The sequence below is a fragment of the Rana temporaria genome, chromosome 13 (genome assembly GCF_905171775.1).
Source record: "Rana temporaria chromosome 13, aRanTem1.1, whole genome shotgun sequence".
NCBI classification, from domain to species: domain Eukaryota; kingdom Metazoa; phylum Chordata; class Amphibia; order Anura; family Ranidae; genus Rana; species Rana temporaria.
Genome location: NC_053501.1, coordinates 98,544,304 through 98,616,392, shown reverse-complemented (window position 1 = coordinate 98,616,392; position 72,089 = coordinate 98,544,304). Strand labels below are relative to the sequence as shown.

General features: G+C 44.4%; 1 protein-coding gene across 1 annotated transcript; it reads left to right on the top strand.

The window, feature by feature from the left end:
- The first annotated feature begins 27,005 nt into the window (after positions 1 to 27,005).
- On the top strand, positions 27,006 to 68,162 carry LOC120920089. Its single transcript, XM_040332003.1, has 5 exons — positions 27,006 to 27,039; positions 31,364 to 31,681; positions 38,575 to 38,802; positions 62,819 to 62,936; positions 66,075 to 68,162. The coding sequence occupies exons 1-5, from the start codon at positions 27,006 to 27,008 to the stop codon at positions 66,106 to 66,108; spliced, it is 732 nt and encodes a 243-aa protein (XP_040187937.1). The 3' UTR covers positions 66,109 to 68,162.
- Positions 68,163 to 72,089: the final 3,927 nt, after the last annotated feature.

Below are 72,089 nucleotides of genomic sequence, written 5' to 3'. Positions count from 1 at the left end.
CGCAGGTTTCCGACCGCCGCATGTACCGGGGGGGTCCTGATCGGACCCCCGACCCGCGGAAAGGCGGGGACTTACTTGTACGCCCATATGCCTGTACGTGCCATTCTGTGGACGTACATATACTAGGGTGACCAGACATCCCCAGTTTCAGGGGACAGTCCCCTGATTGAGGACACTGTCCCCTGGCCAACTCTGTCCCTGGTTTTGTCCCCAGATTGGATTTAATAGGGGGCAGGGGCAATTTCAAAGACAGTCAGTGCAGAATTAAAATAAAACATTTTGAATTACACCCCCCGCTCCGCCGTGCCTACTAGCATAGGGGGGGGGGGGGGGTTGTATTTTTCCCATTATCTGTGCCCCTTTCTGATGATCATGTGCTGGTCGGAGCGGAGGGAATATTTCTTCAGTTTCGGGCGCATGCCCATTTAGCATCGCTCGCATGTTCTTCTACCTTGGCTCAAATCCTGGCCAGCCACTTGCCTTCTTATCTCCTTGCCTTCCCTGGCGGATTGATCTTCCTCCGCTCCCCATCCAGTAGTAGCCGGGGCCCGAAGAGTAAAGCCGCGTACACACGATCGGTTAAACCGATGAGAATGGTCTGAAGGACCGTTTTCATCGGTCAAAACCGAACGTGTGTGGGCGCCATCGGTTAGTTAACCATAGGTTAAAAAAAAGGCAACTTGCTTTAAATTTAACCAATGGATTCCTAACCGATAGGACAAAACCGATCGTTAGTAGGCACGACCATCGGTTAAAAATCCACGCATGCTCAGAATCAAGTCGACGCATGCTTGGAAGCATTGAACGTTTTTTTCAGCACGTCGTTGTGTTTTACGTCACCGCGTTCTGACACGATCGTTTTTTTAACCGATGGTGTGTAGGCGCGACGGACCATCAGTCAGCTTCATCGGTTAACCTATGACAACGATCCATCGGTCCGTTCTCATCGGATGGACTGATCGTGTGTACACGGCATAAGACTTGAGAGGCTTGAGGGGGGGTGGCGACGGGCCATTATTAGTAAAGAAAAAATATGTCCCCGGATTTCATTTCGACCGATTATTGTAAAAAAAACGGCCGATTTTCGGCTGCCACGCTAAACCCCGCTCCACCTCCAGCAGCACGAGAAATTGATCCTTCAGCCTGGTAGCCTGCGCGCCGACCCCCCCCCCCCTCTACCTCGGCGGGCTGTACTGTAGCATAAAGCAAATTTGTCACAAGCCCGAGCAACTGCAGTAGTTGTCTGCGTGAAGAGATCACACTTGTTATGCTTCCTGCATGCTGGGACGGTGGCGGGATTACTGAACATAGGCTCTAGGCTACGGCTCCAGCCGTAGCCTAGAGCCCATGTTCAGTAATCCCGCCACCGTCCCAGCATGCAGGAAGCTTTTGTGATCTCTTCGCGCAGACAACTTGTACTGCAGCTGCTCGGGCTTGTGACAAGTTTGCTTTCTGCTACAGTACAGCCCGCCGAGGTGGGGGGGGGGGGGGGGTCGGCGTGCAGGCTACCAGCAGCGTGGCTGAAGGATTCATTTCTCGTGCTGCTGGAGACTGGGGTAATGTACAGTATTCCTATCATCTCTGATAGGTGCCTCGGCTCTCTAGTGATTGTACATAGTACTCCAACTCACGTGGGAGCTCACAGGTGTCATCCAATGGACAGTGTGTACATGTCAGAGCACACCCCTCTCCTGTATACACACTCATTTTATATATATCCATCCCCACCCACGGCCAGCTCCATCCATCCACCCCCCTCTACAAAGCATCTCCCACCAACGGCCAGCTCCATCCATCTCCCCCTCCACAATGCATCCCCCACCCACGGCCAGCTCCATCCATCCATCCCCCTTCACAATACATCACCCACCCACAGCCAGCTCCATCCATCCACAGCCAGCACCATCCATCTCTCCCCCTCCACAATGCATCCCCCACCCACGGCCAGCTCCATCCCTCCATCCCCCTCCACAATGCATCCCCCACCAACGGCCAGCTCCATCCATCTCCCCCTCCACAATGCATCCCCCACCCACGGCCAGCTCCATCCATCCATCCCCCTTCACAATACATCACCCACCCACAGCCAGCTCCATCCATCCACAGCCAGCACCATCCATCTCTCCCCCTCCACAATGCATCCCCCACCCACGGCCAGCTCCATCCCTCCATCCCCCTCCACAATGCATCCCCCACCCACGGCCAGCTCCATCCCTCCATCCCCCTCCACAATGCATCCCCCACCCACGGCCAGCTCCATCCATCCATCCCCCTTCACAATACATCCCCCACCCACAGCCAGCTCCATCCATCCACAGCCAGCACCATCCATCTCCCCCCCTCCACAATGCATCCCCCACCCACGGCCAGCTCCATCCCTCCATCCCCCTCCACAATGCATCCCCCACCCACGGCCAGCTCCATCCCTCCATCCCCCTCCACAATGCATCCCCCACCCACGGCCAGCTCCATCCATCCATCCCCCTTCACAATACATCACCCACCCACAGCCAGCTCCATCCATCCACAGCCAGCACCATCCATCTCTCCCCCTCCACAATGCATCCCCCACCCACGGCCAGCTCCATCCCTCCATCCCCCTCCACAATGCATCCCCCACCCACGGCCAGCTCCATCCCTCCATCCCCCTCCACAATGCATCCCCCACCCACGGCCAGCTCCATCCCTCCATCCCCCTCCACAATGCATCCCCCACCCACGGCCAGCTCCATCCATCCACCCCCTTCCCTCCATCCACAGCCAGCACCATCCATCTCTTCCCCTCCACAACGCATCCCCCACCCACGGCCAGCACCATCCAGCCATCCCCCTCCACAACGCATCCCCCACCCACGCCCAGCACCATCCATCCTCCTCCACAATGCATCCCAATCCAAAAATCGGCCCAAAATATCGGCCACAAAAATCGGCATCATATATCGGCCGTCCCGATTTCGAAATATCGGCATCGGCCAGAGAAAAACCCATATCGGTCGACCTCTACTCACGGTGGGTACCTCAGTAATCATATATTGACCACGCATCACTTCCCTGCTATCCCACGCTGACACACTAAGCTGTCAGCTCTCTGCCACCCCCTGCAGGCTGGAGGGAGGAGAACACACACTCTTCTCTCCAGCTATCTCACCACACTCAAGCTGACAGGTCGGAAACCTAGACCCAGGCAGAGCCGATCCACCCTATGACACGAGTGGAAGGCGGGGCCTCAAGTCATTTTCGGGGACCCTGCGCAGCTTGCGTAGTGAGCGCATAGGGAGGATCGGCTCTGCATGTATGGCCAGCTTCAGAATCTTGTTTGTTCGTTAAATCTTTTTTCATCCCGCTTGTTTGAATTTTCTCGTCATTGTGGTAGAAAATTAATGTTGATTTGACTCCAATAACCATTAGAAAATCAAATGAGAATTCTGAAGAATGAAAAGGTCTACTGGTCTATAATCAGCTTAACTGTGGTGCTGAAATGGTTAAGTAAATGAATACAGCTTGAATGATGAGGAGGAAGAGAGCGTGGGGTGTGTGTGTGTGTGCTGGTGGACAAGTCACTGTAGTGAGCTGGGAAAGAGAAAAGGACAAAAGCTAGACTGTATCTGGATTACTGTCTGCAGAGTCAGAACTGAAGATGTCGATCACAGGGAATTTCAGAGCTTTAGGTGAGGAAATCAATCTTTTTACTGTTCCTGAACTATTACTTTCTGCTGGTGGGAGAAACATGGATTATATTGAATTTAGAATCACTATACTCATTGCACTTTATATGTATGCACAGATTACACTTTTATCGTTTTCATCACATATTTAATTGATATTTTATTGATATCTTTTATGGCTTTACTGCTTTCTTTGAATTATTGTGACGTACATTGTGGGGATAATTATCTTTAGAACATTTTGTATTTTTTGGGTATGGGACAATGTGCCTGACGGCATAGCCTGTTTTCAATGTGTGACTGAGTTTTTGGATGATTCTCTGGCTTTTTTTTTTTTTTTTGTGGCTGTTGACTTTTTATATTTAACTACCCCACTGACTTGAGGTTATTGCTGACCCTGACATATGCTGGGGGCAGGGCCACCATCAGGGGGGTACAGGCATTACACCTGTAAGGGGCTCGATGGTCCCCAGGGGCCTAGTTGGCCCCCCTCCCTTTTTTTTTTTTTTTTTTTTTTGCATTACACCTGTAAAGGGCCCAATGGTCGCTAGGGCCCCTTACATACACAACACACACACAATACAGAGTGCACCTTTTCTGCCATCTGACACCTCTGTTGCTTAAGCCCCCATTCACATCTAGACGTTTTTACGCCTGTAGTGCTACGCCGCTGCCGCCAGAGGGATGAGAACACATGTCCCTCTATGGAGATGGTTCACATCTCCACGCCGGACGCCTGCCGCCTGAAAAAAGGCCCCGGACCTTTTTTTTCAGGCGGCGTTCGGCTAGGAGATGGGAAGCATCTCCATAGAGGGGGTCAATCTGGGGCACATCTAGGCGGACAATACTGGCGTTTTGTCGCCGCAAATTTGTCTGCCTAGGTGTGAATGGAGCCTCAGTGTTTACACAAGCTATGTAAGGCTGCATTCACACCTGAGCATAGCGTTTTGCGGCGTTTTTTTACCGCAATTTGCTGCGACAAAACACAGCGTTTTTTACCGCGATTTTTTACAGGTCTAGGGTCACCAATGTAAAACGGCCAAATTCGAGCGACAAAAAAGGGTCCAGAACTTGGTTGGGCTTCAGGCGTTTGGCATCAGGCGTTTTGTAGTGGAGATGTGAACCATCTCCATAGAGAATAATGTATTTTATCCCCTCTAGCGTTTTGGGGCGTCGCCGATTCAGGCGACAAAACGCTCAGGTGTGAATGCAGCCTAAAAGATTATTGCAGTGGGGCTGACTGTTCACTTTGCATGAAAAGGGACAGCTTTTAGAAGTCAGGCAGGGAGGGCTCAGGGTGAAGAGGCTGCTCAGCACTTCCAGAGGGAACAGTAATGAGAGGAGAGGATGATGAGAGTCATACAGCAGACAGTTAACCGGTTAAGCCCCGGACCTTTAGGCAGCTAAATGCCCAGGCCATGGGTTTGCAATTCGGCACTGCGTCGCTTTAACAGACAATTGCGCGGTCGTGCGACATGGCTCCCAAACAAAATTGGCGTCCTTTTTTCCCCACAAATATAGCTTTCTTTTGGTGGTATTTGATCACCTCTGCGTTTTTTATTTTTTGCGCTATAAACAAAAATAGAGCGACAATTTTGAAAAAAATGCAATATTTTTTACATTTTGCTATAATAAATATCCCCCAAAAACACATATAAAAATGTTTTTTTCCTCAGTTTAGGCCGATACGTATTCTTCTACATATTTTTGGTAAAAAAAATCGCAATAAGCGTTTATCGATTGGTTTGCGCCAAATTTATAGCGTTTACAAAATAGGTAATATTTTTATTGCATTTTTATAAATTTTTTTTTTTTACTACTAATGGCGGCGATCAGCGATTTTTTTTTTTTTTCATGACTGCGTCATTATGGCGGACACTTCGGACAATTTTGACACATTTTTGGGACCATTGTCATTTTCACAGCAAAAAATGCATTTAAATTGCATTGTTTATTGTGAAAATGACAGTTGCAGTTTGGGAGTTAACCACAGGGGGCGCTGTAGGAGTTAGGGTTCACCTAGTGTGTGTTTACAACTGTAGGTGGGTGTGGCTGTAGGACTGACGTCATTGATCGAGTCTCCCTATATAAGGCATGACACGATCGATGCAGCCGCCACAGTGAAGCACGGGGAAGCTGTGTTTACATACGGCTCTCCCCGTTCTTCAGCTCCGGGGAGCGATCGCGAGGGGGCGGCTAGAAACGAATAGCCGCGCCCTCGTCCCGGATCGCTCCCCGCAGGTTTCCGACCGCCACATGTACCGGGGGGGTCCCGATCGGACCCCCGACCTGCGTAAAGGCGGGGACTTACATGTACGCCCATATGCCTGTACGTGCCATTCTGTGGACGTACATATACATGCGGCGGTCGGCAACCGGTTGAACAAGCAGAACGATCAGACTAGAAAGATCCGAAGGTGGTGAGAGTCAAAGTACAGGGAGCAAAGTACAAGGGGCTTCTACAACAATACTTAGGGAAGAATTACGATTACTCACGATAGGTACCTCAGTAATCATATATTGACCACGCATCACTTCCCTGCTATCCCACGCTGACACACTGAGCTGTCAGCTCTCTGCCACCCCCTGCAGGCTGGAGGGAGGAGAACACACACTCTTCTCTCCAGCTATCTCACCACACTCAAGCTGACAGGTCGGAAACCTAGACCCAGGCAGAGCCGATCCACCCTATGACACGAGTGGAAGGCGGGGCCTCAAGTCATTTTCGGGGACCCTGCGCAGCTTGCGTAGTGAGCGCATAGGGAGGATCGGCTCTGCATGTATGGCCAGCTTCAGAATCTTGTTTGTTTGTTAAATCTTTTTTCATCCCGCTTGTTTGAATTTTCTCGTCATTGTGGTAGAAAATTAATGTTGATTTGACTCCAATAACCATTAGAAAATCAAATGAGCATTCTGAAGAATGAAAAGGTCTACTGGCCTATGACCAGCTTTACTGTGGTGCTGAAATGGTTAAAAAAGAATACAGCTTGAATGACGAGGAGGAAGAGAGGGTGATATGTGCAGCTCAACAGTCACTGTAGGGTGCTGGGAAACAGAAAAGGACAAAAGCTAGACTCTATCTGGATTACCATCTGCAGAGTCAGAACTGAAAATGTGGATCACAGGGAATTTCAGTGCCTTAGCTGAGGAAATCAATCTATTTACGGTTACTCAAAAATTACTTTCTGCTGGTGGAAGAAACAATGGGCCAAATCCTCAAAAGGGATACGCAGGCTCAGGCTGTTCAGCCTGCGTATCCCTGTGCCTATCTTTGGAAACGATCCTCAGAATCAGTTTTCCAAAGATAGGCAGAAGATCCGACATCTGTAATAGACTTAAAGCGGGGGTTCACCCTATTAAAAATTTATTTTTTTATTTTTTTATTCTAGCATTACATTCGGCATCGTAGCGCGAGCTACAGTATGCCGGTCTTACATTTTTTATCCCCGTACTCACTGTGCTATTCCACATTGAAGATTCCGGGGAATGGGCGTTCCTATGGAGAGGGAAGGTGATTGACGGCCGGCCCTGGCACGTCACGCTTCTCCGGAAATAGCCGAAATAGGCTTGGCTCTTCACGGCGCCTGCGCATAGCCTGTGCGCAGGCGCCGTGAAGAGCCGAGACCTACTCCGGCTGTCTTCGGGGAGCGTGACGTGCCAGAGCCGGCCGTCAATCATCCTCCCTCTCCATAAGAACGCCCATTCCCCGCGGCAGACGGAATCTTCAATGATCAATAGCACAGTGAGTACGGGGATAAAAAATGTAAGACCGGCATACCGTAGCTCGCGCTACGATGCCGAATGTAATGCTATAAGGATGTTAAGGAGGGTGAACCACCGCTTTAAACTGTCGGATCTTAGGATGCAGTACCGCATCCGCCGCTGGGGGCATTTCGAGTCGAAATGCCGCTTTGCGTATGCAAATGAGTACTTAGGCAGATCCACAAAGCTTTTTAGCTTTGTGTTTTCTGCGTAAGTTACGTTTTGCATACGTAAAATTAGGGATGCTTTTACAAGGTGTAAACTAGTAACACCTTGTAAGAACATACCTTTTTTTCGATCGCCGCTATTTTTTTTAAATTTCAAATTTTATTTTTCGCCGCGTAACTTTTTTTTTTCCCGACGCAACTTTATTGTCCCGTCGCAATCCACAAAGCCCGACGTAACGTAATTTCGCGCGCTGCCCGTCGGGAAAAATGACGTCACACGCATGCGCAGAACGTCCGGCGCGGGAGCGCGCCTCATTTAAATTGTCATCGCCCCCTGGATGAGAAGACTGCCTTGCGACGGAGGCACTTAAGTTACACAGCCGAAAATTTCTAGGTAAGTGCTTTGTGGATCGGGCACTTAGGTAGAAATTTTCCGCCAGTGTAACTTAACTGCTAAAAGTTAAGTTAGGCAGGTTTTTTGAGGATTTGCCCCCCGGATTATATTGAATTTAGAATCACTATAGTCGTTGCACTTTATATGTATGCACAGATTACACTTTTATCGTTTTTATCACATATTTAATTGATATCTTTTATGGCTTTACTGCTTTCTTTGAATTATTGTGGTGTACATTGTGGGGATAATTAGCTTTAGCACATTTTGTATTTTTTCGGGTATGGGACAATGTGCCTGACGGCATAGCCTGTTTTCATGTGACTGAGTTTTTGGATGATTCTCTGGCTTTTTTTTTTTTTTGTGGCTGTTGACTTTTTATATTTAACTACCCCACTGACTTGAGGTTATTGCTGACCCTGACATATGCTGGGGGCAGGGCCGCCATCAGGGGGGGTACAGGCATTACACCTGTAAGGGGCTCGATGGTCCCCAGGGGCCTAGTTGGCCCCCCTCCCTTTTTTTTTTTGCATTACACCTGTAAGGGGCCCAATGGTCGCTAGGGCCCCTTACATACCCGGCCCCACTCCCGTTTTTTTTTTTTGCATTACACTTGTTAGGTGCCCGATGGCCCCCCCTTATTATCTTGCATCAGGCGACAAGAGATTACACGTGTGTGTGTTTATGCTACCGTATAAACACACACACAATACAGAGTGCACCTTTTCTGCCATCTGACACCTCTGTTGCTTAAGCCCCCATTCACATCTAGACGTTTTTACGCCTGTAGTGCTACGCCGCTGCCGCCAGAGGGATGAGAACACATGTCCCTCTATGGAGATGGTTCACATCTCCACGCCGGACGCCTGCCGCCTGAAAAAAGGTCCCGGACCTTTTTTTCAGGCGGCTTTCGGCTAGGAGATGGGAAGCATCTCCATAATGGGGGTCAATCTGGGGCACATCTAGGCGGACAATACCGGTGTTTTGTCGCCGCAAATCGCGGTACTAAACGCCGCTATTTGTACCGCGATTTGCGGCGACAAAACGCAGCGAATTTGTCTGCCTAGGTGTGAATGGAGCCTGAGGCCCCGTACACACGATAGAATCCATCCGCTGAAAAATCTCAGCGGATCGGTTTCAGCGGATAGATTCTATGGTGTGTACATTCCTGCGGATATTTATCCGCGGAAATTTCCCAATTCCAGCAGATACAAATTTGTAGACATGTCTACAAATCTATCCGCTTGAATTGGCTCCCGCGGATCGATCCGGTGGTCTGTACAGACTCACCGGATCGATCCGTCCGAAGGGATCCCCCGCATGCGTCGTAATGATTCGACGCATGCGTGGAATTCCTTATATGACAGCGTCGCACTCGTGGCGACGGCGCGACACGTCATTGCGAGGGGATTTCGGCGCGGATTTCGATCCTATGGTGAGTACACTCCATCGGATCCAAATCCGCTGAAATCCTCGAGAGGATTTATCCGCGGAAACAGTCCGCTAGACCGTATCCGCGGATAAATCCTCTCGTGTGTACTAGGCCTCAGTGTTTACACAAGCTATGTAAGGCTGCATTCACACCTGAGCACAGCGTTTTGCGGCGTTTTTTTACCGCGATTTGCTGCGACAAAACGCAGCGTTTTTTACCGCAATTTTTTACAGGTCTAGGGTCACCAATGTAAAACGCCCAAACGCCCAAATTCGAGCGACAAAAAAGGGTCCAGAACTTGGTTGGGCTTCAGGCGTTCGGCGTCAGGCGTTTTGTAGTGGAGATGTGAACCATCTCCATAGAGAATAATGTATTTTATCCCCTCTAGCGTTTTGGGGCATCGCGCTTCAGGCGACAAAACGCTCAGGTGTGAATGCAGCCTAAAAGATTATTGCAGTGGGGCTGACTGTTCACTTTGCATGAAAAGGGACAGCTTTTAGAAGTCAGGCAGGGAGGGCTCAGGGTGAAGAGGCTGCTCAGCACTTCCAGAGGGAACAGTAATGAGAGGAGAGGATGATGAGAGTCATACAGCAGACAGTTAACCGGTGACTTAACAAGCTGGTTCCGCCTATGGTATTTGTTCCACTCAACAGCTGATGATCAGCTGTTGCGTTCGGCTATTTCCGTAGCCTGCTACTGCGCATGCCCGGAGTCTGCGCAGTCGGTTGTGGAACAAGCTCGGCGATGGTCATCTTCTCCTCCTCCCTCCCTGAAGCCTCCCCCGCCCGGGTGCTCGCTGACTGGTGCCCTGGATGGGCCGCTCTATTGTCAGTCAGTGAGCTCCTCCTGCTCTGTCAGCCCCATAGAGCCGCACACAGCCCCCCCCCTCTACGATCCGTTTCAAACCCGACGTTTTACAGAGAAACACAATTTAAATGATGTAATAAATATACATGTCTGGAGGAAATGTTATGAAATTGACGGTGTGGTGCAGTGAAGCTTTCCGTCCTCCCCTGCTGACTTATGGTACGCTCCACAAGCCGGGTTATCTGTCTCAGCAGCTAGCTGCCGATTCCGTGTTCCACAGCTGACGAACAGCTGTTTTGTTCGGCTATTTCCGTAGCCTGCCCGTAGAATGTTACTGCGCATGCCCGGAGACTGCGCAGTCGGTTGTGGAACTTCCCCCATAGGGGAACATTTAGGACAAGTCACCGGATCAGCACTCAAAGCGGAGGAGGAGTTAACTTCCTCCTCCTCCGCGCCAAGTGCTCTCCACCATGCTGCATGTCCTCATCTATTGTCTGGCAAGTGCATCTGGGCTGTTAGTGGGGGCCCCACTCACGGCATCCCACACAGGAGTCTATGCTGCTTCACTTCAGTCTCCACTGGGCACCTGAGTCTGACTGACCCTTCACAGCACGAGCAGCAGACACCAGCGATGTTCCCGATCACACTGCACAGTGAGTGTTATTATAGTAGGGGGGGGGGGGGGGGGGGGACCTGCCAGCCAGCCAGCCAGCCAGCCAGCCTCTGCCCACACCATAAGGAGAACCGTTGGGGACACACTGGATTGTCAGAAGGAGTTTTAGGAGTTCTATAGAGCTGTCTGTTTGATGGAAGAGCCTGTGCCTTTTGTCAGTTTACTTTCTTTATCTCCCCCCCTCCCTAACCTGCCAGCTTGGAATGCTCCGCGGTGGCCAGAAGAATCATAAATCACTGTGAGGGGAGCATGAACGAGTGCTCAGGAGGGAGGGGGAAATGTACAGCTGTCAGGCCTCGTACACACGACAGAGGAACTCGACGTGCCAAACACGTCGAGTTCAGGGATGAAGCCGCCGAGGAGCTCGGCGGGCCGCCTTCTCCCATAGAACAACGAGAAAATAGAGAACATGTTCTCTATTTTCTCGACGAGTTCCTCGGCGGCTCCATCGGGCCAAAAGTGTACAGACGACAGTTTCTCGGCAGAATTCAGCGAGAAACTTGGTCAGAGCCGGATTCTGCCAAGAAACTCTGTCGTGTGTACGAGGCCTCAGTGTGTTTGTACATGTCTACTGCCCATGTGTGCTACACTGAGACACAAAACTGTCTGTGTGCAAAGAGACTGCTCACCCAATCGCAGCATTTCACTGTACAGAGAGAGGCAGCCCCTGACCTAGAGACCAGATCCCCTCCTTCACCCACTACTGTGTATGGCATTATCCCTGTGGATGAGACGTAAGATTTCATTTATACTTGTGTCTTATTGATGTCATTATGTGTGATGGCTGTTCTCCTGCAGAGGATGCACACACTGGATCCTCCATTGATAAACAATAGCAGGCTTGTGGGGCTCATTCACACAATCTACATGTGTGTCTGTGTACATTGTGATCATTATTATTATTGCACAGGATTTATATAGCGCCAACAGTTTGCACAGCGCTTTACAATGATGCACGGTTACAATGTTGAAAGGGGGCAGTGGCATGTTGTCAGATGAGTTAAGCTGCACAAAAAATGCAGACCTGCTATACTGCTATAGAGCGCTCCTGAGCGCAGCGTTCACACGCCCAGATCGCTGCGACCACAGGATTCCCGCGCCAAGGATTCTTGCAACTGGAATGTGTGGGGCGTGCGATTAGCAGCCCATTTATACTAACATCAGCCACTGTTCGCGTATAACCGCACGTAAGATTTTGGTGTTGGAGTGATATGGCTGCAAGCCTGCTAAATGGATTCACCTTTTGTTTTTGGTGCGCTGCAGGAACATGTGCGGTTTTGCGTGCTTTCCTGCATTGCACAAATGTGAATTTAGGCCCCTTTCACACTTGTGTGACTTGGGACTGCAAAGTGGCGTGACAAGTCGCACCCCACGATTTCCAATGAGTACCGTTCATATCTGTGCGACTTCAAAGTAGTCCTTGCGCTACTTTGGTCCGACTTTGATGCGACTTGAGGCCCATAGACCTCAAGATTACACAGGCATTGCTTTAAGTCGCATTAAATTCACGTGGCTTTCAGGTCGTACAAGTGTGAAAGGGGCCTTAGAGTGAAGGAGTGATGCTGGAGAAAGGGGAAGCAGTTGACTATAGTCATGTATTTTCATTCCGCATTAATCTTAACCCCTTGGCGCCAGCTGCACGCAAATGTGCAACCTCTCGGCTGATGGGCCTTGGCGCAGACTGGCTGCATATTTACGTGAATTTGTGTAAATATAGTTACCGGGCGGCTAACGGAAAGGGGCCCCTCCCCTTTTTAGCTCCACCCCCACATAGCCACACCCACGGCCGGTATTTTTCTGAGGGAAAGGTGGCAACCCTACCTATGACACGAGTGGAAGGCGGGGCCTCAAGTCATTTTCGTGGACCCTGCGCAGCTTGCGTAGTGAGCGTATAGGGAGGATCGGCTCTGCATGTATGGCCAGCTTCAGAATCTTGTTTGTTTGTTAAATCTTTTTTCATCCCGCTTGTTTGAATTTTCTCGTCATTGTGGTAGAAAATTAATGTTGATTTGACTCCAATAACCATTAGAAAATCAAATGAGCATTCTGAAGAATGAAAAGGTCTACTGGTCTATAATCAGCTTTACTGTGGTGCTGAAATGGTTAAGGCGAGGAATACAGCTTGAAAGGAAGAGAGTGTGGGGTGTGTGTACCGTGCTGGTGTGTGTGTGCGTGCTGGTGTGTGTGTACCGTGCTGGTGTGTGTGTACCGTGCTGGTGTGTGTGTACCGTGCTGGTGTGTGTGTACCGTGCTGGTGTGTGTGTGTGTGCGTGCTGGTGTGTGTACCGTGCTGGTGTGTGTGTACCGTGCTGGTGTGTGTGTACCGTGCTGGTGTGTGTGTGTGTGCTGGTGGACAAGTCAGTAAGTGAGCTGGGAAAGAGAAAAGGACAAAAGCTAGACTCTATCTGGATTACAGTCTGCAGAGTCAGAACTGAAGATGTCGATCACAGGGAATTTCAGAGCCTTAGGTGAGGAAATCAATCTTTTTACTGTTCCTGAACTATTACTTTCTGCTGGTGGGAGAAACATGGATTATATTGAATTTAGAATCACTATACTCGTTGCACTTTATATGTATGCACAGATTACACTTTTATCGTTTTCATCACATATTTAATTGATATTTTATTGATATTTGTTATGGTTTTACTGCTTTCTTTGAATTATTGTGGTGTACATTGTGGGGATAATTAGCTTTAGCACATTTTGTATTTTTTGGGTATGGGACAATGTGCCTGACGGCATAGCCTGTTTTCATGGTTCTCTGGCTTTTTTTTTTTTTGTGGCTGTTGACTTTTTATATTTAACTACTAACTGACTTGAGGTTATTGCTGACCCTGACATATGCTGGGGGCAGGGCCGCCATCAGGGGGGTACAGGCATTACACCTGTAAGGGGCTCGATGGTCCCCAGGGGCCTAGTTGGCCCCCCTCCCTTTTTTTTTTTTTTTGTTTTGCATTACACCTGTAAGGGGCCCAATGGTCGCTAGGGCCCCTTACATACCCGGCCCCGATCCCGTGTTTTTTTTTTTTTTTTGCATTACACTTGTTAGGTGCCCGATGGCCCCCCCTTATTAGAGATTACACTTCTTTTTTTTTTTGTCAGCACCCCCCTTCTCTGCTCCAGGGGGGCCCTGCCTAAAGCTGTGTAAGGGGCCCCAAAATTAGGTATGGCTGCTCTGGCTGGGGGCTATAATTGTTGGCCTCAATGAAACTTATTTTACTTTATTATCTCTTCAATGTACCTCCAGGATCTTTTTAGCCTATACAAAGAGGGAAACCTGGCAAACTACAAGTTATAGATCGAGAAGAATCAATCATATTTGGTCACACCCATTTTAGCCACGCCCACATTTTAGCCACGCCCAAACACGCAAATTTTGCTTTGCACGCCACATCAGCACCCTCACTTATTCTTCCTGCACAGCACCACCAAAAAATGACAGTGCATGGACACTAATGGATGAAGATATATACCGTAGCTAGATTCACATACATTGTCGCAACTTTAGGGCGGCGTAGCTTAAGGCATTTAAGCTACGCCGCCGTAAGTTAGCGAGGCAAGTACATGATTCGCAATGTACTTGCCTGCTAAGTTACGACGGCGTAGCCTAAAGCGGGTGGGCGTAAGGGCGCCTAATTCAAATTTGTCTAAGGGGGCGTGTTTTATGATAATGAGGCTTGACCCGACGTGATTGACGTTTTTTTTCAACTGCGCATGCGCCGTCCGCCTACATTTCCCAGTGTGCATTGCGGCTACGTCCGCCGCACGGGCCTATTGATTTCGACGTGGACGTAAACGACGTAAATCCCTATTCACGGACGACTTACGCAAACGACGTAAAAATTTCGAATTTCGACGCGGGAACGGCGGCCATACTTAACATTACTATTCCATTTATTTGATGGAATAACTTTAGGCCTGTAATGCGTTACGTAAACGGCGTAAATGTACTGCGGCGGCCGGGCGTACGTTTGTGAATAGGCGTATCTACTGATTTACATATTCTACGCCGACCGCAATGGAAGCGCCACCTAGCGGCCAGCCTAAATATTGCACCCTAAGATAGGACGGCGCAAGCCGTCGTATCTTAGATATGTTTAAGCGTATCTCTGTTTGAGCATACACTTAAACATAGGTCGGCGCAGATTCTGAGTTAGGTCGGCGTATCTACTGATATGCCGACCTAACTCTACCTGAATCTAGCTAATTATCTTTTCTTTGAAATGTCCATTTAAGTACCGATGGTCAGCAACCCTGATCTATACCTGTGAAAGTCTTTTGATCAACAATGATGAGATCAACAAATGTCTGCTGCTATCTGAAAACTCAACTCAACTGAAAACGGATCAAGAGGGGACAAATGGCATCCATGTTCCTTCTGATTTTACCTCTATATTCTGAAGGGGATCAGACTCACGCAATCTCCATGGGTGGCTAGATGTGTGCATGCAGTATGTCCCATACACAATGAATGGGCTAGCACCTCAGCGGCCCAGAAATTGGACCTACGCCATTTTTTGGACAGTGAACTGCATTGCACATTAGCCCATTGCCAGCTGTTGTGCTGCAAGGTGCTTTGCGGTAGAATTCAGAATAAATAGCACCGCTTTGCACCATCACACGTAGTGTCTCACATTGCGGCAACATATACGGGAACATGCGTGTTTCTACAGCGAGATAATGTGAAAAGGGCTTAAAGGGGTTGTAAAGGTAAAAAAATATATTTTTTTTCCTAAATAGCTTCCTTTACCTTCCTTTACCTTCACTTACCTCATCCTTACATTTTGCTTTTAAATGTCCTTATTTCTTCTGAGAAATCCTCACTTCCTGTTCTTTTGTCTGTAACTCCACACAGTAATGCAAGGCTTTCTCCCTAGTGTGGAGAAGGCCTCTTGAGGGGGCGAGCAGGAGTGTCAGGACGCCCACTAACACACAGCTCCTTTCTCTATCTGCAAAGTAGAGAGTGTCCTGACAGTCCTGCCTGCCCCCTCCCCCCTCAAGAGGCTTTCTCCACACCAGGAAGAAAGCCTTGCATTACTGTGTGGAGTTACAGACAGAAGAACAGGAAGTGAGGATTTCTCAGAAGAAATAAGGACATCAAAAAGCAAAATGGAAGGATGAGGTAAGTGAAAGAGGACTGCACTAAGGTAAAGGAAGCTATTCAGGGGGAAAAAAATCCTTTACAACCCCTTAAAGCGGGGGTTCACCCTATCGACGGGAAAAAAAATATTTTTTTTTCTTTTACCTTTAAATCAGGCATTGTAGCGCGAGCTACAGTATGCCTGTCCCGAATTTTTTCCCCCCATACTCACCTTGTAGTCGTCCATCGAAGATACCGGGGAATGGGCGTGCCTCTGGAGACGGAGGATGATTGACGGCCGGCTCTGGCGCGTCACGCTTCTCCGGAAATAGCCGAAATAGGCTTGGTCTTCACGACGCGTGCGCATAGCCTGTGCGCACGCGCCGTGAAGAGCCGAGACCTACTCCGGCTGTCTTCGGGGAGAGTGACGTGCCAGGGCCGGCCGTCAATCATCCTCCCTCTCCATAGGCACGCCCATTCCCCACGGGAGCCGAAATCTACGATGGACGACTACGAGGTGAGTACGGGGTTAAAAAAATCGGGACAGGCATACTGTAGCTCGCGCTACAATGCCTGTCTCGATGGTAAAATCAAGTACGAGAGGGTGAACTACCGCTTTAAGTTACACATTTGCTACATTATTGTCATTTCAAATTTTGTGGTTGCAAACGTAAAACATTTCAGAGCAGTGCGTATGAATTTGCTTTGTGGATGCTGCCATCTAGTGGATAGAGTAAGAAAGACAGACACATTTGATGTCATAAGAATTGGTACAATGCTGCAATCTTTTGTTAAAGAATAAATTGTACTCAAACCACCTGCACGCCAAACTAGATTATCTACTTCAATACCGGGCACTTTTCCTGCCCAGGACAATTTTCAGCTTTCAGCGCTGTCGCACTTTGAATGACAATTGTACGTTCATGCAACATTGCACCCAAACTAATTTTTTATAATTTTTTTTCCTTACAAATAGAGCTTTCTTCTAGTGGTATTTGATCACCACTGAGGTTTTTATTTTTTGCTAATCAAATTTAAAAAAGACCCCAAATTTGGGGGGGGGGGGGGAAGTTTTTCTTTGTTACGGTTCTAAAATGTTGTTTTCTCCTTCACTGATGGGCACTGATGAGGAGGCACTGATATATAGAATTGATGGGCACTGATGAGGAGGCGCTGATATATAGAATTGATGGGCACTGATGAGGAGGTGCTGATATATAGAATTGATGGGCACTGATGAGGAGGCGCTGATATATAGAATTGATGGGCACTGATGAGGAGGTGCTGATATATAGAATTGATGGGCACTGATGAGGAGGCGCTGATATATAGAATTGATGGGCACTGATGAGGAGGTGCTGATATATAGAATTGATGGGCACTGATGAGGAGGCGCTGATATATAGAATTGATGGGCACTGATGAGGAGGCACTGATATATAGAATTGATGGGCACTGATGAGGAGGCGCTGATATATAGAATTGATGGGCACTGATGAGGAGACGCTGATATATAGAATTGATGGGCACTGATGAGGAGGCGCTGATATATAGAATTGATGGGCACTGATGAGGAGGCGCTGATATATAGAATTGATGGGCACTGATGAGGAGGCGCTGATATATAGAATTGATGGGCACTGATGAGGAGGCGCTGATATATAGAATTGATGGGCACTGATGAGGAGGCGCTGATGTATAGAATTGATGGGCAGTGATAGGTGGAACTGATATGCAGCACTGATGGGCACTGATAGGTGGCACTGACAGGTGGCTGTGATGGCCACTGATAGGCAGTACTGATTGGCAGCACTGATGAGGTACTGACAGGTGTTACTGCTGGGCACTGATTGGCACGGACATCCGTTTCTGATGGGGCACTGACTGGCAGCTGATGGGCACTCATTGGCAGCTGTGGTGGCACATCTGATGGGGCTGTGCTGATAATCAATGTTCTGGTTATCAGCACAGACCCCCCCTCTGACAGGGAGAGCCACTGATCGGGTCTCCCTGAACCAAAGGAAAGCCGCTTACCGGCAATTCCTGGTTCACACGATGATCAGCTGTGATTGGTCACAGCTGAGCACATGGTAAGGAGCCTGCGTCAGAGGCTCCATACCACATTCGGAGATGCAGTGGTATGCCACACAGCACCTCCGATCGCCGTGCTGCGCACCCCCACGGGCGTTCACCGGCATGTTCTGCTGGATGTCATATGACGCCCAATCAGGATAACAGAAACACCTGGCCGTCATTCTGCTATATGCCGGGCAGGAAGTGGTTAAGGCTCATACACACGATACAAAAATTGGAAGTAAAATTTTGTATGACGAACAAACTGCCGTTTTTTTTTTTTTTTTTTTTGGATCGCTAGTACGGTGCTCTCAACAGCCGATTCCGATTTTTCGCACAACAAAAGCTGGATGTGTAGCATATACCTTTTTTTTTTTTATTTTTTTTTTTTTTTTTTTTTTTTTCGGATGTGAACACAGGCAGGGCTGGACTGGGAATAAAAAATGTCATACCAGCCCCATAGCATCATTATACCAGCCCAACATCATTATGTCATTTTCTTATTCATAAAAGGGAAAAACATACATTTTAAAGCACATTTGAAGTGTATTATATATAGATAAGAGATTTTATATAGATATATATATATATATATATATATTTTCATAACATGAGCAAATTCCAGTTAAAAGTGGTAAAAAAAATGCAGCAATCAAGGGGGACCTCAGGGACTCTGGGAATGTGGGGGGGGGGGGGGGGGTGACCAGAGACCACTTTCTGCAGAAAGAATACACTAAGGTAAGGGGGAGGGGTTGCTGATATAAGGGGGAAACCTTTTATATCAGTGCCCCCTTACATATTGTATTCACTCCCCCCTTACATCAGTGACACCCCCCCCCCCCCTCAGACTGGCCTGGCGGCACTGATGCTGACCGCTTTTTTTGTACTATAAAGGGCTAATTTTAGTTTTTTTAACCCCGTTATGTTACTGGCCGATTAATTGATTATGAAAATTGTAATCGATTAATTTCATAATCGATTAGTTGTTTCGGCCCTAGTTTTGACCACTTGAAGTTCAGACTGTTTACAGAAGTGGGTCTTTATCTGTGAGGCTGCATATATGCATGCGTATCTTTGGCATATGTGTTCTATCCATTGGTACACTTACAGCACAGAGAACAGGCTCTCTCCGAGCCTTGGGTCTTGCACTAATGATTGAGATCCTTGACCTCCAGTCACCTGATCGCTGTGATAGCCTCTGTCTATCACAGTGATTAGTCACTGTGCAACCCGCTCATGTGTTTACATTGTATTCATACAGCAGGGGTAGGCAACCTTTTGAGCACAGTTAGTCGAAAAAATGTTTTCAAAGAAATTGAGAGTGCCGATTTTAAACAAAAAAAGTCAACTTCACACTCGCGAAAAGGATTTTTTATAAAGTAAATGTTTTAAACTACTTTAGTAATGAGAAATTAACATCCTGCACGCTCATGCCTCAGATCAGCCCCAATTCCTGCACCTTCACACTTCAGATCACTGTATCTCCCTGCACATCTGTCCCACCACTGTACCCCCGCTCATCTGTCTCACTGCTGAACCATCTTCTCATCTGTCCTAACACTGAACTTATCTACTCATCTGCCCCACCACTGTAACCCACTTCCTCATCTGCCCCATCACTGTACCTTATGCGCATCTGCCCCACCACTGTATACCCCTGCACATCTGCCCCACCACTGTAACTCCTTTCTCATCAGCCCCACCATTGTACCCTCCTGCACATCTGCCCCACCACTGTAACCCCTGCTCATCTGCCCCACCACTGTACCCCCTGCTCATCTGCCCCACCACTGTAACCACCCTGCTCATCTGCACCACCACTGTAACCACCCTGCTCATCTGCCCCACCACTGTAACCACCCTGCTCATCTGCCCCACCACTGTAACCACCATGCTCATCTGCCCCACCACTGTAACCACCCTGCTCATCTGCCCCACCACTGTAACCACCCTGCTCATCTGCCCCACCACTGTAACCACCCTGCTCATCTGCACCACCACTGTAACCACCCTGCTAATCTGCACCCCACTGTAACCACCCTGCTAATCTGCACCGCTACTATAACCACCTTCTCATCCATCAAACCACTGTAACCACCCTGCTAATCTGCACCCCCACTGTAACCACCCTGCTAATCTGCACCGCTACTATAACCACCTTCTCATCCATCAAACCACTGTAACCACCCTGCTAATCTGCACCCCCACTGTAACCACCCTGCTAATCTGCACCCCCACTGTAACCACCCTGCTAATCTGCACCCCCACTGTAACCACCCTGCTAATCTGCTCCCCCACTGTAACCACCCTGCTAATCTGCACCCCCACTGTAACCACCCTGCTAATCTGCACCCCCACTGTAACCACCCTGCTAATCTGCTCCCCCACTGTAACCACCCTGCTAATCTGCTCCCCCACTGTAACCACCCTGCTAATCTGCACCCCCACTGTAACCACCCTGCTAATCTGCACCCCCACTGTAACCACCCTGCTAATCTGCACCCCCACTGTAACCACCCTGCTAATCTGCACCCCCACTGTAACCACCCTGCTAATCTGCACCCCCACTATAACCACCCTGCTAATCTGCACCGCTACTATAACCACCCCTTTTCTCTTCTGCCCCACCACTGTAACCACCCTGCTCATCTGCACCACCACTGTACCCCTTTTCTCTTCTGCCCCACCACTGTAACTCTGCACATCTGCTCCACCACCGTATCCCCATGCTCTTCTGTCTAACTACTGAATCACCTTCTCATCTGTCCTAACACTGAACCCATCTGATAATAGAAGGAATACCGCTCCAAACCCTCGAACACCTGTAGTTCGCTCCCGCCCTGTTACACCAACAGGTGCTGGCTCTGCACTAATCCATGGAAAGAAAGAAATCCTGGACTGCCGCACTTTGATAGGCAAATTTTATTTAAAAAATGGCAAAGGATAAAATCCAAAAAATTGCAAAGTAATCCAAAAGTCATGCAAAACACAGTCAAAAACAAAAAGTGGACATACAGGGGAAAATGGCTGACGCGTTTCACATCATACTTTGCTTACTCATAGCTGAGGTGTGTGAGAATCAAAGTGTGTATAAATTCAGGACATCAGAAGTCTCCGAACCAATTGAGACCTCTCTGCACCGCATTAGGATATTAGATACCTGATTGAATCCGACACAACTCAAAATCAGAAAAGCACCTGCACAATCAAAAACACGTGTATATCGAAAACGATAATGAAGATTTAACCTAGAGCACACCATGTAATGTAAACCCGAAGTTAAAATATACATAAAAAAAACTGTGTATAGAACATGAATGTGCAAAGGATTCAATCAGGTATCTAATATCCTAATGCTGTGCAGAGAGGTCTCGATTGGTTCAGAGACTTCTGATGTCCTGAATTTATACACACTTTGATTCCCACACACCTCAGCTATGAGTAAGCATCAAGCATTAGTTTCCTTCTTTCCACTGAACCCATCTGCCCCACCATTGTAGCCTGCCTTCTCACCTGCCTTACATATGTACCTCCTGCACATCTGTCTCACATCTGTACCCCCTGCTCTTCTGCCCCACCACTGTTCCCCCTGCTCACCTGTCCTACCAATACACCTCTCACACCTGCCCCACTGCTCTACCCCCCCCTTTTCTGTCCCACCACTGTAGCCCCCTGCACATCTGTCCCACCACTGTACCTTCTTCTCATCTAGGATATGCGTGATATGCAGAACAGTGAAAGGAAGCAGAGATGAGACATGTCTACCTGTCCTGGCACTCATCCTGCTGATCCACCTCTCACATCCAGCGTACGTGCTTGTATGTGATGTGTGTGATGTATGTAATGTGTGTGATGTCACATACAAGCATCTGGAATGGATGCGCAATGATGAGCTCAGGTCAGGGGCATTTTCTGAAAGCAGTGGGCCTGTGCAGGATCATAAGTTGGGCCCCCGCACCTGAGAAAAAGTGGATGGGTGTGATTTTAATTGCGCTGAATACTGGCTTTGGCTTAAAGTGACACAGTGCCGGAGAATGGAACAGAGAGTGCAGCGGGGTTCGGGAGTATGGGACAGAGAGTGCAGCGGGGTTCGGGAGTATGGGACAGAGAGTGCAGCGGGGTTCGGGAGTATGGGACAGAGAGTGCAGCGGGGTTCGGGAGTATGGGACAGAGAGTGCAGCGGGGTTCGGGAGTATGGGACAGAGAGTGCAGCGGGGTTCGGGAGTATGGGACAGAGAGTGCAGCGGGGTTCGGGAGTATGGGACAGAGAGTGCAGCGGGGTTCGGGAGTATGGGACAGAGAGTGCAGCGGGGTTCGGGAGTATGGGACAGAGAGTGCAGAGGGGTATGGGGCAGAGGGGTTCGGGAGTATGGGACAGAGAGTGCAGAGGGGTTCGGGAGTATGGGACAGAGAGTGCAGAGGGGTTCGGGAGTATGGGACAGAGAGTGCAGAGGGGTTCGGGAGTATGGGACAGAGAGTGCAGCGGGGTTCGGGAGTATGGGACAGAGAGTGCAGCGGGGTTCGGGAGTATGGGACAGAGAGTGCAGCGGGGTTCGGGAGTATGGGACAGAGAGTGCAGCGGGGTTCGGGAGTATGGGACAGAGAGTGCAGAGGGGTTCGGGAGTATGGGACAGAGAGTGCAGAGGGGTTCGGGAGTATGGGACAGAGAGTGCAGAGGGGTTCGGGAGTATGGGACAGAGAGTGCAGAGGGGTTCGGGAGTATGGGACAGAGAGTGCAGAGGGGTTTGGGAGTATGGGACAGAGAGTGCAGAGGGGTTCGGGAGTATGGGACAGAGAGTGCAGAGGGGTTCGGGAGTATGGGACAGAGAGTGCAGCGGGGTTCGGGAGTATGGGACACAGAGTGCAGCGGGGTTCGGGAGTATGGGACAGAGAGTGCAGAGGGGTTCGGGAGTATGGGACAGAGAGTGCAGAGGGGTTTGGGAGTATGGGACACAGAGTGCAGCGGGGTTTGGGAGTATGGGACAGAGAGTGCAGAGGGGTTCGGGAGTATGGGACAGAGAGTGCAGAGGGGTTCGGGAGTATGGGACAGAGAGTGCAGAGGGGTTTGGGAGTATGGGACAGAGAGTGCAGAGGGGTTCGGGAGTATGGGACAGAGAGTGCAGAGGGGTTTGGGAGTATGGGACAGAGAGTGCAGAGGGGTTCGGGAGTATGGGACAGAGAGTGCAGAGGGGTTCGGGAGTATGGGACAGAGAGTGCAGAGGGGTTTGGGAGTATGGGACAGAGAGTGCAGAGGGGTTCGGGAGTATGGGACAGAGAGTGCAGAGGGGTTCGGGAGTATGGGACAGAGAGTGCAGCGGGGTTCGGGAGTATGGGACAGAGAGTGCAGCGGGGTTCGGGAGTATGGGACACAGAGTGCAGCGGGGTTCGGGAGTATGGGACAGAGAGTGCAGAGGGGTTCGGGAGTATGGGACAGAGAGTGCAGAGGGGTTCGGGAGTATGGGACACAGAGTGCAGCGGGGTTTGGGAGTATGGGACAGAGAGTGCAGCGGGGTTCGGGAGTATGGGACAGAGAGTGCAGCGGGGTTCGGGAGTATGGGACAGAGAGTGCAGAGGGGTTCGGGAGTATGGGACAGAGAGTGCAGAGGGGTTCGGGAGTATGGGACACAGAGTGCAGCGGGGTTTGGGAGTATGGGACAGAGAGTGCAGAGGGGTTCGGGAGTAAGTGACGCAAAGGTTCAGGAATAATTTCAAAGTTCCCAGAAGCTCAACAGTAATTCCACAAACTGTCACCTGATTGTGTTTTTTTCAATCACAGTGAACCGCCGCCCCTAGCAGAACTGCACCCAATCTCTTCCCCATCACAAGAGCTGTCAATCACAGCAACAGCAAAGTTACAGAACCAAACATTGTTTCCCGTCTTTTAAAATGTGTGGGGGCTCAGTGCCTCCCCCTCAGTGCAGGTGCGGTGTGGGGAACTCTAAAATCGGAATGCATTAGTGTCTCACTGACATTTCCCTGCGCTGCTCTGCTGATGGGGAGGGAGTCGAGTCCGGCAAGAGAGGCTTTGTGTGCTGCTTGCGGCACCAGTGCCGGGGGTTGCCTACCCCTAGTATAAAACACAGCAAAGCCGATCTCCCTCTAATCACATCTGATGACTGCTGGAAGTTGTTTATGAAAATGTCTTCTCCTGCACAATAACAGATGGGAGAGAATATATTATTTTCTTCTAAACAGCCCCGATTCTGCCTGTCAGCGCTGGTGAAAGGTAAGAGCGGTTTCTCACACAGAAACGCTCCATTTGGTTCTGTGTTTCGTTTGCACCAGGCATCCAGGGGGTACATGGCTCACATTTGCTGATGGGTGCCCTGGGTCCCGGCACCAAAACAGCCCACACATTGGGGATGCCGGAGGTGTCTTTCCCCACCTGTAGCATGGAGCCGATGAAGTGCTGTGACACTCTCTGCTCCATGCTCCTGTCAGTGACACTTGGAGCTATCAGCAGCACTGTGCTTAAAAAAGCACCTACCTACCATTCTGAATTTGTAAGCGAGCTGGGGGGGCACTATAGCTGCAAATAGCTGCCATAACCCCAGGTATTTTTATCCACGGCTGGCAATCTGATTTTGCATAAAAGTGGTCTCAGTGGCATATTCGCCACAAGATCACTTTTATGTGTGGCGGGAGAGGTGCCCCCTCCTCATCCCAGGCGCCTCTGCTACTTACCATGGCCTGATGGGCAGAAAGTTGAATGAGGGCTGGATGGCTCCCACTCGGCTCTATGCTCTTGAAGGGCCGGAGGAAAGTCAAACGTCACTTCCATCCAACAGCCTTAAAGGGACTATTTATTTTTATTTTTTTAAGAAAATTTTTTATTTTTTTTTTGCTTAGAAGTGTAAGACCCCTTTCACACTAAAGCGTTTTTACAGCGTTTTAGCGTTAAAAATAGTGCTATTAAAACGCTCATAAAACGCTCTCAATGCATCTCAATTGACCCTTTCACACTGAGTCCTGCAAGCAGCATCTTTGGAGTAGCTTTTGGGCGCTGAAAAAAACGCTCCAAAAACACCCCTCTCCATTGAAATGAATTGAAAGCGTGTAAAAACGCCTTACCCTTTCACACTGAGGCACTGCAAAAACGCCCTTAAACGTAAGACCCCTTTCACACTGAGCAGTTTTTCAGGTGGTACAGCGCTAAAAATAGCGCTGCTATACCGCCTGAAAAACTCCTGCACTGCATACTCAATGAGGCGATGCGCTGGCGGGAGAGAAAAAAGTCTCCTGCCAGCAGCATCTTTGTAATAGGAATAAAAGTGATAAAAAAAAAATCAAAGGGAAAGCTTTCACGCAGAAGCGAACATACGTAGGTTGCCCACACATGTAAACGGCATTACATTTACACAGGTATTGCCACGATCGTTAGAGCGAGAGCAATAATTCTAGCACTAGACCTCCTCTGTAACTCTAAACATGTAACCTGTAAAAAAAATTAAAACGTTGCCTATGGAGATTTTTGAGTACTGAAGTTTTTGGCGCCATTTCATGAGTGTGCGCAATTTTCAAGTGTGACATGTTGGGTATCTGTTTACTCGGCGTAACATCATCTTTCACATTATACAAAAAAAAATGGGCTAACTTTACTGTTTTTATTTAATTAATTTAATTAATTAAAAAAAAAACATGTTTGAAAAATCGTTGCGCAAATACCGTGTGACATAAAAAGTTGTAATGACTGCCATCTTATTCTCTAAGGTCTCTGCTAAAATATATATATATATATATATATATATATATATATATATATATATATATATATATATATATATATATATATATATATATATATATATTTTAGCAGATCGGCTATCCAAACATAACAACCGATGCGGCTAAAAGCCGCTCTGTTGTTATGCCGGAGGAGCGGGAGGGGACATCCCCCCCCCTCCCGCCGCCTTTCGCCGCTCTGACCGGGCCTCCCGTCCCACCGGGAGACCCGATCCTCCATCCGCCGCGTTCTGTGTCCAGGCGGAGACTGACACTAAGCCGTAAGCGGCTTTGATTCAGTCTCCGCATTGAAACCACGGAAGCGGCATCATGACGTCACTTCCGGGTTTCTCGGCTGCCAATGGCGCCGGATTTAAAAAAGTACACAGTATTCAGAATCGCCGTTTTCGGCGATCTGAATACTTTGAAGTGCAAAGGAGGGCTCGGAGGTCTTTTAGACCCCGATCCCTCCATAAAGAGTACCTGTCACCACCTATTGCTGTCACAAGGGATGTTTACATTCCTTGTGACAGCAATAAAAGTGATCAAAATGTAAAAAAAAAAAAAAAACACAATTTAATATTATAAAAAAAATAAAAATAAGAAAACAAAAAAAAAAATGTTTTAAAGGGTGAACCTCCTTAATCGCGCGATTAATCGTGAGTTAACTATGACATTAATGCGATTAATCGCGATTAGAAATTTTAATCGCTTGACAGCACTAATATATATATATGAAAATTATAATGTTTCGGGGTTCAGAGTAAGTTTCTACCAAAAAAATTATGATTTTTACATGTAGGGGCGAAGTGCCAGAATTGGCCTGGTATGGAAGGGGTTAAAAGAAAAATCTGTGGAGGGCATAATGTTTCCTGTGGAGAGTGGAGCTCCAGTCTGAAGCCAGATACCCTCCCAGGAAAATGCAGATAGGACAGGAAACCTCCACCAGTTGTTTATTATGTCCATTGAATGTTTGTTACATTAAAGTTCATTCAACAAATAAAAAAATAAAAAAGTGAAGTGGAGGCCACATGTTTCCTGTGGACAGTGGAGCTCAAACTACAGCCATTTATTGTTTGTTACAATAAAGTTCAACCAAAAAAAAAAAAGGGGGAGTGGAGGCCACATGTTTCCTGTTTGGCCTAGACCCGGAAGATATACACACACGCCCACTGTGAGTAAAGACGGCTCGGTAGCTCTATGAGCTTCGTACGAAAGGGAAGGTAGATGGCTTCAGAAATGTTTAACTCCGTTGTCGCCGGTAAGACTCAGAGAGCGGCTCGGAATGGATGTTCAGTTGCAATATATATATATATATATATATATATATATATATATATATATATACCCATTGAATGCATTGGAGCTCTGGGTTCGTTCAGCTTTCCGGTGAATGATTCAGTACGGGGGGCGTGAGATCCACCTATAGCCCTCCAGTTGTTGTGGAACTACAAGTCCCATCATGCCTCGCTCTCTGGGAGTCCTGTCTGTGGCTGTCAGAGTCCTGCAATGTAGTTCAGCAGCAGCTGGAGGGATAAAGTGAACCCCTGCAGGCCAGTTGTGCCTTCTGTAATCTCTGTATACAGTATATGATGGTCCTAGGTATGTAACGGACAGCACAGTGTGCGGAGTATACAGTATATGATGGTCCTAGGTATGTAACGGACAGCACAGTGTGCGGAGTATACAGTATGATGGTCCTAGGTATGTAACGGACAGCACAGTGTGCGGAGTATACAGTATATGATGGTCCTAGGTATGTAACGGACAGCACAGTGTGCGGAGTATACAGTATGATGGTCCTAGGTATGTAACGGACAGCACAGTGCCTGAAGTGATATTCCAGGATACTGATTTAGGGTCTTTTCACACGGGCGGACGAACGGTCCGTTTTATTACAAGTCCGTTTACGGACTTGTAATGCTTCCATATGGGATTGCAGACGTTGGCGGATGATGCATCCGCTAACGTCCGTAACGATCCGCGTCCGCTTTTTCAGACGGAAGAAAACCCTATTTTTCTTCCGTCTGGCGGAACGGATCTGATGAATACGGACACATGGTCCGTATTTATCCGATTCCCCATAGGGGAGAGCGGAGGAAAGACTGGGCGGTCTCTGCACAGTGTGCGGGGACCCCCCTGTCCGCCGACAGCTCAGCCGGGATTTATGGAGGATCCCCGCTGAGCCGACGGACACACACGGGGCGGATCAATACGGATCCGCTCCGTGTGAAAGGGCCCTTACTTCCTATTTATGGCAATAGCGTGCTCAGAGCTGCCACATGCTGTGCTGTAACTTGCGTATTGTGGACTACCACACTACTGAACACTGCATAATCCACGCCACTCCAGAACCTGTGCTGTGCATTACACGCTGAGGACCACTACAGTACTATACAGTGCCTTTGCTCCGTGAGATGTTCAAAGCTTGGAATATTTTGTTCTAACCGAACCCTGCTCTCCACAACGTTATCCCTGACCTGTCTTGTGTGTTCCTTGGCCTTCATGATGCTGTTTGTTCACTAATAGCCCATACACACGATCCGACTATTGGACGATTTTTGGATTGTGTGTACACTACTTTCCAGAGCCAATCATGACAGTTCATCCGATTATTACAGGGCTAGACAAATGTGCTTGGAATCTAGGAGCCAGCTAAAAAAGTTAGGAGCCATAAAACGCGCCCCGTCCCGACGAGCTTGCACGCAGAATCGACTGCATTCGTGAGCAGCGCCCGCATATGTAAACGGAGTTCAAACCACACATGTGAGGTATCGCAGCAATTGTTGGAGCGAGAGCAATAGTTCTAGCCCTAGACCTCCTCTGTAACTCAAAACATGCAACCTGTAAAATAAATTTTTTTCAACCATTTAAGCCCCATACCATTTCGCTGGTCAAAGACCAGGCCACTTTTTTCAGTTTAGGCCGATATGTATTATACATATTTTTGGTAATGCGTTTATTGATTGGTTTGCGCAAAAGTTATAGCGTCTACAAAATAGGGGATAGTTTTATGGCATTTTTTTTTTACTAGTAATTTTGGCAATCAGCGATTTTTATCATGACTGCGACATTATGTCGGACACTTTTGACACCATTTCAGGACCATTGTCATTTTTACAGCGAGCAGTGCTATAAAAATGCACTGATTACTGTAAAAATGACACTGGCAGTGAAGGGGTTAACCTGTAGGGGGCGCTGAAGGGGGTTAAGTGTGACCTGGGGAGTGAGTGTAACTGTTAGGGGGTGTGGCTTGGCGTGACACGTCACTGATCGATGTTCCCGATGACAGGGGACAGACTATCACTGACGGTGTCACTAGGAAGAATGGGGAGATGTTTGTTTACGCTCACCTCTCCCTGTTCTTCAGCTCTGTGACCTGACCGCGGGACCCCGGCGGCGATCAGGTCCACGGGCGCGGTCACAGAGCTCCCGAACCCACGGCTCGCATCTTAAAGGGGACGTACCTGTAAACCCTTATGCCCAGCTGTGCCATTCTGTCGTTGTATATGGTCGGCAAGTGGTTAAACGTTGCCTGTGGAAATTTTTTAAGGGTAAAAGTTTGTCGCCATTCCACGAGCGGGCGCAATTTTGAAATGTGACATGTTGGGTATCATTTTACTCGGCATAACATTATCTTTCACAATATAAAAAAATTGGGCTAACCTTACTGTTTTATTTTTTAACTCAAAGTGTCTTTTTTTTCCAAAAAGTGCGCTTGTAAGACCGCGGCGCAAATATGGTGTGACAAAGTATTGCAACGACCGCCATTTTATTCTCTAGGGCAGGGATAAGCAATTAGCGGACCTCCAGATGTTGCCAAACTACAAGTCCCATGAGGCATAGCGAGACTCTGACAGCATCAAGCATGACACCCAGAGGCAGAGGCATGATGGGACTTGTAGTTTGGCAACAGCTGGAGGTCCGCTAATTGCTTATCCCCGCTCTAGGGTGTTAGAATTTTTTTTTTATGTTTGGGGGTTCGAAGTAATTTTTTTTACAAACATTTTTTTTTTTAACCTCTAAATCTCAGAAAGAGGATCGGTCCTTAAGGCTGCATTCACACCTAGGCGTAGGCAATAGCGGCGTTTTCCGGCGTTTTTTTCCGGCGTTTTGTTGCGCGTATTCATGCTAATATGCGCGTTTGCATACAGCGTTGTCCGACGTTTTTGTACTTTGACGTTTTTTTTTTTTTGCCAATAGGAAAAACTATCATCTTTTCATCACTTGTTGCTATGTTGGTAGATTTGTTTATCTTCTGCATGGGCGACAAGTTCTATTGACGAAACGCCCGTAGCAAACGCCTGTTGTCGCGCAAGTCGCTTGAATCGAGCGTTTCCATTACTTTCTATGGGAAATGGAAACGCTCAAATACGCGCATATCGCGCGATATGCGCGACAAAAAAGGGTCCGGAACTTTTATTGACTACATGCGATGCGCATCGGCGTTCAGATGTGAACCATGCCCATAGCCTTACATGTATTTTGGTCCCTCTGGCGTTTGTGCGCGTCGCGCTACAGGCGACAAAACGCCAAGGTGTGAATGGGCTCTAAGTGGTTAAAGGTTATTACCTGATTAATCGATTATGAAAATAATCGTTAGTTGCAGCCCTAATAACAAAGAAGCAGTTGAATTTATCACACACATCGGTAGTGACAATGACCATGTCGCAGGATTGTCATTAATGTGGCGCAAGGCCCCCCCAGAAATGTATCACAAATACCTTATTGAATCATAGTTGCATAGTAGGTGAGGCTGAAAATACACAAGTCCATCCTATGTGTGTGTGTGATTATATGTCAGTATTACATTGTATATCCCTGTATGTTGTGGTTGTTCAGATGCTTATCTAATAGTTTTTTTAAACCACCGATGCCCCCCGCTGAGACCACTGCCTGTGGAAGGGAATTCCACATCCTTGTCGCTCTTACAGTAAAATTGCTTCCATACCATGTGTTCTGTATGATTGGTGCTGCCTGATCACATGCTTTCCTTTTTAAAGGGGCTGTAAAGGTAAAAAAATCACTAAATAGCTTCCTTTACCTTAGTGCAGTCCTCCTTCACTTACCTCATCCTTCCATTTTTCTTTTAAATGTCCTTATTTCTTCTGAGAAATCCTCACTTCCTGTTCTTCTGTCTGTAACTCCACACAGTAATGCAAGGCTTTCTCTCTGGTGTGGAGTGTCGTGCTCGCCCCCTCTCTTGGACTACAGGAGAGTCAGGACGCCCACTAACACACAGCTCCTTTCTCTATCTGCAACGTAGAGAGCGTCCTGACTCTCCTGTAGTCCAAGGGAGGGGGCGAGCATGACACTCCACACCAGGGTTTTAGAAAGCCTCACATTACTGTGTGGAGTTATAGACAGAAGAACAGGAAGTGAGGATTTCTCAGAAGAAATAAGGACATTTAAAAGCAAAATGGAAGGATGAGGTAAGTGAAGGAGGACTGCACTGAGGTAAAGGAAGCTATTTAGGAAAAGAAAATTACCTTTACAACCCCTTTAAGTAAACGTTTGCTTTTAAGTACAGCAGAAATGTTTTGCACCAAATATCTATTTTATATCGTAATTATTTTTTCTTTCAGTCGTGCTGCTGGTCGTCCCTGTCGGCTGTGCCATCATTCCAGAGGTGAACGACGACCCATGCGTCGATCTGATATTCTGTACATTGAAGTGGGAGAATAATTACTGTGAATTTTATCATGGTTCAGACTTTGTAATAACATATGACAGAACTACATGGAACATTGCACAGAAGCTAAAGAACAGGTCCACCATCATTAAATATGGTGACTACGAGTGTGCGACCATCAAAAACCTGCAGGAGAGCGACACCGGGGACTACGCACTGCATATCTCCAAAGAAGATGGGGAACGGCGCTTGAGAAAGACCTTTTCATTGAGTAAGTGACCTTGCATCTTATCCATCCTGTGATCTTATAAGTAACCGCCGCCCCATTTCTGGGGTGCAGTAGAAATAAAGTGTTTCTTTTTTTCTTTTCTTTTTTTATCAAAGTTGAACTCCAGGCAGATGTAAAAGGTGCAGATGTGTAATCATTAAAACGTAACCCCAGGTTTACTTTCATGTTAACCGGTTCCCAGCCGGCTCACGCAGATATACCGTGGCAGAAGGGCTCTCCTGGGCGAAATCCCGTACATATATGGCTTTGCCCAGGAGAACCACCAGCGTGCACGAGTGCCAGCATGGGGATTTGTGTGTGTGTGTGTGTGTGTGTGTGTGTGTGTGTGTGTGTGTGTGTGTGTGTGTGTACACACAAATCCCTGCGCTTTCAGAGGAGAGGAGACAGATTGTCAGTTTCTATAAAGTAGAAACGGCGATCTGTCATCTCTCCTAGTCCCTCCCCTCCCCACACAGTTAACCCCTTGATCGCCCCCTAGTGTTAACCCCCTTCCCTGCCAGTGAAATTTTATACAGTATTTGATGCATTTTTATAGCACTAATTGCTCTATAGATGTCAGTGGTCCCAAAAATAAGTCAAGTGTCCGATCTATCCGCCGCAATACTGCTAAAAATCGCAGATCACCACCATTATTAGTTTAAAAAAATATTAATAAAAAATGCCTTAAATATTTCCCATAGTTTGTAGACACTAACTTTTGCGCAAACCAATCAATATACATTTTTTTATATATATATATATATATATATATATATATATATGTGTGTGTGTGTGTGTGTGTGTGTGTGTGTGTATGTGTGTTTTATATTTATATATATATATATATATATATATATATATATATATATATATATATATATAATATAATATAATATAATATAATATAATATAATATAATATAATATAATAAAAAAAAATGTAGAAGAATTGACGTAAACTAATGAAGAAATTTTTTTTTTTTAAAACATTTTTGTGGATATTTATTATAGCAAAAAATATTTTGTGTGTGGGCTTTTTTGTTTTTAGCACAAAAATAAAAACCGCAGTGGTGATCAAATACCATCAAAAGATATCTATTTGTGGGGAAAAAAAGGACGCAAATTTTCTTTGGGTACAACGTCGCACGATCGCGCAATTGTCAGTTAAAGCGGCGCAGTGCCAAATTGTAAAAAGTGCTTTGGTCCGGAAGGGGGTAAAGTCTTCTGGGGCTGAAGTGGTTAAATAGTATGAGCCAAGCTGGCCCAGACTGACAATTTCCTGTACTAATTGCTGCACCCGCTGTCAGTGCTGTAAAAACTGTATGTCGCCTCAGTTATCATTATACAGGACTTATATGGCACCATCAGTGTGTGCAACGCTTTACAGAATGTGGAGGCGGGTATTACTGTCACAATCCAATACAAGAGGAATCGGAGGGCCCTGCTTGTATTGAGTTGTAATGTCTGCCACCATTTTGTAAAGCACTGAGCAAACTGTTGGTGCCATATAAATGTTGAATAATGACTGATGCCAGTTTGTTTGGGCTAGCTTAACTCAAACGAGCTGTTGGAATGCCAGGAGGCGGGACTTATGGTCATGTGACCACCGTGATTGGCGGTCACATGATCGGAACGCTCCCGATCGCAAGCTGTGATTGAGAGCTTTCCGTTAGCCGCCGGTAACTGTGCCAGGAGTACGCCAGGTACGCGCTCTAAGCCCAGCTCTATTGCACGCAAATGTGCGGCCATTCTGCGCCAAGACCAACCCGTCGAGAAGCTGCATATTTTGCGTGTCTAGTTTGCTATCCTTTCCAGTAAGGGAGCATCTTATAGGAGGTTATACATGTCTGGAGTTGGTGGTGTTTCCAGGTTGAGGATGGAGTATGTTATACAAAGATATACAGTATTTCACAAAAGTGAGTACACCCCTCATATTATTGTAAATATTTTATTATACCTTTTCATGTGACAACACTGAAGAAATTACACTTTGCTACAATGTTGTGTAGTGAGTGTACAGCTTTAGTATAACAGTGTAAATTTTCTGTCCCCTCAAAATAACTCAACACACAGCCATTAATGTCTAAACGGCTGGCAACAAAAGTGAGTACACCCCTAAGTGAAAATGTCCAAATTAGGACCCAAGTTTCAATATTTTGTGCGGCCGCCATTATTTTCCAGCACTGCCTATTATCCCTCTTGGGCATGGAGTTCACCAGAGCTTCACAGGTTGCCACTGGAGCCCTCTTCCCCTCCTCCATGATGACATCACAGAGCTGGTGGATGTTAGAGACCTTGCGCTCCTCCACCTTCCGTTTGAGGATATCCCACAGATGCTCAATAGGGTTTAGGTCTGGAGACATGCTTGGCCAGTCATCACCTTTACCCTCAGCTTCTTTAGCAAGGCAGTGGTCGTCTTGGATGTGTGTTTGGGGTCATTATCATGTTGGAATACTGCCCTGCGGCCCAGTCTCTGAAGGGAGGGGATCATGCTCTGCTTCAGTATTTCACAGTACATGTTGGCATTCTTGGTTCTCTCAATGAACTGTAGCTCCCCAGTGCCGGCAGCACTCATGCAGCCCCAGACCATAACACTCCCACCACCATGCCTGACTGTAGGCAAGACACACTTGTCTTTGTTCTCCTCACCTGGTTGCCGCCACACACGCCTGACACCATCTGACACCAAATAAGTTTATCTTGGTCTCATCAGACCACAAGACACGGTTCCATTAATCCATGTCTTTTGACAAATTTGCTTGGAATCTAGGAGCCAGCTAAAAAAGTTAGGAGCCAGAAAACGCACCCCGTCCCGACGAGCTTGCACGCAGAAGCGAACACATACGTGAGCAGCGCCCGCATATGTAAACGGTTTTCAAACCACACATGTGAGGTATCGCCGCGATTGGTAGAGTGAGAGCAATAATTCTAGCACTAGACCTTCTCTCTAACTCAAAACATGCAACCTGTAGATTTTTTTTAAATGTCGCCTATGAAGATTTTAAAGGGTACAAGTTTGTCGGCATTCAACGAGCGGACGCAATTTTGAAGCGTGACATGTTGGGTATGAATTTACTCGGCGTAACATTATCTTTCATAATATTAAAAAAAATGGGGATAACTTTACTGTTGTCTTATTTTTTAATAAAAAAAAGTGTAATTTTTTCCCAAAAAAGTGCTCTTGTAAGACCGCTGCGCAAATATTCTCTAGGGTGTTAGGATAAAAAATATATATAATGTTTGGGGGTTCTAATTAGAGGGAAGAAGATGGCAGTGAAAATAGTGAAAAATTACATTAGAATTGCTGTTTAACTTGTAATGCTTAACTTGTAATACCAACGGCCACCACCAGATGGCGCTAGCTCACACAAGGAAGAGCTGGGGACTTCACAAAAAAAAAAAAATATATATATATATATATATTTTTGCCCACCTTCCAAGCCAAGTCGCCAGGAGGCTATTTCTAGTCGACCTGGCGACCGGGATTTTTCGAGCCCTGCCTTAGTCTGCTTGTCTTCAGCAAACTGTTTGCAGACTTTCTTGTGCATCATCTTCAGAAGAGGCTTCCTTCTGGGACGAGAGCCATGCAGACCAATTTGATGCAGTGTGCGGCGTATGGTCTGAGCACTGACAGACTGACCCCCCACCCCTTCACCCTCTGCAGCAATGCTGGCAGCACTCGCACGTCTATTTCCCACAGACAACCTCTGGATATGATGCTGAGCATGTGCACTCAACTTCTTTGGTCGACCATGGCAAGTCCTGTTCTGAGTGGAACCTCTCCTGTTAGACCGCTGTATGGTCTTGGCCACCGTGCTGCAGCTCAGTTTCAGGGTCTTGCCAATCTTCTTCTAGCCTAGGCCAACTTTATGTAGAGCAACAATTCTTTTTTTCAGATCCTCAGAGAGTTATTTTCCATGAGGTGCCATGTTGAACTTCCAGTGACCAGTATGAGAGAGTGAGAGCGATAACACCAAATTTAACACACCTGCTCACCATTCATACCTGAGACCTTGTAACACTAACAAGTTTCATGACACCAGGGAGGGAAAATGGCTAATTTGACCCAATTTGGATATTTTCACTTAGGGGTGTACTCACTTTTGTTGCCAGCGGTTTAGACATTAATGGCTGTGTGAGTTATTTTGAGGGGACAGCAAATTTACACTGTTATACAATCTGTACACCAGATTTTGAACTCCAGTTTTAGTAAAAGTTTCTCTACGATCTCGTGAGTTCCAAATTCTGTCCTATATTAAAAATGTTTTAACGTTGCTGCACTTAGATGGCGCTGCTCTCTTTTGTGTTTTTACAGTTTTAGTAAATCAACCCCTGTGTGTGAAGAAATGGGAAGTTGCATGAGATGAGATGCTGATTTGCAGTGTGCATGCTCTGGGTTTTAAAAGTTCCATTTATGTCGGAAGAGTTTTTAGTTGTCATCCTAGGGGCAGGCAATAGTGTTTTTCTGGGTGTTAGGAGGCGGTCATAGAGGTTCTGATGTGTGTGTGTGTGATGATTTTTTTTTTTTTATTGCAACCAATTCAGCAGAGATGGGTTCCTGCTCTAAGTGATGACCGTTGTCTGCTGTAGGGTAGGCCTACCTTGTCATACTGTAGAAGCTAAATGTGTCTGGTCATGGTGAAGAACAAGCTTAATTGGAAAGCCTCAAGGTAGTAAATTTGACATCCAGTGAGTGCTGTTGTTGGGCTCGACAAATCCCGGGCGCCAGGTCGCCATGGCGACAAGAAATAGGGTCCTGGCAACTTGGCTTGGAAGGGGGGCAAAAAAAAGCTGGCTGAGCTGGCGCCATCTGGTGGTGAGCCGTTGGTATTACAAGTTATTACCACCAGATGTGTAAGCTGGCGCCATCTGGTGGCGGCCGTTGGTATTACAAGTTAAGCATTACAAGTTAAACAGCAATTCTAATGTAATTTTTCACTATTTTAACTGCCATCTTCTTCCCTCTAATTAGAACCCCCAAATATTATATATATTTTTTATCCTAACACCCTAGAGAATAAAATGGCGATCGTTGCAATACTTTCTGTCACGCCGTATTTGCGCAGCGGTCTTACAAGCGGACTTTTTTGGAAAAAAATTACACTTTTTTTAATTAAAAAATAAAACCGTAAAGTTATCCCCATTTTTTTTTTTTTTTTAATATTATGAAAGATAATGTTACGCCGAGTAAATTCATACCCAACATGTCGCGCTTTAAAATTACGTCCGCTTGTGGAATGCCGACAAACTTTTACCCTTTAAAATCTTCATAGGCGACGTTTAAAAAAATCTACAGGTTGCACGTTTTAAGTTAGAGGAGGTCTAGGGCTAGAATTATTGCTCTCGCTCTACCAATCGCGGAGATACCTCACGTGTGTGGTTTAAACACCGTTTACATATGCGGACGCTTCTGCGCGCAAGCTCGTCGGGACGGGGCGCGTTTTCTGGCTCCTAACTTTTTTAGCTGGCTCCTAGATTCCAAGCAAATTTGTCAAACCCTGCTGTTTATCAGAACTGCTGTCTAGATAGACACTGCTGTAAATTTAGATCTGGTAGGTTTGTGGCACTCAGACTTTTTCCCTCACATTAAATAGGACCTAGTGCCCCATGCACATGGCCACATCTAAGTGTAGCAGGGGGCATCTCTGGAAGCATGTGGTTCTATTGGACTGGTGTGTATATAGAGACATCTTTCACTTTAACAGGGATGTTGCAACAAATTGTGAGGTTTGAAGGTTTTTGAACTAAGGGACAGTTAAAGATTATGGGCCTGCATTAGTTTATGTTTTGACCAGAGGAGGTTGGTGTGTTCTCTTATTTTAGATACTAAAGTTAGTGTTACTAAACCCACAACTGTAAACTCGGTTTGTATATTTGGTAAAGCATGCTTGTTATACTCGCTGTGGGTTAATCCCGTGCATTGTGTATAAAAGGCTGTTTGATCCTCCCCTTCTTCCACAGTCCCCAATCCATCTGGTAGAACGGGGCCTTGGAGTCACTCTGCACATGCTTTTGTTGTTGTGTATTGTTATTGTTTTTCTTGTTTTGTTTGGGAGGGTGCATGTGAACAGCACAGGACAAATCGGTATGGTTCAGACAGAAGGTCAGGAGTCATGCAGCTTCATAGGACAGTCAGAGGAGAATGAAAACCCCCTCCTTTAAGCTTTGACCAGTGCTCGGCCGGACACTGATGGAAGTCATATACTGCTGAGAAAAGGTATGGTATGTATTTTAAAGGGAACCTCCACGCCAAAATAATAATAAAAAAAAAAATGGGCGTGGGGTCCCCCCACAAATCCATACCAGACCCTTGTCCGAGCACACAGCCCAGCAGGTTGGGAAAGGAGGAGGGGGAGGTGCGGGCAAGTCCACTCCTCCTGAACCATACCAGACCACATGCCCTCAACATGGGGGTTACTTTGGGGCAGGAAGGCTCTGTGCCCCCCTGCCCAAAGCACCTTGTCCCCAAGGACCTCTTCCTGACAAACCTGGACGTTGATTGTAGAGTTCTGCAGATGGGTGGCTTATCGGAATCTGGAAGCCCCCCAAATACCACCCCCCTGCGAATGATTAGGGGTACATTGGCGGTTTGCTGTGGTTTTAACCCTTTCTCGGCCGCTAGGGGGGGTAAAAGCGCCCCACTACCGTCCGAATAGCGCCACAAAATTGACAGTAAAGCACCGCTAAAAATAGTGGTGCTTTACCGCGGATGCCTCCCCCATCCCAGTGTGAAAGGGGCCTTAGTGCATATTGCATTTTATGCCTATTGTGGAGTAATTAATTCACAATTTGATATTTTATTTTATATTGCACTGCAAAAATCTTTATTTCAGTCTATAAAAGTACACAAGATCTGTAGTATTTCCGAAGTCTTATACTTCCCTGTCTTTCTCCTAGGTGATGGTGTCCTCAAATGCCTCCTCAATGTTAGTGATTTCAATGTGAACACGTCCAGGATTGGGGTCGACCTGCCGATCTACAGGAGAAAAAATTACACTGAGATGCCTGAAGCACTGAGACTGACTGCAAGGAATGGCAAAATGCCAAAAGATTTCAGTTTGGGCTTGGTGCTCACAGCACAGGATCTGGCCAATGAGGGGTCTATGGATGTCACCACACCAACAGGTGAGAGGTCTCCTGAAACAAAACCTAATAATCAAGGTTTTACCTATAGGGCAATTAAAGCGTCTGCACAGGCATCGACAAATCCCGGGCGCCAGGTCGCCATGGCGACTAGAAATAGTGTCCTGGCGACTTGGCTTGGACCAGTGTGAGCTGGTTCCATCTGGTGGTGAGCCGTTGGTATTACAAGTTATTACCACCAGATGTGTGAGCTGGCGCCATCTGGTGGTGGCCGTTGGTATTACAAGTTAAGCATTACAAGTTAAACAGCAATTCTAATGTAATTTTTCACTATTTTCACTGCCATCTTCTTCCCTCTAATTAGAACCCCCAAACATTATATATATTTTTTATCCCAACACCCTAGAGAATAAAATGGCCATCGTTACAATACTTTCTGTCACGCCGTATTTGCGCAGCGGTCTTACAAGCGCACTTTTTTGGGAAAAAATTACACTTTTTTTAATTAAAAAGTAAGACAACAGTAAAGTTATCCCCATTTTTTTTTTTAATATTATGAAAGATAATGTTACGCCGAGTAAATTCATACCCAACATGTCACGCTTCAAAATTGCGTTTGAACACCGTTTACATATGCGGGCGCTGCTCATGTATGTGTTCGCTTCTGCGCGCAAGCTCGTCGGGACGGGATGCGTTTTCTGGCTCCTAACTTTTTTAGCTGGCTCCTAGATTCCAAGCAAATTTGTCAACCCCTGCGTCTGCAAAAATTATTTTATTTACATCATGCTGCAAAAAAATGTATGATTTATATACGTGTGTGTTTTGTAATGTTGGGGTTGTTTAGCTTCTGTGTAGAGCCTGAGTGCTCAACCTGTGGCCCTCCAGCTGTTGCAGAACTACAAGTCCCATAAGGCATTGCAGTCACAAGCATGACTCCCAAAAGCAGAGGCATGATGGGACTTGTAGTTCTGCCACAGCTGGAGGGCCGCAGGTTGAGCACCCATGGTGTAGAGCAGGGATATGCAATTAGTGGACCTCCCAGCTGTTGCAAAACTACAAGTCCCATCATGCTCTGTCTCTGAGTGTCATGCTTGTGGCTGTCAGTCTTGCTATGCCTCATGGGAATTGTAGTTCTGCAACAGCTGGAGGTCCGCTAATTGCATATCCCAGGTGTAGAGCAATGGTACTCAACCTTCCTAGTGCTGTGACCCCTTGATAAAATTTCCCAAGTTGTGGGGACCCCTAACAGTAAAATTATTTTCGTAGCGTGGGTTGTCAGCACCCAAGGCAATACAAGTAATTTGCGCCCCTAACCCACGGACATTTAGCGCTCCCTTCCACTCGTACAGTATTTAAACAAACCCCTTATAATACATTTTAGGATGTACCACTTTTTCTCTTTGTTCTCCTTTCTTTCCCTTTTTATCCCCCTCTATCCTTATTATTATTTATTGTTTTCCCCATCCCTCTCTCTAGCCGTTTTTCTTGTTCTTTCTCTTATTCTTTCTCCCTTTTTTTTTTTTTTTCTTTTCTTCCTCCCCTCTTTTTCTCTCTATTCCATGTATTCTCTATTTTTATTCCTTCTTTTACTCCTTGGTGGAGGGGGAATGGGATGAGTGCCAATACTGGTTGGAGTTCTGATCAGCCAACTTGGGTGCTCTTGATCAAGGTCATGTGCTGATCTGAGAACTGTAGTGGGGAATTTTAATGGCAACTATAATAACAGGTGGTGTTACTCGCTGTGTCTCCGACTTTGTGGTTTCCCGTAGCAGTGACACCTATGCCGAAATTGGGAGATAGGGTCTCCTTCAGCCCCTCCCACTTCATTCCTCACCAGTCAGCTGACCTCTAGTCTCTGCCCCCCAGCTATGCCATTTACTGAATGAGTGGATGCAAAGAGGCTAAAAGGGCAGGTGTTTGCATTAGGAACAGTCTGGCTGGGCAGCCACAGGCTCCAGGGACAGCCCTGCTGGGCAGCCGCAAAAAGGCTGGGAGAGCGGTGCAGGCTTCAGAACAGCCCAGGATTTGGTGACCCCTGGCAAATCATCATTCGACCCCCCCAAGGGGGTCCCGACCCCCAGGTTGAGAACCACTGGTGTAGAGCATACCAGTGAGCGGAGTCCACGCCAGTTGTGCTTTTTAGGGGCTTGTTGGCCCACTTTATTAACCTCTTGACGACCGAGGGACGTCTATGGACATCCTCGGCTTTGTGCGGTGATATCTGAATGATGGGTGCAGCTACAGGCATCATTCAGATATCACCGTCTTTAGTCGGCGATTCTGTGCACAATAAGAACGATCAAATCGGCAGTTCTGCCGCTTGATCGTTCTTATAGGCCATCCGGTGCTTCTCTGGGCTCTCCCGTGCCATCGGGGGGGCCCGGAGAGCGAATCGGCCGGCGCTCGCTGGGGAAGCATAGAGATGACTGGTGACCAGATGGTCACCAGTCATCTCTATGACCGTCGGAGGTCCGGGCGCGACGTCATGACGTCAGGCCCGGTACCTGTAAGTAAACAAAGCCGCATTCGCGGCTGTCGGCATTAGATCTGTGAATTTTTTTCACTGATCTAATGCTTGTAAACCTGGAGGAGAGATGTAATGAAGTAAAATAAAAATAAATTAAACATTTTTTTTTTTAAACGCCCCTGTCCCCGGTAGCTCGCGCTTAGAAGCAAAAACGCATGCAAGTCCCGCCCACATATGTAAACGCTGTTCAAACCCCACATGTGAGGTATCGTCACGTGCGTTAGAGCGTGTGCAACAATTCTAGCACTAGACCTCCTCTGTAACTCGAAAATAGTAACCTGTAAACAAATTTAAAGCGTTGCCTATGGAGATTTTTAAGTACCGCAGTTTGGCGCCATTCCATGAGTGTTTTAAAGTTTTAAAGCGTGACATGTTTGGTATCTATTTACTTGGCGTAACATCATCTTTCACATTATGCAAAAAAATTGGGCTAACTTTACTGTTTTGTTTTTTTTAATCCCTGAAACCCTTTTTTTTCCCAAAAAAAGGCGTTTGAAAAATTATTGCGCAAATTCTGTGTGAGAAAAAAAGTTGCAATGACCGTCATTTTATTCCCTAGGGTGTCTGCTAAAAAAAATATATAATGTTTGAGGGTTCTGATTAATTTTCTAGCAAAAAATTGTGATTTTTACATGAAGGAGAAAAGTGCCAAAATAGGCCCGGTTGTCAAGTGGTTAAAGGAATAAAAAAAAAAAAAAAAACATCTATCCAGAATTCCCACGGAGGGGGTTTCAGGTTGCTACAGCAGTAAAACATAATCAATGGAAAATGCTGAGCCACCTGGCTCTCTTTGGAAATACTGCCGCTTAGGCTTTACACTTCAGCCTTCTTGGCCATATAACAAAGTTCCCGTATATCCACTGTACCTCCCTTTTTTTTTTTTTTTTTTTAGCTTTCGTGCTGCTCAGGCCACAGCCTTGGGCCCTCTGATTACACCATGCAGACATGCATGCTTCTCCCTTGCTTGCCTGGACTCCTTGAGAGGGTGGAACCCAAAACGTTAGTCCTGACTCTATAATAAGCCCAGGACCCACCTGATCAATCAACCAGCCAGACTCCTGGCTGTTTCCAAAACCCGGTCCCAGGATTGGAGATTCCATCCCACCCATATCACTATGGAATCTCCGGGCTCCAGGTCCCCAACACGATTTTACAAACTGTGGAGGAAACTGATCAAACAGATTCCTCCACATTAAATAACCCTGGAGCCCTTCAGCCATAATTTGTTCTTTATATTAAAGCCCCAGATCCGGTCCAAACTCCCCATGCTGTTCCCTGTGTGAAAGCAGCAATCTCTTGGTTCTATAGCTTTTATCACTCCCTGTGACATCATTGCCAGACTTGCACGTAGTACACACTGCAAGTTTTTTTTCTCTGTTCAACCCAGCAAGTTGAATGAAAAGAAATTGTCGGAGCCACTGTACTAACGGTCCGATGTTGGTACAGCGATCTCCCCTGCTGAGCTCTTGTGTCTTGACAGGGGCATGCCCCCTCATGCCAGACATCACCAGACTTATGTCTAGTACGCACTGAGTTATTTTTTTTTCCGTTCAACCCAGCAGGTCGAACTAAAAAAATTGTCAGCTCCAGTCGGAGCCGTTGTACTAACGATCCAACGTTGGTACAACGATCTACGCCGTGCTGGACGATGCATGTCAAATTCTTCGACTGACGGCCATCTTGCTACGCCCCGCATTCGGCCCCCCTGCCTGATTACTCCTGCTTTACACACAGGCCCGAATGTCGGACGTTTTTTTATTGAACTGGTCGATGTCGCCTGGCATTCAGCTGGTGTTATATATGGGGCTTTATTAACTACTTGAGCCCCGGCATATAGTCAAATGACGGCGGCAAGGTGGCTCTATAAATCCCAGCCGCCGTCATTTGATGTATTCGCGTCCTCCGGCCACTGGGGGGCGCGCGCTCCCCGAGATGCCAATGCGTGTGCCTGGCGGCCGCGATGTCCGCTAGGTACCCGCGATCGGCAATGACAGAGCAGGGACGTGGAGCTCTGTGTGTAAACACAGAGCTCCACGTGCTGTCAGGAAGAGGAGACAGATGCTGTGTCCCTTGTACATAGAGACACAGCATCGGTCACCTCCCCGAGTCAGTCCCCTCCCCCACACAATTAGAACACACCCAGGATACACATTTAACCCCTTCCTCACCCCCTAAGTGTTAACCCCTTCCCTGCCAGTCACATTTATACAGTAATCAGTGCGTTTTTATAACGATGTTCACTGTATTAATGTGAATGGTCCCAAAAATGTGTCAAAAGTGTCCGATGTGTCCGCTGCAATATCGCAGTCCTGACAAAATTCGCATATCGCCGTATTACTAGTAAAAAAAAAAATAATTATAAAAAAGTCAGAATTCTATCCCCTATTTCGTAGCCACTATATTTTGCGCAAACCAATCACTATACGCTTATTGCGATTTTTTTTTTTTTTTTTTTACCAAAAATATGTAGAATACATATCAGCCTAAAATGAGAAAAAAACGTTTTTTAAAGAAAAAATGGGATATTTTATTATAGCAAAAAGTAAAAAATATTGTGTTTTTTTTTTTTCCCCCCCAAAATTGTCGCTCTTTTTTTTTTGTTTATAGCGCAAAAAATAAAAACCGCAGAGGTGATCAAATACCACCAAAAGAAAGCTCTATTTGTGGGGAAAAAAGGACGTCAATTTTGTTTGGGAGGCACGTCGCACGATCGCGCAATTTTAATTTAAAGCGACGCAGTGCTGAAACTTCACCTGGGCAGGAAGGGGGTATATGTGCCCATTAAGCAAGTGGTTAAATGATCTATGGGGCAGCTGTTGGGAAACCATTTCCTAATTTATGTGGAAGTGTCATATTGTCATAAAATCCCTATGGGCAAAACAGATTGGTCTACAGCTTGACTCCTTTCTTTCTTCTTCTAAGATATTGTGACCGATACCAATACAAAGTGAATATCGGCCGCACCGATAATCGGTTCATCTCCAATTTATTTTTATTTTTTTACAAATATGTGAAGTGTGGCGTGCATTTGTATTCAGCCCCCCTTACTCTGATACCCCTAACTAACATCGAGTGCCACCAATTGCCTTTAGAAATCACCTTATTGGTAAATAGAGTCCAGCTGTGTGTGATTTAATCTCGGTATAAATGCAGCTGTTCTGTGAAGCCCTCAGAGGTTTTTCAGAGAACCTTAGTGAACAAACAGCATCATGAAGGCCAAGGAACACACCAGACAGGTCAGGGATAAACTTGTGGAGAAGTTTAAAGCAGGGTTAGGTATAAAAAATATCCCAAGCTTTGAACATCTCACAGAGCACTGTTCAATCCATCATCTGAAAATGGAAAGAATATGGCACAACTGCAAACCCACCGATACATGGCCGTCCACCTAGTCTGGCCGGGCAAGGCGAGCATTCATCTAAAAGCTCTAATTACGGGGGGGGGGGGGGGGGAATTATATAACTTTTCATTTGTGTGCAGCATTGCATGACTACGCAATTACAAGTTAAAATAATGCAGTGCTCAAAGGCCTGGTCATGAAGGGGGGGTAAATCTTCCAGGGGGGGGTTATGGTTGTGATGTTGCATTACAGTTTTATAACTCGCCAGTTATTATGTGCAGTTCATTTGCTGCTACTTGCTTATGCTTTCATCTTCTTTTTTTGTTTTTTTGGTGTGCCTCCTTTCTACACAGCAGTTTAAATGGTATGATTTTATGTAGTGTGTGTAATGTGTGTGTAATGTGTGCATTTTTTATAGTAGCATAAACCCATTTCAATTTTAAAGTGGCGTTCCACCCATAAATATAACATTACATCAGTAGTTTTAAAAAAATGTCATTAGTCCTTTACAAATTTTTTTTTTTTTTTTTTTAGATGCCTTCAAAGTGTTGTTGCTAGGCAGAATAGTTAATCTTCCCTCTTCCTGCACCTAGGTGCTTAAGCTTCCTAACCTACACCGCACAGACTCCTGGGAATGTAGTGGGTGTAACTTTCCAGGAGTCTGTGCACTCCCCAGTCTCAAAGGCTGAAATCCAGGAAGTCATACAGTCTGGCTTCATGATGCCCACACTTAAGATGGCCCCAGTCAATTTCTATTTTATAAAGTGTCTAAATGCTGTAACAACCTAACAAAACGGACCTTAGTTTACAGACTAACTTTACTAGAATACATTAAGCTTGTGTATTACAGGGGTATTTATATTTAAAAAGTGAAATTGTGGCCGGAACTCCGCTTTAAGGCCGGGGTCACACTGGTCCGACAAATGCTCCGACATTGGGAGCTCATGACGTGTGAAAATCAATGTTTCCCTATGAGAGCTGTCTTAACTGGTCCGACACACGTCGCTCCGACTTTGAAAATGCTCCCTGCACTACTTTTGGTCCTACATTGATCCTATTTCAGCCCATTGAATATCATTGAAGTCGGACCATCCGACATGTGATTACAGCAGCAGTAAAAGGAATTTATCTCACTCTGGGATTGTTTTGATTGGTCAAAGAACAAGTCAGACTATCACAAAGTCGGGTCAAAGTAGTATCCTGTTCATGAAAGATGGATGTAGGACCAATGTCACAGAGCAAAGTAGGATGAAAGTCGTACTACTGTCGTGTAGTATAGTGTGAACCCAGCCTCAGGCTGAAATTCGGGCAAACCACTGCCAAAGAATTTGTAATTCTGGCCATTCAGTTCTGAGATCTCTGCAGCTCTGCCACATATCACAGCCGTGTCTGGCAGAGGAGAAAACACTTTTTTTTTTCTAGTACACTAACCTTTTACAAATCTTGTCCTTCTCCAGCCTGTGACAAGCGAGAAGAGAAGCAGGAAACGCGTTTAACCACTTAAGGACCGCCTAACGCCAATATACGTCGGCAGAATGGCACGGCTGGGCACAGGCACGTACCTGTACGTTGCCTTTAAGAGCCTAGCCTCGGGTCGCTCGCGACCCGGTCCGAAGCTCCGGAACCGCAGACCTAATTGCCGCCGGTGTCCCGCGATCGGTCACAGGAGCTGAAGGACGGGGAGAGGTGTGTGTGTGTAAACACACCTTCCCTGTTTTTCTCTGTGGCAGTGATACTGATCGTCTGTTCCCCGATATAGGGAACCACGATCAGTGACGTCACGCCTACAGTAAGAATCGCTCCCTTAGGGCACACTTAACCCCTTAGCGCCACCTAGTGGTTAACCCCTTCACTGCTATTGTCATTTTCACAGTAATCAGTGCGTTTTTATAGCGCTTTTCGCTGTGAAAATGACTGGTCCCAAAAATGTGCCATAATGTCGCAGCCACGAAAAAAATTGCTGATCACCGCCATTACTAGTAAAATAAAAAAAAAATGCCATAAAACTACCCCCTATTTTGTAGACGCTATAACTTTTGCTCAAACCAATCAAACGCTTATTGCAATTTTTTTTTTTTTTTTTTTTCCAAAATGTAGAAGAATACATATTGGCCTAAACTGAGGATTTTTTTTTTTTATAAATATTTTGGGGATTTTTATTTTAGCAAAAAGTAAAAAAATTAGCTTTCTAATCGATCTATTTTTGTTTTATAGCACTATAAATAAAAAAGAGCGACGATTTTGAAAAAAACAAAAAATTTTTGGTATAATATCCCAATTTTTTTAATATATATATATATATATATATATATATATATATATATATATATATATATATAATTTTCCTCAGTTTAGGCCGATTATGTATTCTTCTACATATTTTTGGTAAATAAATCGCAAAAAAGCGTATAGTAATTGGTTTGACTTACTAGTAATGGTGGTTATCTGCGATTTTTGTCAGCACTGCGATATTATGGCAAACACTTTAGACACATTTTTGGGACCATTCACATTTATACAGTGAACAGTGCTATAAATATGCACTGATTACTGTATAAATGTGACTGTCAGGGAAGGGGTTAACACTAGGGGGCGAGGAAGGGGTTAAATGTGTTCCTTAACCACTTCCCGACCTCCTCATGTACATTTACGTCGGCAGAATGGCACGGACAGGCACAATCACGTACCTGTACGTCCTCTGCTAGACGTGGGTGGGGGGTCCGATCGGGACCCCCCCCCTGGTACATGCGGAGGTCGGGTCCGCTCGGGGAGCGATTCGGGACGACGGCGCGGCTATTCGTTTATAGCCGCTCCGTTGCGATCGCTCCCCGGAGCTGAAGAACGGGGAGAGCCGTGTGTAAACACGGCTTCCCCGTGCTTCACTGTGTCGGCGCATCGATCGCGTCATCCCCTTTATAGGGGAGACTCGATCAATGACGTCATTCCTACAGCCACACCCCCCTACACTAGTAAACACATACACCGTGATCCCTAACTCCTACAGCGCCCCCTGTGTTTAACTCCCAAACTGCAACTGTCATTTTCACAATAAACAATGCAATTTAAATGCATTTTTTGCTGTGAAAATGACAATTGTCCCAAAAATGTGTCAAAATTGTCCGAAGTGTCCGCCATAATGTCGCAGTCACGAAAAAATTGCTGATCGCCGCCATTAGTAGTAAAAAAAAAAATAATAAATAAAAATGCAAAAAAAACTTTCCCCTATTTTGTAAACGCTATAAATTTTGCGCAAACCAACCGATAAACGATTATTGCGATTTTATTTTTTTTACCAAAAATAGGTAGAAGAATACGTATCGGCCTAAACTGAGGAAAAAAAAATGTTTATATATGTTTTTGGGGGATATTTATTACAGCAAAAAGTAAAAAATATTGCATTTTTTTTTCAAAATTGTCGCTCTATTTTTGTTTTATAGCGCAAAAAATAAAAACCGCAGAGGTGATCAAATACCACCTAAAGAAAGCTCTATTTGTGGGGGAAAAAAGACGCCAATTTTGTTTGGGAGCCACGTCGCACGACCGCGCAATTGTCTGTTAAAGCGACGCAGTCCCGAACTGTAAAAACCCCTTGGGTCTTTAGGCAGCATTTTGGTCCGGGGCTTAAGTGGCTAGGGAGCGATTCTTACTGTGGGGGGAGGGGACTGATTGGGGGAGGTGACTAATCTGTGTCCCTATGTACAAAGTACACAGCATCGGTCTCCTCTCCCTGACAGGACGTGGATCTCTGTGTTTACACACAATGATCCACGTCCTTGGCTGTGTAATGGCCGATCGGAGTACCTGGCGGACCCCAGTGGCCAGAGGAGCCGAGGATGTCAATAGACGGCCTCCCGGACCTGAAGAGCCACCTTGTGGCCGTCATTTGTCAATGGCTCAGGCTCCAAGTTAAAAAAAAAAATATATACAAAAATGAAGCCTCATGTCATGTTCAGTGGGTATTACCACTACGCAGTCGCGGCACAGTGGTTTGGGTTTTCCAGGGTTAAACGGGTAACATATCGCCTCCCAACTGCCCGTCAATTGCTCACTAAAAAAGTGATCTACCATAGATCACTTTTCAGAGAGGCATTAGGACTGCTACTTGAACCAGGCCAATAACTCGTTCATTATATTAATGAACATAGAGCTGCATTAATTTGTGTCTTTCATATCTGCCTGAAGTTCAGCTTTAAATAATGTTCCTGGCCTGTAGTGATCACTATCTGGTGTTTATAAAAACACCACCACACCAATAGGGGCTCTACAGAGTCCGGCAGGTCCCCAGTTTTAGCCGCATCACGCAACGCTTGGAGAAGTGGGGTGAAAAGGGTGTTCCCATATCGAGAGTGTACTTCAGCTGGGAGCCCGTCGGAACCCTGGAGACTTATGAGTAGGGGCTTCAGTTAACTCTTCGATGGTAAATGAGTTCATTGTAGCAATCTCCGAGGCCGAAAAAAAAGACGGTCACTAAAAAAGGTTGCTGGTTCAGAGGCTGTGAAGTCAGATTTGGAAGCATATAATTCTGCATAGAATTGGTGAAAGATATATATCTACAATAGCAGAATCAGGGGTGTGCACCTCCCCAGTAATGGATCGAATGGCATCAATAGCAGAAACCCCTTGCTGAGCCCTGGCCACCAGAGCCAAGGGATGACCCTATTATTATTTTACAGGATTTATAGAGCACCAACAGTTTACGCAGCGCTTTACAACATGAAGGTTGACGGTACAAAATACAATACACTAGGAATCAGAGGGCCCTGCTCGTTAGAGCTTAAAGTCTAAGATCCCTTTCACGCTGGGGCCGTGGCCCCATTAGCGCTAAAGTGCTGCTCGTTTTTAGCAGTGCTATTTAAAGGGGTTGTAAAGGTAGATTTTTTTTTCACCTTAATGCATTCTATGCATTAACCACTTCAATACCGGGCTTTTATACCACCTCCATACCGGGCCTATTCTGGCACTTCTCTCCTACATGTACAAATCATAATTTTTTTTGCTAGAAAATTACGCAGAACCCCCAAACATTATATATGTTTTAGCAGACACCCTAGGGAATAAAATGATGGTCATTGCAACGTTTTATCTTGCACGGTATTTGCGCAATAATTTTTCGAACGGCTTTTTTTAAGGAAAAAAAATGGTTTCATGACTTAAAATAACAAAACGGTAACGTTAGCCCAATGTTACACCGAGTATATAGATACCTAACATGTCACGCTTTAAAATTGCGCACACTCATGGAATGGCACCAAACTTCGGTACTTAAAGTGGAGGTTCACCCTATAAAAAAATTCTAACACTACATCCAGCACCGTGCTGCATATAAAATGACACTGACCGTTATTTATTTTTTGCCGTAAATATCGTTTACCCGTGGAATTCACCGCGGCTTCCGGGTAGGGAATCCCGCGGGAGTGGGCGTTCCTATTGTCATGCCAATTGATTGACATGCTAAACGACGGCGCACACAGCGCGTCACGACTTCCCGAAGGAAGCTCGGGTCAGCTCTATTCGGCGCCTGCGCACCAGCGCCGACCCGAGCTTCCTTCGGGAAGTCGTGACGCGCTGTGTGCGCCGTCGTTTAGCATGTCAATCAATTGGCATGACTACCCGGAAGCCGCGGTGAATTCCACGGGTAAACGATATCTACGGCAAAAAAAATAAATAAAGGTCAGTGTCATTTTATATGCAGGACTGGGCTGGATGAAGTGTTAGAAATTTTTTATAGGGTGAACCTCCACTTTAAAAATCTCCCTAGGCAACGCTTTGTAAATCTAAACTGGTAACCTGTAAAAAATTTCAAAGGAGATCTAGTGCTAGAATTGTTGCTGGCACTCTAATGCACGCGGCGATACCTCACATATGTGGTTTAAACGGCGTTTACATATGTCGGCGGGACTTGCGTGTACGTTCGCTTCTGCACGCGAGCTACCGGGGACAGGGGCGTTTTAATTTTTTTTTTTTTTACATTTTTTTTTTTTTTTATCATCACTTTTATTCCTATTGCAAGGAATGTAAACATCCCTTGTAATAGGAATGTGTGTAACAGGTCCTCTTTATGGAGAGAGGCGGGGTCAATAAGACCCACATCTCTCCTCCAGGCTGGAAAGCATGAGATCGGTGAAAAAAAATTCACCGATCTCATGATTACTGTTGCTTAGTAGCCACAATCGCGGCTTTGTTTATTTATGGGGACCCTGGCGCGACGCCATCACATCGCGCCCGGGTCCTCCGGTCATAGAGATGACTGGTGACCATCTGGTCACCAGTCATCTCTATGCTTCCTGCCAGCGCCGGACGATTCTTTCTCCGGGCCCCCGATGTCACGGGAGAGCCCGGAGAAGCACTGGATGGCGGCGGGAGGGGGGGGGATATCTGAATGATGCCTCTAGCTGCAGGCATCATTCAGATATCCCCCCACAAAGCCGAGGATGTCATATGACGTCCACCTGGGATGGGAGATCCCCTCTGTGGACATCATATATCTATGGGCCGGTATTGAAGTGGTTAAGGTGAAAAAACATCTGAGCATTAGCGCCCTCCTTTACTTACCTGAACCCTTGAAAGTCCCGCGCCATGAACGCGCAGGTTTCTCGGCCGGCTTCTCGGCTCATTCATTGGTTGATTGAAAGCAACACAGCCATTGGCTAGCGCTGCTGTCGATCATATCCAATGACGCGGTGGGCCAGGGGGGCGGGGCCGAGTGATACAGTGAGCGGCTATGGCCCCCGGCTGTATCACAGGAGCGCGCCCGCAAGGACTTTCCACCATGCAAGCTTGCATGAAGGTGGAAAGTTCTTGCGTGGGGGAGCCGAGACAGCCGCCGAGGGACCCCAGAAGACCAGGTTCGGAGCCACTCTGTGCAAAATGAGCCACAGGAGGAGTTAAAAACTCCTGTATTGCATCGCTTTGGAATCGATTTTCAGGCAATTCGGAAGCGCTGCCCATTCATCCCAATGGGCAGGGCGTTTTGGGAGCACTAAATACAGCACTCCTAACCCGTCCCAAAGATGCTGCTTGCGGGACTTTTTCGGAAAGTCCCGCAAGTGCACTGCCCCAGTGTGAAAAGCCACACTGGAATGAATGAGAGGCAGTTTTCAAGCGCTTAGCAGAAGCTTTTTCCAGCACTAAAGCACCTGAAAAACGCCCCAGTGTGAAAGGGGTCTTGGTGATATAGGGATTAGGCTTGCATCCAGCTACCATGTGTGTAGAAATTGGGCCACCTTCACACCGAGGTGCTTTTCAGGTGCTTTCGGGCTTAAACAATGCACCTGAAAAGCTCATGAAAACCTATTTCTATTAAAATTAATGATTTCACACTGGGGCGGTGCGCTGGTGGGCGGTGAAAACTTCTGCAAGCAGCATCTCTGGAGCGCTAAAAAAAAGCAATTCAAAAACACCCCTCTCCGTTGAAATAAATGGGGGGACAATTGAAGTCAAAAGGGCCTGAAAAGCTCTGTGTTTTACTGGCAGTTTAGAAGAACCTCAGTGTGAAAGGGGCCTTGGAGTATGCCACTATTTCCGCCTCCCTGTGATGCACCTCCACACGGACTGTTTCTGGATCTACACTTAATGCCTGTAATCTCACGTACAATAAATCCTTGTAGAAAAACATTCAATGAGTCTCAGACCACAGCTTCTGTGGTGGAGTTTGCATTATCGTCAAGGAATTTTACCAATGCCCTAGGGCAGGGTTCGACGAATCCCGGGCGCCAGGTCGCCATTGCGACTAGAATTGGCGGCCTGGGGCAGCACAGCTGGGGTATCCTGTGTGTCTGTGCGCCCCCACTTCGCGATTGTGTCGGGCCGCACCGGCCAGTAATTGAGGCCGTGACTTTGTGGCCTTCTGCAGGCCTATGCTTCCTTCTCTGATCTGGCGCCATCTTGTGGTGGCCGCTGGTATGACAAGACAACCAGCAATGCTAATGGAGCTTCTCCTGTCTGTTTTCACTGCCATCTCCTTCCCTCTAATTAGAACCCCCAAACATTATATATATATATATATATATATATATATATATATATATATATATATATATATATATATATATATATAATGTTTGGGGGTTCTAATTATATATATATATATATATATATATATATATATATATATATATATATATGTGTGTAAATGATAATGCGCTAAAACAACTGATTAAATAAGGTGTCAACACATCAAAATTACTGGAGGAGAAAGACAAATTTATACAAAGAATAAAGTTCCAAATTCCATTTGTAAATCGTCCCTTGTTGCTGTAATCCTAAAGGCAACTCAAAAACACTTTGCCAGACCACACACACACAGTGTGTGAGATATCACCAGCTTGATGATGTAATGATCAAACTTGTCAGGTCAAAATGTGCTTTCCACCAGGTATTCGCGTGCTCAAATATGCAAAGAAAGGGAGACAGAAAAAGACCGATAGTGTGATACCGTAAATGAAACACTGGCGTCTCACAACACTCAGAACATCACTCACGAATCCTCGGTAATATTAAGGCTTCAGCGTGTGTGCATGTATGCTGCTCAGCTTGTCAGGCTCCTCATCCGGCACCTCCGTGCGTCCCGTCACTCAAGCTCCTCCCCCACGCGTATCGTCACTAGACACGTGACTTAATCATGGGTCAATGTGTGACTGAGGCTTACTAAGGCTATAAATAGCCAATCACACACTCGCATCGGCGCGAACGGACCAATGGGGAGGCACCAATGACTACATCCTTGCAGAAACACCACAAACATTTCAGCCATTGCGGTTTATGAAAAAATATATATGTATATTGACAAGTTTTAATATGATACAAATAGAGACAAATAACTTTAAAAACGCTGTCTTAACAAAACAATTGTAGTATATCTCAAATTCTGCTACAGACGGATCCGTGCAGCCCAGACTAATCAAATGAGCATATACAGACAACATCCCGTGGTTTTCATATAGTATTACTACCACATAAGCAAAAAATAATTAATATGTATATAAATATAAATATAAAATATAAAATACATATATACAAAATAATCCAACATATAGATATTACACATAAATATAAAACAAGCTGTCGGCCACATATCCCAATCTACACTGAAGGATAAATAGCATCACGAGCATGAAATAAATTCTGATATCTACAACAAATAATGATACTATATGCAGGAGCACTGCACCACTAGCCAACAAGTGGGCACATGCTCATAATAGAATAGCACCTAATTATAAAGGTAAGACCTCATTACGTGTAGGAGATGTGTATTAATATATGAATAAAAATATTGATAAAAGATTAAAATCAGGGATTAAAAATCAGATATAAAACAGTTAAGATCAAAGTCAATATTTAAACCATTCTGAGAGAGAGATCCCATCTCATGAATCCATCTGGATTCTGCTTTGCTAATCTCTCTCACCCTGTGGCTTCCTCTCCAATGGGGACTATATTTTTGTATGCCCCAAAATTTCAAACCCTTTGGGTTCCCTTGATGACATAACTCAAAATGACGGGAGACATTATGTTTAGGGTATGCATTTAGAATATTCTGTACATGCTCTCTTAATCTTTTCCATAAGGGTCGTTTAGTGCGGCCTATATATTGTAAAGAGCACGGGCACTCAAGGACATACACAACACCCTCAGTTCTGCAGGTAATAAGGTCGTCAATGTTGTACTCCTTCTTGGTGACATTTGAAGTGAACTTAGTGCATTTCTGACCATTAAAATTCGTATTCTTACATGCAAAACACCTCTTACATGGGAAGAATCCCTTACCCTGAAAGAAGGTAAGTACATTTTTCTTTATTGGAGGATCAGGAACATTTTTAGCTACTAGGTCCCTCAGGGTGGGAGCTCTGCGATATACCACCCTGGGGTTAGTAGGTAGAATACCCTGTAGCTGCTGGTCAGCTCTTAAGATAGGCCAGTACTTTTTGAAAATAGCTTCCAGCTGTTTGTGTTGGACAGTGTAGTTCAGGATAATCGGGGGATTATTATCCATTTGGTCAAGTTTCACTTTATCCTGAATAAGAGCAATTCTTGGTGTGTCATATACTTTACGGATTTGTTCCTGGATAAAATCCTCATTATACCCTTTATTCACAAACTTTGTTCCTATAAAATTAGCTTGCTCCAGATATACTTTTTGGTCAGTACAATTTCTATGAATGCGTAGCAGCTGTCCTTTAGGGATGTTTATAAGCCAGGGCTCGAAATGGCAGCTATCCACCGGGATATAACTGTTCCGTTCCACTGGCTTGAAATATGTTTTGGTTGATATTGAGTTTTCCTCCAGCGTGATTTCCAAATCCAGAAACTGTATAGTCTGATTGCTGATAGTATACGTTAAGGAAATATTTTGTTGATTTAGATTCAATTTCTCAAAGAATGTAATTAGGGATTGTTCATCACCATCCCAGATGACAATACAGTCATCTATGAATCTTTTGTATAAAATCAGCTGGCTTGGCATGTCGTTGTAAATTGCCTCCTCCTCCCATTCTGACATGAATACGTTTGCCACGCTGGGTGCATATTTAGCTCCCATTCCGATGCCATTAAGTTGCCTGTAGAACTGAGATTGATGCCAAAAATAATTATGCTGTAAACCATAAGCCAAACATCGCAAAACAAACTTTTTTTGCTTCGGGATGAGTTGGCTGAAATTATTCATCGCCCACTTGGTGGCATTAATCGCTTCCTCATGATTGATATTAGTGTAGAGCGATGCTACATCAGCTGTCGCTATCAGGAACTTATGCTGTGGGGAGATTACTACAGTTTCCAGTAGCTGGATAAGGTGTTTTGTATCTCTAAGGTAAGCCTTGGTATTGGGTACCAAGGGCTGGATAAACTTGTCAACATATTCTCCTAAACGTGAATTGATTGACTGAATACCGTTGATAATTGGTCTCCCAGGGGGTTTTAATGGATCCTTATGTACCTTAGGCACCGTGTATATAATAGGAACTCGACACATATCTGGATTCAGGTATTTACTTTCTCTTTTTGATAGAATACCTTTGTCTTTGCCCTTTTGTATGAGCACAGCCAATTCTTCCTTATACTCCCCAGTAGGATTACCTGTGAGCTTGATGTACGTGTTCTGATCTTGAAGTTGATTATTCAGTTCCTCATAGTAATAATCTTTTGACAACAATACTATTGCTCCTCCCTTATCTGCCGGTCGTATTATTACCTTCTTGTTCTTCTCCAATTCTTTGATGCCTTTTTGAATAATTTTGGGATCTGGTAACCTCCTTATTTTTAATTTTTCCAGATCTTTTAGCACCATTTTGTTGAATACTTCTACGTGCTGGTTGTTATGTACTTGAGGGTTAAACAAAGATTTATTTCTTAAGGAACTGTGTTGAATTCTACCCGGCAGATTTCCAACAGTTTCACCTTTTGTAGGTTGATTAAGCATATACTTTTTGATGTTTAATTTTCTTGTATATTTCTGAATATCGACGTACACATCGAATTTATTCAGATTTTTCTTGGGTGCAAATTTCAAGCCCTTATCTAATAGGGTTAGCTCCGGAGTGGTGAGCTCAACCCCACTTAGATTAATGATTCCTTGCCCTATTTGACCTTTCTTCTTTTTGGACCCTTGTCCCCCCCTGCATCCTCTCTTTCGTCTGGGCTGCGAGCATACATTGATTCTGCTCCCCGAGGTGGTGATCTGTCGTTCCGGCGATGATCTAAAAAAGACCTAGAGTATGTTTCTTCAATATAGTTGGCTAAGGGTTCATATTTGTTTTGTGTGTGAACCGGACTTTTCCTATACTCCTGTTGATGGTAATCACGATTTAACGGTCCACCTTGTGAGTTGGAATATGGGCCCTGATTTTGATACTGGTATACATCTCTCACATCTCGAGGATCCTGATTATGGTGGTTGGTATTATGTTTGGGACCTTGCATATGTCCTCCTTGGTTCCCTGTTTGGTTAGGGGGGTAATACACTTGCTGGGTGTTCTTATTTTTCCAGGCTGGATGCCTGGGAGATTTCTTATTATTTTTCCGCCAAGGCTTAGGGGTCTTTGGCTCATTTGCCTCACTTCTAGTAGATCTAGTTTGATCATAAGGGTAAGGGTTCGGGGGTCTGTAATAGTCATCCCCATTAGATCGCTCACCTTGTGGTGATCTGGATCTATTTATCACCGGTGGCGTGATAATCCCTACCTCTTTGTCTGGGGATGAGGATACTGAACCTCTTGCTCCCTCTTTTAGTTTCAATTGCCATTTGAATGTTTGGTGTAAACGGTAATCATTGGTATCTCTCCAATATTTCCTCTTTTTACGTTGCTTAATTTCAACATCTTTATTTTCCAGGACTCTGTTTAATTGATTCGTGAGTGATTCAAAAGGAGGGGTATCCTTAAAACTTTCTAAGGATACTTTGCATTCAGCTAGTTCCTTATTGATGACAGTCAGCTTGCGTTGTTTGCGTTTAACCAACAACTGCATTAATTCCAACCCCTTCTCATTAAAAAATTTGTACCACTCTTCAATGGAGTCCCCATCCATTAGTCCATCATTGATGGGGACCTCCCATCTTAATCTTCTGGGAACTATCCCTTCTTTGATATATTGTTCATGTGTGGTGAGATCCCACCACACACTGATCTTTTTCTCCATTAAGTGCCCGAACTTACGAAAAATAGTGTCCAAATCCCCTGTGTCAGAGTGATTTTTACTTGTGAATACATCATTAAGATCTACTGTGCGATTTTCCATATAATTAAAAATATCCATAGTGGCTGCTATTGTAGTAAAAAGTAAAGTGCAAAATATATATGTGAAAAGGTCTACAGCGCTACTAAAGAAAAATTATAATTATAACACTTAATCAATAAATAAATGAAAAAGCAGCAATTATATCGGTGAACTAAACCAAGCAAAAAAAGGAGAATATGTTGACAAGTTTATCCAGCCCTTGGTACCCAATACCAAGGCTTACCTTAGAGATACAAAACACCTTATCCAGCTATTGGAAACTGTAGTAATCTCCCCACAGCATAAGTTCCTGATAGCGACAGCTGATGTAGCATCGCTCTACACTAATATCAATCATGAGGAAGCGATTAATGCCACCAAGTGGGCGATGAATAATTTCAGCCAACTCATCCCGAAGCAAAAAAAGTTTGTTTTGCGATGTTTGGCTTATGGTTTACAGCATAATTATTTTTGGCATCAATCTCAGTTCTACAGGCAACTTAATGGCATCGGAATGGGAGCTAAATATGCACCCAGCGTGGCAAACGTATTCATGTCAGAATGGGAGGAGGAGGCAATTTACAACGACATGCCAAGCCAGCTGATTTTATACAAAAGATTCATAGATGACTGTATTGTCATCTGGGATGGTGATGAACAATCCCTAATTACATTCTTTGAGAAATTGAATCTAAATCAACAAAATATTTCCTTAACGTATACTATCAGCAATCAGACTATACAGTTTCTGGATTTGGAAATCACGCTGGAGGAAAACTCAATATCAACCAAAACATATTTCAAGCCAGTGGAACGGAACAGTTATATCCCGGTGGATAGCTGCCATTTCGAGCCCTGGCTTATAAACATCCCTAAAGGACAGCTGCTACGCATTCATAGAAATTGTACTGACCAAAAAGTATATCTGGAGCAAGCTAATTTTATAGGAACAAAGTTTGTGAATAAAGGGTATAATGAGGATTTTATCCAGGAACAAATCCGTAAAGTATATGACACACCAAGAATTGCTCTTATTCAGGATAAAGTGAAACTTGACCAAATGGATAATAATCCCCCGATTATCCTGAACTACACTGTCCAACACAAACAGCTGGAAGCTATTTTCAAAAAGTACTGGCCTATCTTAAGAGCTGACCAGCAGCTACAGGGTATTCTACCTACTAACCCCAGGGTGGTATATCGCAGAGCTCCCACCCTGAGGGACCTAGTAGCTATAAATGTTCCTGATCCTTCAATAAAGAAAAATGTACTTACCTTCTTTCAGGGTAAGGGATTCTTCCCATGTAAGAGGTGTTTTGCATGTAAGAATACGAATTTTAATGGTCAGAAATGCACTAAGTTCACTTCAAATGTCACCAAGAAGGAGTACAACATTGACGACCTTATTACCTGCAGAACTGAGGGTGTTGTGTATGTCCTTGAGTGCCCGTGCTCTTTACAATATATAGGCCGCACTAAACGACCCTTATGGAAAAGATTAAGAGAGCATGTACAGAATATTCTAAATGCATACCCTAAACATAATGTCTCCCGTCATTTTGAGTTATGTCATCAAGGGAACCCAAAGGGTTTGAAATTTTGGGGCATACAAAAATATAGTCCCCATTGGAGAGGAAGCCACAGGGTGAGAGAGATTAGCAAAGCAGAATCCAGATGGATTCATGAGATGGGATCTCTCTCTCAGAATGGTTTAAATATTGACTTTGATCTTAACTGTTTTATATCTGATTTTTAATCCCTGATTTTAATCTTTTATCAATATTTTTATTCATATATTAATACACATCTCCTACACGTAATGAGGTCTTACCTTTATAATTAGGTGCTATTCTATTATGAGCATGTGCCCACTTGTTGGCTAGTGGTGCAGTGCTCCTGCATATAGTATCATTATTTGTTGTAGATATCAGAATTTATTTCATGCTCGTGATGCTATTTATCCTTCAGTGTAGATTGGGATATGTGGCCGACAGCTTGTTTTATATTTATGTGTAATATCTATATGTTGGATTATTTTGTATATATGTATTTTATATTTTATATTTATATTTATATACATATTAATTATTTTTTGCTTATGTGGTAGTAATACTATATGAAAACCACGGGATGTTGTCTGTATATGCTCATTTGATTAGTCTGGGCTGCACGGATCCGTCTGTAGCAGAATTTGAGATATACTACAATTGTTTTGTTAAGACAGCGTTTTTAAAGTTATTTGTCTCTATTTGTATCATATTAAAACTTGTCAATATACATATATATTTTTTCATAAACCGCAATGGCTGAAATGTTTGTGGTGTTTCTGCAAGGATGTAGTCATTGGTGCCTCCCCATTGGTCCGTTCGCGCCGATGCGAGTGTGTGATTGGCTATTTATAGCCTTAGTAAGCCTCAGTCACACATTGACCCATGATTAAGTCACGTGTCTAGTGACGATACGCGTGGGGGAGGAGCTTGAGTGACGGGACGCACGGAGGTGCCGGATGAGGAGCCTGACAAGCTGAGCAGCATACATGCACACACGCTGAAGCCTTAATATTACCGAGGATTCGTGAGTGATGTTCTGAGTGTTGTGAGACGCCAGTGTTTCATTTACGGTATCACACTATCAGTCTTTTTCTGTCTCCCTTTCTTTGCATATTTGAGCACGCGAATACCTGGTGGAAAGCACATTTTGACCTGACAAGTTTGATCATTACATCATCAAGCTGGTGATATCTCACACACTGTGTGTGTGTGGTCTGGCAAAGTGTTTTTGAGTTGCCTTTAGGATTACAGCAACAAGGGACGATTTACAAATGGAATTTGGAACTTTATTCTTTGTATAAATTTGTCTTTCTCCTCCAGTAATTTTGATGTGTTGACACCTTATTTAATCAGTTGTTTTAGCGCATTATCATTTACACATATTTTTGCTTGGTTTAGTTCACCGATATAATTGCTGCTTTTTCATTTATTTATTGATTAAGTGTTATAATTATAATTTTTCTTTAGTAGCGCTGTAGACCTTTTCACATTTTATATATATATATATATTATAATATAATTTTATTCTAACACCCTAGAGAATAAAATTGCGGTCTTTGCAATACTTTCTGTCACACCGTATTTGCGCAGCGTTCTTGCAAGCACACTTTTTTGGGAAAAATACACTTTTAACTAAAAAAATAAGACAACAATAAAGTTAGCCCAATTTTGTTTTTTTTTAGGTTGGGAAAGATAATGTTCCGCAGAGTAAATTGATACCCAACATGTCACGCTTAAAAATTGCGTCCGCTCGTGGAATGGCAACAAACTTTTACCCTTTAAAATCTCCATAGGCAACGTTTAAAAAAATCATACAGGTTGCATGTTTTGAGTTAGAGGAGGTCTAGGGCTAGAATTATTGCTCTCGCTCTACCAATCGTGGCGATGCCTCACATGTGTGTAGGGCCGAAACAACTAATCGATTATGAAATTAATCGATTACAATTTTCATAATCGATTAATCGGCCAGTAACATAATGGGGTTAAAAAAACTAAAATTAGCCCTTTATAGTACAAAAAAGCAAATCGCTACTGTAAATATTACTTTCACTGTCCCACAGTAAAAAAAATGAACCCCTTATAATAGCGATTTTTTTTTTCTAGTTTTTGTACTTATTTTAGTTTTTTTTTTTTTTTAACCCCATTATGTTACTAAACATCTCAGGCTGGGGTCACACCTCTGTTTTTTGGTGCTTTTTGCAGAAACACACTACAGTTCATTTACATGTTTTCCTATGGGAGACGTTCACATCCATGATTTTTTTTCAACTGCTGTGTATTTGGAAAGGGCGAGGACTTTTTAACGCAAAACGATGCTATTTTGTTTTTTTGGTTCAATATACTTTAATGGAGAAGCTGCAGAAAAGCATGTAATGTGTTTTTGCGGCAATTTGTGTTTTGTAATCTGCCCAACGACAAATTGGCCAAAGAAAATGTCAAATGTAAAAATTCAATATTTTTTTTTTTTAAGGCTATTGGCCGATTATTGTTTCGATTAATCGGATAACTAATCGATTATGAAAAGAATTGTTAGTTGCAGCCCTACATGTGTGGTTTGAATACCGTTTACATATGCGGGCGCTACTCACGTATGCGTTCGCTTCTGCGCGCGAGCTTGGCGGGACGGGGTGCGTTCCTGGCTCCTAACTTTTTTAGCTGGCTCCTAGATTCCACGCAAATTTGTCAAGCCCTGCCCTAGGGATGGTATTGGTGGTAGCGAAGAGTGTCCACCAGAATGGATTTAGAATCGAGTTGAATCGATCACATAGGGAAGCATTACAAAATAACCGAATCCTAAAGCCATACAGGATGGACCACCATGGGATGCTGAATGGCATGAATAACATTTACATCTGCATGTCTCTCCCTCCAGACATCCCTAATGCCGCATACAGACGATCGTTTTTTGTGATGAAAAAAAAATGATGTTTGAAGTGATGAAAAAAAACGACATTTTTGAAACTTCATTTTCAAAAACGATGTAGCATACACACCATCATTTTGAAAAATGATGAACAAAGCGACGGCACTCTAAAGGGGAAGTTCTATTCGCCTTGAGGCCGCTTTTAGCTGGTTACTTGTTAGTAAAAGATGATTCGTGCTTTTTTGTCTGTTACAGCGTGATGAATGTGCTTACTCCATTATGAATGGTAGTTTTACCTCCCGTCTCAAAACTTGCTTCTGGGCATGTGCAGGTTTAAAAACGTTGTTTTGCCCACACACTATCATTTTCATTGACACAAAAAATGACATTTTGAAAAACGACACAAAAAATTCGAGCATGTTCGAATTTTTTTTGGTCGTTTTTCTGAAGACATAAAACAACATTTTCCCCACACACTATCATTTTAAATGACGTTTTCAAAAACGTCATTTTTTTTCATCACAAAAAACGACCGTCTGTATGCGGCATAAGACCCAATTCAATAAGCAAATTGGCAAAGTCCGTTTTGTGTGTGGTTGATGGTGTGTTTCTTATTCAGTACACTATTCCTTTGTTTCTGCACCACCTATTTTATATTTTATCACCTAATTTAGCCTTCCTTTTTATTTCCTTCCTGTATGTGTACGATTGAATATTCACAATGCTTATGAGCAGACTATTGTTTCCCATATCATACCAAAACCTAATGTGTGGTCACTTTACACTAAACGGACATTACACCTGAAAAGCCGGCCCCCTCCCATGCCTCCGTATTGACTATTGAATGTGTCCATTAGGGGATGTTGGCATGGTGCAGACACTCTGACAACTGGGAGACATTGGGCAAGATTTTCAGGATTTATGACTGTAGTATGTTGAGGCACTCTGAGGGGATCTGTAGCTGCCTGCTTTTCATATGCAATGACCGATTTTTGTATTCACTTTATCTAGTTCTTCACTCTTCCTAACAGCTGACACTAACATCATATTGTTATGTTTTTCAGCAACGACCCCTCCCCCAGGAAATGCAAAAATTTATACAAAAATGCATACAATAATCATCATTGTGGCGGTGGTGGTGGTCATTTATATTGGCGCCATTGTCAAATGTTACTGTACCAGGTATGTATAAAATTTTTTTTTTTTTATAAGTTTACCTGTAAAATCCTTTTCTTTCTTGTATATCGCGGGACACAGAGCCTCAGTAATTACTAAGTCGTGGAATGTAACCCACTTAGTAATTACTATGAGGCTCTGTGTCCCGTGATGTACGATAAAGAGAGTGATTATTTGCTGTGCTTCTGCCATCTGTTCTACTGTATGTAAATCGGGAATATACAGCTTATACAGTACCATCTTGTGCAAGATCAGTATAAACTCCACACTGCCGCCCAAGCTGTGGGTATGGCAGCAGGGCTTATTCCCCCCCCACCATGACTGGCCTTTAAATGTGCCAACTAAGTTACAGCCAAGGGACTGATGCTCATTGGTCAAAAACTGAAACATACCAACAAACTAAGATATGAAGAAGAAAAAAGGGGTGTCTCTCTCCCCTTATAGGGCCATGGGAAAAAAATAGAACAAAAAAAACACCTCCTCTAATACAGTACCTGATTTTTCCTGTCACGTCTAGGATAGGAAGGTTCAGATGTTCATGCTCGTTGGTTCGCTTGGACTAGTTGCAAAAATGAGGGGTTGGCTAGTGCTAGGGGAGCAATATCCAAACTAGAGGAGACCATATGTGACCCAATAGCGTATATCGTTTCCAGGGTGCCCAAATGGAGTCAAAGTGGCCCTTGTTTCCCCATCATGTGGCTATCCACTCCTCTGCCTCCATAATTTCCGTTACTTATTTTATCCAGTCCCTATGGCTAGGTACTTGGGCGCCCTTCCAATGAATTGGTACCAGCCGTTTAGCTGCATTAAGCAGATGGGGGAGGACGCTGCATTTTATATCTTATTTAAGGGACAGTGGGGACATGGAGCAAGAGGTGGGCTGGTTGGAACGGCAGGTCAAGCTTCAAAATATCATTTACACAATCCTTAATCTCCTTCCAGAAAGGTCTCATCTGGGAACATCCCCACCATATATGTAAAAGCGTGCCCCGTTGGCCGCAACCTCTCCAAGAAAGCATGGAGGCAGAGGTTTGGATCTGAGCCAGGGTCGCAGGCACACTCTGTACCATATGGTCAATAGTTTATTTTCTTGTGTTTTGGACTCTAGCGAACTGGAGTGGGTCAATTGTTATAGATGAAGCAGTTGCTCCTAAGTGAACTTGCTCTGTAAATCACACAGCCAATTGTCATGTAATTGTTTGTAAACTGACTTTAAAGTGGATGTAAACACAACATTTTGTATTTATTTTATTGATGTCACAATGTACAGTATAAGATTTCCTATCATCTGTGCCCAGTCTTGCCACACAGAGTTAATCCAGCTCTGAGCAATCCTCTTTTATTCAGTGAAATAAACGGACAAACAGGAGTAAACTGTTGTCTGTTCTTCCCCCTTGCTGTGAGTGACAGGTTATTTACATATCTCATGCACTAGCCTGGTGACAGGTATTATTTTTTAATTCTCACCCCCACTCCTTTTCTGAAGTCATGTGGTTACTTTTCTGGATGTTGGTGATCATGGCAGAATTCAGTGTAAGAAATACACAGGAGAAAATGCATGTTGACAAGGGGAGTGTAAAGGTGGGCGGGGAGTCTGACATCACAACTCCACCCACCGAGCTCCAGACAACAGATCCACCCACAGAATCTGCAGTTTTTCAGTTCTTATAACAGACAGAGGGGAGACATTTGACAGGTAAGGATACATGCAGGAGACATCTATATCCTTATAGATCTGCACTATGGCGGTAGTTTAGAAAGGATGAGAGGGGCTTTACATCCACTTTAAAGTTGCTGGCAATCCTAAAGCCGCCTTTAAATGGGTTGAAATTCAGCTGGTTTAGCAGGGACCGGACAAAATTCAACTCAATTGTGAGCGGGCTGGCAAGCCATCCTGTGTTTGTTTTTCTGCTCGAGCAGTATCGCCAACTATAGCTGGCAACACTGATCAGTGTACTCTTACAGCGGGGAACTCTCCTGTCAGAATACAATGGCTGCACAGGAAGGATTGCCTCATCAACACACTCGGCGTTGAACAAAAAAGGAAAAAACCAGGCTGATAAAACAAACAAAAAAAATAATAATTCCCTTATCTAGACGAGCAAGTTTGATCCTCCTTGCTGTGTTGTACACTCAAGTGTGAGAACACATCAGCGCTGCACCTGATTGGCTGTGGCCACTGATCAAATGGAAAATTTCCAACCTCTCATTTGTCAAAAGTCGATTGTTGGATCGACTTCTGTCAAGCGGGAATGGCCATAGATGTATTGTATATAAATTCGTCTGGTCCCCATCTATGGCCAGCTTTAGTCTAGACCAGTGATGGTGAACCTCGGCACCCCAGATGTTTTGGAACTACATTTCCCATGATGCTCCACTACACTGCAGAGCGCATGAGCATCATGGGCAATGTAGTTCTAAAACATCTGGGGTGCCAAGGTTTGCCATCACTGGTCTAGACAGTCATGGTTGATCTCCGAGTGATGTTCCATCATTTGGCTGGTGTGATGGGACATCTTTTTTTTTTTTCGCCATGTTAAAATGCAAATCCTCAAAGTACAGGAGATGATTTTATAATTTGAAAATTTTCTAAAGGACAATCTAATTTTTAAAAATATACTTTTTCTTTTATTTTCAGAACATAAATGAATTGGGCTGGGTTCACACCTATGCAAATTTGAATGCGGCATACACCGCATCCAATTCGCATGACATTTTAAAATGCGTTTATTTGAATGTGGTCTGATTCACGTATCTGCGGTGCATTCGCACTCTGCATTGCCCAATTCGCACTGAGCAGTGCGGTCCGGCTCGGGTGCGAATTCAGGCCCATTATCCTCTATAGCAGTGTTTCTCAATTCCAGTCCTCGGGCCCCCCCAACAGGTCAGGTTTTCAGGATTTCCCTCAGATGAAAAGGCTGTGGTGATTACTAAGGCAGTGAAACTGATCAAATCACCTGTGCAAAATAATGGAAATCCTGAAAACCTGACCTGTTGGGGGGGCCTGAGGACTGGAATTGAGAAACACTGCTCTATAGGAACGCTTCTGATTCGCAAATGTGTTCCCTTGCAAACAGGATAAAACCCTGACCCTGATCAAAAACTGACGTGAAACGCTGAACAACTGTTTTTTTCTCTTCGCAGTGAAAACGGAGCTGCAATTCACAACCAGCCTTAAAGTCATCTCTCAAGGAATTAAAGTCCGTTATCTCATTGGATTTATGAAGCAATATAGAAAAAAGCAACAACGTTCAACAGAATTTCCAGTCTTCCTACACCAGAAAATGTTGGAGTACCAAACTCCAAAATTGGTGTCATTAATTCAGACTTTTTAATTTTAACAACTTTTAAGACAACTCTCTGAGGTCCAGTGGTGCCAAGTAGACATCGGCCAAATGTACAATAGGAAGAGGAGAGTTATTGGTAACCTATGAAATTAACTGGACCTTCAATTTCTGCCTGTGGTACTCTCTGCTCCCCCCTGGACATATAGCTATACCAGAACTGACCTTAGAGGGCGCACTTGTCTTATTCTGTTACTTACGCATATTTATTATCGCCAAAGTGCCAAAACCTCCACTGTTGCTGCTGAGATTTGGCTAGTTAATCCTTGGGGTACTGGAGTTAAATGTTTTGTACTTTTTTATATATGATATGGTCTGTATTATTAGCGATTTCTTTTTTTTTTTTCTTTTTTTATATGACATGCAAACAAATCGTGAGTGAAATATCTTTATAGCTGTTATATCATTCTAATCACACACCCAGAAACATAGAAAACATACTGGTGTTAAATAATTGAAAGCTACACATTTGCAAAAAGGATTACCACTCAAAGCCCTTTCCATGCTTATTTTTATTTTAAGCATTAATTAGTAATAATATTTTTTTGTTTTCTGACGTATATTCGTATGTTCTTTTACGACCTCTCAACTCTGCTGCTGTCAATAGGTCTAAAATAGGGATGGAGAAGCAATAGAATAAAGCTGTTGGGTGTGAATAATCTGCCCTCCGTAGAGGTTGGTAACTGGCACAATTTGGGGTTTGCCAATGCCCCTTTTTGGGCTCCAGACTACAAATTTCTACATATGCAAGTTTTCCGAATCTGCAATTACAGGGTTTATCTAGGTTTCATTGCTTTAAATAGATTGTAATTATCTGAAGCCCCTGAAAAGGGGGATTTGTAAACCCTGAATTGTGTTGGTATCCACCTAATACAACCTGATATTTTTTTATTTATTCTTTTGGTACTAAACACTTTTTTTTTTTTTTTTTTTTTCTCTTTTGCACTTAAAGTTTTAACTCAAGGTTTCTTAGCAGGCAGAGGGACTTGAGATTCTAGGAGCTGCCTATTTGGTATATTGTCTCTAAGACTTGAATCTGTTTTACCACATTGTATTTCTTACATTATTTTTTTTTTAAATGCCTGCTCTGCCATCATCCTATGGTCATAATATTTTGTATGAAGATATTTAGGCGCGCTCTCTACTGGTTATTTGTATGGTACATACCTGCTGAGACACCCATAGTTACGTGAGCTCCTGCTTAGAATTTTTTTATAGTGGACTTCAGGTTTATTTATTATACCAAAGATGCGTTTCATGGCTAAAATATATTGCTTCCTCACTTTTATAATGTTAAACAAGAATCCATAAATGAAAACGATTCTGAAGGCCGAAGGTTCACACATTTTATAATAAAGAGAGACCTATTAATATATTGAAAAATAGATTACCACTGAATTTGTATTGAAATACCAAGGGGCTTGTCCCAGATAAAGTATTAAAAATGTAAATATATATAATATATATACATATTAAAACACGAAAAACTCTTTGAATAGAAGCAACGATGCACTATCTGGGTCCATGCACACTGGGCTTGAACAATTTTTTTTTTTTTTTGGTAGATAAATGCGCTCACATAGTGATTTTTATTTATTTTGTACAGGCATTTTGCCAGAAAAAACACTCAAAGGGAAAACCAGATCATTATTATGAATTTAGCATTAATTACATTTTGCCATTAAAAGAGCACTTTAGACACACCAAAAAGGGTGCTTCTGTTAACTTACCAAAGTCTTTTAATATGTAGATGTACTGTTTGTGATATAAATGTTTTTTATATGCAAATGTAGATTTAATATTTACCCTTCTTTTAAAGATGATGATGTTTCTACGCTGACAATCATGTTGTTTATCTGCCATTTATAAAGCACACAATCTGATGTGCCGAATTTTTCTACAAATTACTTGGCAATTCCATATCAATTTTAAAGGGAATCTATAGTTTTGTTAAAAATAGGAACTTTTTTTAAACAACTTAGGGATCGCCCACCGTTGTTATACGTTGGCTTTTTGAAGAGGAATACCTTTGTTATGGTAGCAGCTAGCTACAAGATAAACGTGGTCTCTGTGGCGGATACGCCGCAAGATCTCTTTTATTGACGGCGGGAGAGGGGCCCCCCCTACCGCCGCTTACCGGAGCCGCCTGCAGCAGCGGAGGCAATCGGGTCTTTTCCCTTGCTGGGTATGGAGACGAGTGAGGGCAAAATGGCCCCCCACCCGTCTCCATATGGCAGCAGGGCGGAAGCGACGTCAAAACGTCACTTTCGCCCAATGGTCTTAACCACTTAAGACCCAGACCATTATGCAGGTTAAGGACCAGGCCCCTTTTTGTGATTCGGCACTGCATCGCTTTAACTGACAATTGCGCGGTCGTGCGACGTGGGTCTCAAACAAAATTTACGTCCTTTTTTTTCCACAAATAGAGCTTTCTTTTGGTGGTATTTGATCACCTCTGCGGTTTTTATTTTTTTGCGCTATAAACAAAAATAGAGCGACAATTTTTTAAAAAAATGCAATATTTTTAACTTTTTGCTATAATTAATATCCCCAAAAAAGATATATATATATATATATATATATATATATATATATATATATATATATATATATATATATATATATATATATATATATATATATATATATATATATATATATATATATATATATATATATATATATATATATATATATATATATATAATTTCGCTCACTTTAGGCCGATACGTATTCTTCTACATATTTTTGGTAAAAAAATCGCAATAAGCGTTTATCGATTGGTTTACGCAAAATTTATAGCGTTTACAAAATAGGGGATAGTTTTATGGCATTTTTATTAATATTTTTTTTTTTTTATTAGTAATGGTGGCGATCAGAGATTTTTTTTTTTGTGACTGCGACATTATGGCGGACACTTTTGACACATTTTTGGAACCATTGTCATTTTCACAGCGAAAACTGCTATAAAAATGCACTGATTACTATGAAAATGACAATGGCAGTGAAAGGGTTAATCACTAGGGGGGCGCTTAGGGGTTAAGTGTGCCCTAAGGGAGTGATTCTTACTGTAGGGGGGGCGTGGCTGTAGGTGTGACGTCACTGATCGTCGCTCCCTATATCAGGAAACAGACGATCAGTGACAAGCCACACAGAAGAACGGGGAAGGTGTGTTTACACTCCCTTCTCTCCGTTCTTCAGCTCCTGTGACCGATCGCGGGACACTGGCGGCGTTCAGGTCACGAGTTTTGGACCGGGTCGCGAGCCCCACGGCTGGGCTCTTAAAGGCAACGTACAGGTACGTGCCTGTGCCCTTTTGCTTAAGTATATCGGCATGAAGGGGTCCTTAAGTGGTTAAAGGGACATTTCATTCTAAAAAATAAAAATAAACTTTTTTTTTTTTATTATTGCATTTTAGTCCAAATATGAGATCTGAGGACTTTTTGACCCCAGATCTTGTATTTAAGAGGTCCTGTCATGCTTCTTTCTATTACAAGGGATGTTTACATTCCCTGTAATAGGAATAAAAGTGACCCAAAAAAAAAAATATTTAAAGTGTCAAAATGAATTAAAATAAAGAAGGAAATAATTATTTTTTTAAAGCGCCCCATCCCGCTGAGCTCGCGTGCAGAAGCGAACGCATACGTTTGCAGTGCCCGCATTTGAAAACTGTGTTCAAACCACACATGTGAGATATCGCCGCGATTGATAGAGTGAGAGCAATAATTCTAGCCCCAGACTTCCTCTGTAACTCAAAACATGCAACCTGTAGAATTTTTTTAAACGCCGCCTATGGAGATTTTTAAGGGTAAAAGTTTGTCGCCATTCCACAAGCTGGCAAAACTTTGAAGCGTGACATGTTGGGTGTCAATTTACTCGGCGTAACATTATCTTTCACAATTTAAAAAAAAAATTGGGCTAACTTTACTGTTGTCTTATTTTTTTTTTTAATTTAAAAAAAGTTGTGTTTTTTTTCTTTAAAAAAAAAAAGTGCACTTTTAAGACTGCTGCGCAAATACGGTGTGGCAGAAAGTATTGCAACGACTGCCATTTTATTCTCTAGGGTGTTAGAACGCCAAAACATTATATATATTTTTTTCTGGCAAAAAAAAAAAAACAGTTTTTAACTTCTAAACACCAAATCTCAGAGATTAAGTGGTTATGTGGACTAATTGCATGTGAATGATGAATAAGCTCTGGAAGCTTTTTTTTTTTTTTGATGTGTGGCCATCACATTCCTATTTCCTAGCAAAAAAAGTATTCTGGTAATGCTAAACTCTATTAGGAAACACATCATGTAACATGGGCTTAATGGTGCACACTGTAATGAATTTTAATTTGTAGGTTTACTTTTGTTCTCTTTTGTTAAAGTGTTAGTTCACCATTCACCCTCCCCACCGGTCCCTGCTGTACTTACCCCTGGGGTTTGTTGCCCCCACAGCCTGTCCAAGGATTTGACATCACCAGCCTTTACCATCAGAACTTCTGGCACGTACAAGATCAATTCTGATTGGTCATAAATAGTTTTAATTAAATGTAGCTAATTTTAGCCTACTGTTATTGGACTGTATGTACTATATATTTGAGTTTATCTGCCTTATTTTAGAACAAAAATTTGTAATCGCTACAGACTGCCATTTCACTGCACATGTACTGTATATTGTGACTTGTTTTTTTATCTATGTCAGAATATCTTTTGCCGTTCTAACTCTGCGCTAAACAAATCAGAGCACTTAAGTGAGAAATGAGTAGAAAAACAAATTGCTATTATGTACCAAAATGGTGTTTGTTTTTCCTATGCACTTTAAGCCAGCTTGGAACGTCCTCTTGTGTCTTGTGCTTTTTTTTATTGTGTGTGCTGCTTCCAAAAAAAAAAAATTGAAAAGCTTGTGAATTTTGTGTCTATTTTTATTTTTTTGTGTGATTGTTTTTTCTTGTTAAAGGATCGCTAAAGATTTTTTTTTTTTTAAATAACAAACATGTAATACATGCCTCCACTGTGTGGCTCGTTTTGCACAGAGCGGCCCCGAACCTGGTCTTCTGGGGTCCCTTGGCAGCTGTCTCGGCTCCCCCCCCCCCCCCCCCCAACACCTTAATGCGTGCTCGCATGGTGTTGAGTGCTTGCAGGGCGTGCTCCTGTGATACAGCCGGCGGCCATAGCCGCTCACTGTATCGCTCGGCCCCGCCCACCGGTGCACTGCGTCATTGGATGTGATTGATAGCAGCGTGAGCCAATGGCTGTGCTGCTTTCAATCAACCAATGAATGAGCTGGGAAGACAGCCGAGAAGCCAGTGTGTTCATGGGACTTTTGAGGGGTTGGGTAAGTAATCGGAGGGGCTGGGGGGGGCGCGCTAATACTCAGATGTTTTTTCACCTTAATGCACAGAATGCATTAAGGTGAAAAAAAACATGTACCTTTACAACCCCTTTTTAACCATAATAAGTGGGGCAGATGATCTGCATCTCTATTATAGGCAGTCCTCAGCAAGACAGATACATCGTGACATATGACTACTTGCTTACCTATACTACGTGTGTGTGTGTGTGTGTATGTGTGTGTGTGTATATATATATATATATATATATATATATATATATATATATATATATATATATATACACACACACAATTACACACAACCATGGCACTATTGATAAAGAGGCCAACATTTTTTGGAGCCATACTGACATCTAATAGGACTGCTTTGCTTGCCTTTTCTCTGGCCCTTGGGGCACTATTCCTCCCACTGCCACCAACAATAGGGCCATAATTCCTGCACTGATGTCAACAATTGGACTATTTCCCCCCACACA

What these genes read in the sequence shown, in the direction of transcription:
- LOC120920089 (XM_040332003.1), top strand. Translation starts at nt 27,006, where the DNA reads ATGGCTTCAGAAATGTTTAACTCCGTTGTCGCCG. An exon ending in GAGAAAGACCTTTTCATTGA is followed by an intron (nt 31,682 to 38,574) that starts GTAAGTGACCTT and finishes TCTTTCTCCTAG; the next exon opens with GTGATGGTGTCCTCAAATGC. An exon ending in GTCAAATGTTACTGTACCAG is followed by an intron (nt 62,937 to 66,074) that starts GTATGTATAAAA and finishes TTCTCTTCGCAG; the next exon opens with TGAAAACGGAGCTGCAATTC.